Here is a 72089-nt window from a genome sequence, read left to right as displayed (position 1 = left end):
TTCTTCTCAAAACTAGAGAACTGTTTGGTTTTACAGTTAATGCCCAGATGAGTCTTTGTAAATGGCAGACTGGGAGTGAAGCTGAGCAATCCATCAAGAGTTCACTTAAACCTGTACCTGCTTAGCTTTTCAATTTGAAACAGTTTCACAGTGGTATTGTTTACATGCATGCTAGCTTCACAGTCAGTCGATGTGTTTTGCTTCTCTCACTCTGAGCTGTAGTTAAATCAGTTATGCAGGTTAATTCAGTTGGGTTAAGTAACTGAGGAGAATTAAATATTTAAGGATGTATCAACAATTTGTGGTCAATTGAAAATTAATTTTTAAATCAAAGTGAGTGATAGGGGGAAATTTTTTATTTAAAGCCTGGCAAAAAGAAACACAATAAACAATCACAGGAAAATTTTAAAAGTCACATTACAATTTAAAATGGCTGCCATTTTGTGTAATAGAACTGAAATATTGCACCTTTGTAATGCATACAATATGGTTCATATTAGCATGTAGCATCTAATAATGGACTTTAAATGTAAGTTTGAATGGAGTAAAAAATGCCAAGGCATGCTGTTAGAGCAAAATAATGATACCTAATTAAGATGCCTACTCTGACATTGATCATTTTTCCTAGAGTAGTTCATCCCAAATTATTTTATTCTTCCTGTACCACAGCAATTTGCCAATGCTAACACATTTTATTTATTAAAGAATGACATGTACATTTCCCTTCTAAAAGGTTTGTTGGAAAAATTAAAGCTGTTCCAGTTATTACAAAGCACTGACACTGGAGACTCCTTTCAAAAATGCTAAATACATGTTTACTTATGAACGAGTACATTAATATAAACATACAACTACTACCAGAGCTGGTGTTATTAAAAAAAATAATAATCAGTAACCTTCTTACAAATCAGAATTGAGCATTCAATAGTGCTGTAGTATACTGTATGTTTTAATCATTTTAGTCAGTGAGGGACAATTTGTTAATATCAGTTTGTTCATTTGTCCATTATTAGAATGATGTTCACTCTAGACTTAATTCAAGATGAGATGCTGTGAGAGGAAGTGGTGTTTTTTTTGTTTGTTTGTTTTTTTTGTTTTGTTTTTTAAATTATTATTTATTTATTTATTTTATCAGCATATACTGAGGACTGATGAGAGGTATGGAAACATGTGCAAGAGCAAGTATTGTGATGTGAGCAAAGGAGTTTACTATGGTTTTCTTAACCTATTGTCACAGAATATCCCCCTCCTCCACACTCACCTCCCTTTGACCTTCTTCACAGCAAGCCCAGAAGCTAACATCCATCGATGCATTATTTAGGTCAATGCAGTTGCTGTGTAACCGTTAAGCTCATGCTGAGAGCTGAGCCATGCCAACAGGAACATTGAAGTAAAAGGCTCTACCCAAAAGCATATCCATAAAAGGATCATTAGTAAACATATTCCTTGACCACAGCCTTGAACCTTTAGCAAGCAATTGGTTTGGAAATATAATTTCATTAGGAATAAAAGAACATTATTTAACAATAGTAAGAGTTGAATGTTACCGTTGATACACTACCGGTCAAAAATTTGGAGACACTTGACTGAATATTTCTCATGACCTTAAAAACCTTTTGATCTGAAGGTGTATGAGTATGTGTTTGAAATCAGTGTTGTGGACAAAAATATAATTGTGCCAACATATTCATTTCTTTCATTAGAAAACTAACATTTTATTTACAAACTTTATTTATTTATTGTTTTATTTATTGTTTTATTTTACTTTTTTTTTTAAACGGAAGACTTGGAGCGAAATATTCCGAAAAGCAGCCAATAAGTGTCCAGCATAGGTGGGAACTCCTTTAATACTGTTTAACAAGCAGTTCGGGGAAATTTCAGAAGAAATTGGTTGAGAAAATGCCAAGAATACATTTCTGGAAATTCTAGGCAAAAAGGGTATCTACGTTAAAGAAGTTAAAATATTAAATTATTTTGATTTATTTTGGATCACAACATAATTCCCATAGTTCCATTTGTGCTATTCCAGAGTTTTGATGACTTTATTATTATTCTAAAATGTGTGGGGGGGGGGGGAATAAAGAATGAGTGTGTCTAAACTTTTGACCGGTAGTGTGTATAGTGAAGGTCAAGGTCTCGAAGCAGGAAGAATGTGCTAACTGAATCTCTAATGTCTTCCTTACGTTTTTTCCCGCAGTGGTTTGTAGAGTATGCTGTTGTCGTTAAGAATCCAAGAACATTTTGTGATTGCTTGAGCCAACCTGATCAGATATCCTCATTAAGTCAGGGCATTGATTTTCTGCCAAACAACAAAATATCTTAAGCACATTTATCATGTTTTTATTAATCCATGCCATGGGACTGATGAACGGATGATAGCAAGAATAAGTAAAAAAAAAAAAATAGGTAAAGCCTCTGTCAACATGGTTGAAAAGGCTGCATATCCATCCATACATCCATTTTCTGTACCACTTATCCTACATAGGGTTGTGGGGAACCTGGAGCCTATCCCAGGGGACTCAGGTCTCAAAGCAGGTGGCACCCTGGACAGGGTGCCAACCCATCGCAGGACACAATCGCACACATCCCCAATCACATACTACGAACAATTTAGAGATGCCAAAATGCATGTTTTTGGACTGGTGGAGGAAAACATAGTATCCACAGGAAGCCCCGGAAACACAGGGAGATAATGCAAACGCCGCACACACCGGGCAGAGGTGCAAATCAAACCCTCAACTCCGGATGTGTGAGGCAAACATGCTAACTGTGCTCCCCTACACATAATTTGTAATATTAAATAACTGTCAACTAATATGCATTAACCATATCCTGTAACTGTATATGATAATTAAAAAATATATAATTAGTGGAAATGAGGATAGGATTATCAAAGTGGAACATTTTCACAATGTCGCAAGTCAAAGACATTGGTGTGATGTGTTCAAGGTGCTCACAGCAAGCAGGTATGATAAGTTCCCCGTTCTGTTTGACTGTACGACTGTTTTTCAGTGCACTGCATGTGCTTTTGTTTTGGTTTTGGTGTCTGCCCATGTCTTGACACTTATATGCTTCCTAGTTTTGGTCAATTGTTCAAACTTTTCTGTTACACATATTCCTTGTTTGCTGAGGGTACTTGTTCTTTCACCATGACTATGATTATTGCCTTCACCACAGTAAAACACATGCTGAGCATGCACACTTGTGCCCTGCCCTCACTCACCTGACATTACAGAACGATTGCACTTGGTGAGTGCTTGATTGCTGCTTCTCCACTCCCCATGTCCAGCTAGTGTAAAAAACTACACTACGCATCAGATTAGGTTTCAGGCATTAGCACTTCTGGTTTAAAATGAGCTTTCATGCCCTACCATTTAACTGCCTTCTATAACATGGACAGCACTGCAGAAAGTACAGGCTAATTAATTAACCAGAGGCCTGCCTTTTACAGCAGTAAGTGTAGATGTCTAGGATGTCTATTCAAGACTGCAATTATCTTGCCAGAATTCAGCAACTCTGCCAATTCCTTTTTCATTTGCAGCTTTGAAAAAGGTAGACATGCTCACCTTGATCACATGTAAACTGTTGGGCTAAAAAATTATCTAGCTAATATGTTAAAAATGCTAGCTAATAGCAGTTTTAATCTTGGTCACTCAGATACAAAAAAAAAAGCTTGATTTCTGTGGTTGGGGTTTTCCTTGGTGTCACTGGTTTATATATGGAATTACCTTACATAACTACTGGTATTTCTTAGAAAATGACTTCAATAAAACACAACATATGGTGTTACTTTGTAAATATAGTTTAACACAGGTTTTGGGAGGACTTTAAAACTATTTTAACAGTACATCTTTAAACCAAAATTGGTTTATTTATTTAATTTGTTGGAAGTGATTTCATGATCACCTGCACTAATGTCTTCCGTGCTGTTTCATGCGTTTTTTCCCCTCTGCATTTGCTGACAATCTGACACTTCTGTGTCATTTCTACCTTCATGCAATTTCAGGGTAATCATCTGTGTGTAAGTATGCCAATGTAATGGTTTGTTGTGGGCCTGTGTGCATGCCTGCGTGTTGATTCATGTCTGCCTTTTTTATACAGTCCACTGGCTTTTGGCTAGAAAATGCGTCACATCATCCTTTCTCAAATCGACAAGGAAATAGAAATGCTTTAGTGTTGAACACTTTCCACTGTTTACACCTCAACTGCAATGCACTGTAGCTTACCACCACATATACAGAATAGAAACCTGACATAAATGTATAATTTATTCACTCATGGATATCAAATGATAAAAATGCACCTCTAAATTCAAGGCCTCTGATTCCCAGCTGTAATACTATGACAGCCACAGTCCAGATCAGTTAATAGTGAAAATGTGCAGTGCACAGGCAGCCATGTCTGTGTAAAATCGAATCAAACAGCTGATATGGACCAGTGTAAAGGATTCTGTGCTCTTCGTGTAATCTTTTGATGTAGACCTAATCGATGTGAAATGTACCAAGCGAGTTGGCCAACCTTTCACAGCAACACAACTTCTCAGAGTGGAATAGTGTTATAAATTGCAAAAACAGTTTTAAAACAGCCATATTCATACTGCTGTTGCATCACACAGTTCCCCTCATTGGTGGTGCTCAGCATGCATATTTTTTTTAAACCAAATTTTCTTCCCTCAATTCACTCATTGCCTAAGTGTGGAGTTATTCAACATTTTGCAGCCAGGAACCCTTATAAAATATTCCATGGATTCCCTAGTAAAGGTTTATAAACCTATACAGACATTTAAATGTATAGAACAATATTCTGGCTATTGATTAGAGCAATAGAGCTTTTTATTTCAGGACTTTTCACTGACACAATACATTGGGTCGAAGTTGACATTATTTATAGGCCTACTTGTTTTTGAGTGACTGAGGCTTGGATTAAAGCCATTCAATTCCTGTCAAAACCTGTCAAAACTCAATAATAAATAGAATAATGGTGTGTTGTGACTTCCACCACAGTAACATAAGAAAGAAAGAAAGAAAGAAAGAAAGACAGCTATGCTTCATGGACCCCACTCTGAGAAGCACTGTTCAGGAGGTCACCCACCATCCCTGTTGGCCACCAAGAAGGGGGAGAGCTAACACATGCTTCTTCCAAGACAGGTGAAGCTACTCTCACTGTCTCTTTTAAACTGCCACACACAATACAGGGCAGCTGAACACACTTGGAGGAGAGCACTAAGTACTAAGACACCTGTGATTTTGGCTATTTTAACACTGTTTGAGTAGTAGAGGGGAAACAATGCTATAATCATGACAACTGGGAACTCACTATTTTCTGACTCGGGATGTTGACACAACCTCAGCAGTTTAAGGTCAGAAAATTGGACGCATGTTTGACTGCTGCTGGTTTGGCTATTGTGTGGATACAAAGGCTGCCATACTGCCATTAATAGTGCTAAAACACTATTGTACAAAACAAACTAACCTTTTAAGTATACATCTATCCTCCTGTATTTTCCAATTTTAAGGCATATCATATCTGGGTTGAATTTCAAAAGTCTGCTGAAAAGGCTTAAAATGCTATAATTTCTTGTTAATTTGCACTACAAGTGCCACCATGCTGAAATTCTCTCTCGACTGAATTTCAACTCTTAGAAATCTGAGCTCTTGAGAAATTTGACTTCCTGAGTAAAAATTAATAAGTTGGATTGCCAGTGAAAAAAATTGTTCATTAATAAATGCACAAATCAGAAACTTCTAAATTGCTACTTGTAATTAGACTACATAAAGACAACAGAAGCTTTTTACTTCCATCATTTTACTTCCATGAGTTAATTTGTTTTGCCTCATCTATATTTGGATATTGGAACATTTTACCCAAAATGTAGTCTTTGCTTGTTACAATTACAAGATATATAATATATATATATATATATATATAGAGAGAGAGAGAGAGAGAGAGAGAGAGAGAGAGAGAGAGAGTTTGCTATTGGACCTATTCAAAGGAACACATTCTTGAGGGAACAAACTGGTTAAATTTGTTTAACAGTAAAGGGTTATTTGGTTTATTTCTCTGCGGTCCATACAACCATGGGTATCCCTTTTAGAAAAGGTTCCAAGTAAGAATCTTGAACTGTCAAAACAACCTTTGAGCAACCCTTTATTTCTAAGAATATAATCCAGTCAAAAATGTTCATGTTGCAAGTAATGAAAAAAGGAATAGTTAGCTTTGTGTAAAATTATTATTTACATTGGCATATGTAGGTGAGCCATTAGTGGATGGGCTTCTGTACGATTCTTAGTAGTCCATGTGATTGAGAAATTCCTTAATTTCCTACCTTAGGAAAACAGGCCCTGAATTGCATTCAGATCTTTTTCAAAAACACATTTTATGAGTATTGATTATTGGTTTTCTAATGTCTAAAGACAATGTCAGTAAAATGCCCATAAAGCTCATCACTGAATACTACAATTTTAAGAGGTGAGTGAAACATCATTTTATACACTACTGTTATATAGGTCCAAATCTACACCATCTACCATGTCCAAAGTCTAGAAACAACAGCAACAAATGTCCATGTAATTCCATCACCCCATCACAGCACCACTGGCTGGGTTATGCTGTGATGGGTTTTAATGCAGCATAAGCTCCAGTAAGTGAGATGCTATCAGAGGCCAGAGGCTTCCATGGGAAGAGATCAGCATTTAGACAGCTGAAAAGGAAGAAAACCAAGAATCCACCAGAAGCTAAAGGAGTGAAAATGCTGGTTCAAGAAAAAGGGGCCATTTTCTGACAAGAAGCCGCCCAATTTTCCAAGACAGCTGGGATACACATGCCATATGCCAATCAGGAACCGTGGAGAGGATGGCACAAGGAGGGAGGGATCGACATGCGGAATGCAATGACTCGTCAGCAGGGGAATGCAAGTCGTTGAGAAATCTCCCTGAGCCGTGAAACTTAATTAAAGATTTTCATGACAAAAGTCTGGCGAGATGCAAGAGGGAAAATGATCGGGAGAGGCGGGTGGATGGGCAACGTGCCCAAAGAGATAAGGAAAGGAGCGAGGGCAGAAAAGTCGATGAGATGGAAAGAGAGAGAGGGAGAGGAAGAGGAGACAGTGGTACCAGCGAATCATTAGTCAAATAAAACAAGTTTCCACTCAACCCCGGCGCATATAATAAAGCTAAAAGATTACGCTCGTATCACATCTCGACGCGAGCAGTTTCTAATTGACGCGTCTTCATTTGATGTGTCAGCGAAGATAGAGCATCAGGCCACACTAAGAAATGAAAAAAAACACCCCTCGATCCAGTTGTAATTTGTTCCTGTTTATCCCCTGATCTGACCTCCGATTAACATTCACATGAATATACGTAGGTATCTAAACAGAAATCTGGGTCCTCCCGGGCTATAGCTTTATGAATAGCGCAGATTCGTTCTAAGAAGAGGACATATTTCCATAAGGTTTTGGTCAGAATATTATTCTCAGGAGAACCACGTCTTTCAGGGTAAGCTCCTGCCCTTGAAAGATGGCTTGTTGTGATTTCTGAATGACTTGCATGACCTCCAGTGAAAGCATAGAGTAAACTTTCAATAACTAAACGGTTTAAGTACTATTCAGATGGGATACATTTCCCAGACTCTACTCGATGTCTTTAATGTTGCCAGAGGATGTCTGCAGTAATTATCATCGATTTGCATCGGATAAGCATGCAAGAAAGCTTGAATGTTGTTATACTGAAGAAAATGCACAGAACCTTTTATATATATATATATATATATATATATATATATATATATATATATATATATATATATATATATATATATATATATTCAAGATGTATATTTACCCAGTGTTATTTCTTCTGGTCATTTTATAGAAGATACAATACAGTATGATGTAATGTTTCTAGGCCTGTGTATGTACAGTCCATAAAAAAATTTACTGACATGATAGATTCAGTCAGAACTAAAATACCAGAGATACTCATGTAATAATGACATTGCCACACCTCCCCATGAAAAACTAATGGAGACTGAACAGGGATTTACACACAAAATCCTAGTCATGTTTCCTGAGCACACCAAGAAAGAACCAACAAAAAAAAAATTATATCCCATCCAGATTGTGGAGCACATATTTCCCACTTGAGGACAATAAAGAACACGGATGACATGAAAAGGAATGAATCTGGATTGGACAGAATTCTATATGCCATCTGTTTCAATCAAACCAATTTGTGTGCTCGGTGGAGTGATTGTAAATGGCTTCAGGCAGAGATATTTGGAAATCTGCTTGGAAATGGTACAGAGAGATGTAATGCAAACATTTGCTACAACTCACGGCTTATCTTCGTAGTCAGTATCCAAATGGATTAAATAGGAATGATTGACAGGTTTCCTTGCTAAAATATATTTTTTTAAAAATTAGTATTATAAGTGTTTTACAGTGGTTAACCATTTTACAGTACGGTTTCCCAATGTTTCCTCTTAATTTAAGGGATTTGTTAAAGGCTCCAATGAAACTTATATTATCTGGATTTTCCCTATTAAACCACAAAGTCATACTTGTGCTAATATATAATGCCATGTCTCAGCAAAAAAGTGGGACAAATGAAAGAACCAAGGCGCTAATGATGAGCATTTGCACAGACACATGCCATCTAGGGCTGATTAGATGCCACCATCTCTTAATACAGCGACCACTGACATTTCTCAGGGCAAAGGTAGAAGGAAGACCGAGGCAAGCCCTGGAACATTCAGCAAACTGGTACTGAGCAAATTACAGCTAATTAGTCTCTCCCACTGCCTCCACTCATTAAATAAGATGAAGGACATATCCTCCTGACAGTCAAATTACCTCAGGCATAGCTGGCATAGCCTTTTAAAAACGAATAGTCAGGGACACATGAGGCCACGTTTTTTATACGGTATACACATGCGCTTTCTTGATTAGCCTCACGAGTGATTACTAGCAAGAGGATGTTAGTGCAGAAACCATGGCAATTACCTGTTCAGAAATGTGACCTGAGGGACATGTTAAGCTGGGTAGTGCTATAAATAATTAGGCATACAAATAAATTGATGTGTGTGGTGGTTTGAGAGGGGGATTTTAGCTTACTAGTGCATGATATTATGCTTTTAGCAAACACAAATTTTTAGCATGGGATCTGAAGAGAACACAACAGGAACCTAAAATGCTGGCTATCACTGCCGAAATATCTCTGCAGAAATTAAGTTTTTTAAAGGAGACCTATTATGCACCTTTTTACAAGATGTAATATAAGTCTCAGATGTCCCCAGAATGTGTCTGTGAAGTTTCAGCTCAAAATACTCCATGGATCATTTATTCTACCATGCTGTAAAAGAAAGCCACTTTTTTGGGTGGAAGCAAAATACACAGTTTTTATGTGTGTCTCTTTAGATGCAAATGAGCTGCTGCTCCCCGCCCCCTTTCTGGAAGAGGGCTGTGCCTTTACAGATCGTGCTTTGGATACTATACTATACTCAGGGGAGGATCTATGCTGATAGGACAGAGTCCGTCACCAGTCGTGGGCAGGGCCTGTTCCAATGTGTCGTCACACTGGTTAGGAAACGCGAACAACTCATTTTGAGACACTGTTTATGATTAATGGGGAATATAACAAAAGAAGTGGGTGGATTTTTTTAACCACTATAGGGTGGTTGTGTACACACACTGCTGACACACATTTATGTTATGTAAAAGTGAATTTTGCATAATAGGTCCCCTTTAAAGGCAAGAATGCCTTTATGCATTCTTGTATATATACTTATTTTTGCATCTACCAGGGCTTCTATAGAAATTCATATTTGTATGCAAAACCTGTAATAGATTATCTGGGATGTTTGTTTACTAACAGGGAGACTTGTAAATGATGCATCTATGTTCATATTACAAAGCCGATTATTAATTTTTCATTAAGTTTTATATGCAGTCTGATTAGAATTCTTGTGGTTTTCCCCTACACACTGTGCGACAACAACAACAAAAAAGCTATGCATCATTTTTTCGCCTTCTTGTTCAAATCAAGAAGGTTTGAAGAGTTACAATTTTATGAGCAAATAATCTATGTATTGAATATTTGTGTTGCTAATTTAAGATTTTGGGATTATGTCAGTGGTTTGTCTAGCACATATTATGTTTATTGTTCCTTATGGTTCATGTGGATGTACCACTGTAGCTTTAGATTCATGCTCTAGGCTAATAGGAGTGATGTGCTTCTGCTGTGACCTGATGAACTTCTGCTCTTGTAGCCCATCTGCCTCAAGATTGTACATTCTGAGATGCTTTTCTGCTTACCACGGTTGTAAAGAGTGTTGTTTTTTTTTTCTGTCAGCTTGTACCAGTCCTTCCATTCTCCTCTGACCTCTCTCATCAACAAGGCATTTCTGCCTGAAGAACTGCCACTCACTGGATTTGTTTCCACACCATTCTTTGTAAACTCAACAAAATCTCTTGTGTGTGGAAAATCCCAGGAGATTAATAATTTCCAAAACACTCAAACCAGCTGGCAGTCTGGCACCAACAACAATTCAAAGGTCAAAGTGACTAAGATTACATTACACCCACCCTCCCTAACCCCATTCTGATGTTTGATATGCATTAAATGAAACTCTATTGAACTGTATCTCTGTGATTTTATGCATTACACTGCTTTCGCATGACATTTTATCAGGTGTCCCTGATAAAATGTCCAGTGAGTATGTGTGTATATATAGGTTTCACACTAAGTTTATGTGAAAAACTGAAAGAACGGGCTTTCTAAAATTAAATTCTCCACTGATTGTCTTATTACACCGGTTATAGAAAAGGTGTCAGTGAAAACTAAAGATTTATTGATTTTATTCTATTACTCTATAATCCACCATCTCATTCATCATTCATTACTTAAAAGTATTTGTGGCATTGTTTCTGGCACAGGAACTGTCTGACAGTGATGTTGAAAAGGCTTTTATGGTTCTATCAACCTTTGAAAAGCAGAGAATCTGCCCTCCATAAAGTTACCTTTCATGTTGCTTTTGCTTGCCGGCTTTCATTTGTATTTGTGTTTATTTGTTTTTGTGTTTAAACAGAACACCTCTCTGTGCCCTTGAGACTAGTTTAGTTGAGGTCAGGAAGTCACTATGCTACACATTCCTTCTCAGAAATGTTGCCTCTATAGTACACCATTTAGCTGTAACTGTAACTGCCTGATCTGAGAGAAACCCACATGGCAAAGAAAATTAACTGTAGAAACATTTAGAGATTAAATCAAATCATGAGCCTGAACTCATGTATACTACAGCCATACAGCTGTCTCTGTTATCTTTAGAGTTCTCTTATTGGCATAGGTCACAGCTTATTATTTTGAAACATTCCCAAGATTATTGGCAGATATATATAAGCTTAGTGTGCTAATCATCAATGCTTTACTTACAGACAGTTTTCATAGGCCAATGTGAAACCTATGTACATAAATCTTTCCAGACAACTGACATAAAGCTACATAAACATGCATGAAGGCTTATTCAAGTAGAAATAAACTGTTGTAAAGACTGCTTTTAGAATCTTGATGTTAATTTGACATACCTGATTTTTCTTGGTATAAGCTTGTATGACAGAATCAAATGGTCTGGATTAAGTTTCTATAACAACGCACTGATAGTAATTCTGGCTTCAACGTAAATGATAGGTTTGTATTAATGTGCTCGTTCTAATATGTTAACATGTAATCGATGATATGATATTGATATGATAAGTTCAGGTCTGCATTGGGCTGTATGAACAAAATACAGCCTTGGACTGTATGAATGAAATCCAGCATTGGGACGTATGAGTGAAATCCAGCGTTAGATTGTATGAATGAAATCCAGCGTGGGGACGTATAAGTGAAATCTGGCATTGGGCTGTATGAACAAAATCCATCGGTGGGCTGTATGAACGAAATACAGCATTGGACTCGATTTCCTATAACATCACACCCTGTTGTATTTTTCCTTACATGGTATAGCTATAGGCTTCCATTAAAATGATATAAATAGTAATATTAAACTCACTTTCCACTGTTTTACCTTACAAAAGTCAGAAACATAAATAATTGAAACTGAAATGAAATCAGTCTTTGTCTGTTGAAACAAGCCTTATAATTGTTTATATAATTGTATATCAGTTGACAAGAAGGGCTTATTTAAAGTGCCATATGAAAACCATCCTTAAGCAAAGAGTTGCTTTGTCTTTTATAAAGTTTCTCAGGCAAAGGCGATAGAAATGTGCATTGAAGGCATCCATCAATAGGGTTCCCTCAGCTCGTATGTCTCAAACATCACTCGTCTGGCAGACAGAAACAAATAGGATTCCGACAAATCAATGGCTTTCTGCTTCATGCTATGGCCTGCCACCACTTTTCTCAAACCGGTGACAGTGACCAATTGAATGTTAAAATGCCCGATAGTCCTTAATCAAGTGGGGCAGATTTGATCTTTCAGCTTTTGATAGACTTCCCTCCACTGTCCGGGGACATCTTCCACTAGTCCAGCATCACATAGTCCTTAACTTACAATTCATTTAACAAGCTTTTAACAAGGGACATTGTCCCAAGGCAGTTTTACAGAAATATATGAATTCAGGATATATATTTTACATGCATAAAATGTGAATGTGTGCTCTTTAAATTGCTCTGGTCCTCTCTTTGAGAGAAGATGATCAATTAAACTTCACCAATACAGCCAAAACAACCATGTTTGAAGTCTTAATTAGCCTAATACTTGCAAAGGCATGTCTATGTAGTGCATAGGTTCATGTGATGTCATATATTAATTCTAGTTTGTGCTAAAACAGTGTCCATGTTCCCCTGATTTGTTCCAATCAAGCATGTGGGAGGTTCAGAATTAGTTTGCTTGCAATGTTGATCTAGGACTTTTGTCCAAAACATCCAGTTTCTCTGGAAACTAACCTAATTTTCCCTACATCCATTATTATTGTTGATGCACACTACACCTAGCTAACAGTCTCAGAACCTTCTTTAAAAGTTCTCTCAAAGTTTTTTAAAAAAAGTTCTTGCAGTAACGTTAGAAAGATTTTTTTTCAACGTTATATGTCTTTGGTAAACGTTCTTAAAACGTTAGCATAAAAACACTATTTTTTACTACATTACATTGTTAGTGGAACATTTTAAAAACATCTCCAATAGTAAAATGTCATGACATAAAATTAGTCATAAAATTTGTATAAATGTATAAAAAATGTAGAGCAGAGTAATGTAATTGATAAATAAATAAATAATAAACAAAAACAAATTCACAGTTATTTATTATTGTATAATTATTTGTACAATATGTATTAAAAAAAATTTTAAAAAACGTAAACAAGGATATAGGATAATAAAATTAGGAGCTTTTGTCATGTCAGTCAACCACAGTGATTGCAATTTTTACATGTTAAACAAGCTCCATTGTCGCATTTTAAAAATGGATGTCACGAGGATATATCCTGTGGCTTATCTTAAATTTGCTCTTTATAACAACAGTCATATGACAATGGGAAAGAATTCTGTTACAGTTCCTATGAATAAAAACTAAAGAATCTCAAATTCTTTTTAATGAGTTTCATCAGGGTTCGTAAAAGGAGCTTGAAGTACTTGAATTTGGCTTTTTGAAATTTAAGTACTGGAAAACCTTGAAAATAGGCATTTTTTAATCTAATGGTCCTTTCACGATATGACTCCCCGCTACAGCCTCTCCCTCTCCTCTCCTCTCTTCTCCGCTCCCTCTCCTCCTGCTGCCAGCGCCGTTGAAAAACAGAGTTACGACACACTTTGATCTCGCCGCAACACAATCACGTGGTTCATGAAGCTCTCAATAGTTCCAAACAAATCTGCATTGTCAACCCGTTTGACTGTGTTTAAGCAGCGACTTAATTTGCAGCAATTTTCAGTAAATATTAACATAGTGTGCTTTGATTACTATGTTGACTACATTTACAGTAGCATTTTTTCTGGGGAGTGATGGAGAGACAGCATTGATCAGCTTTTCTGTGTTCACTTTTGGAGGAAACATAGAATACCTTTACAGTATGTACAAATTCATATTAATCTCTTCTATGGTCACAATTAACCTGACAGAATTTTTTTAGTAATATCCATAACAATAATCTTCATAATCTTCACTGCTAACTATAGCAAACTAACTATTATGTGTTAATCTGACAGGAGATTTCCATACTAGCTCCAATGAACAAACCTGACAGGATTTTATTAATGTTCATAACAGCTAATAATCCTCAGTGCTAACTGTAGCTGACAAACCATCATGTACTAACCTGACAGAATTTCTGTGAGGATTTATAAGTTATATTAAAAAAATATTTATAATCTACACAACTAAAGCCAGCCTATAGTTAACATGAACTAACCTGGAAGGATTCCTGACAGGATTTTAGAACTATTCATAACAGTTCATAATCCTCACTGCGAGGTATACTCAAATAAATATCATGCTCAAATCTGACAGGATTTCTGAGAGAATCTTAAATTGATATTCACAAAAATGTATAATATTTACTGCTGAAGCCAGCCTAATGGCTAACATGAACTAATCTGACAGGATTTTTTAATAATATTCATAACAGTTCATAATCCGTACCACTAGCATTAGCCAATTAATCATCTGCTAACCTGACAAGAATTCTGAAAGGTTTTTTGTCATATTCAAAAGTTTTTATAATCTTCACTGCTAAAGCTAGCTGGTTAGCTAAAATGACCTAACCTGACAAGAATTCTGACAGGATTTTGGTTCAATATTCATAACAATTCATGACTGCTGATTTACTTGAGCTTTTACATGAGTTTATGTGACAGGATGTTTAAGTCAAAATTGTTTCACATAATATAAACAGAAATGTTTATCTTCTTCATTACTAATGCTAGCAAGATGACTAGCATAAGCTAATTTGACAGGATATTTCAGAAAACCATTTTTTTAAAAAAATCCCAAAACCATGGTTACTCAGAAATATTTCAAATCAAATGATTCAGAATAACAGCAATAGTGCAGTAAATGCATTTCTCACCTTGCTTCCTATAAAGTATTGTGATCTTCCTCTAAATAATTTCATAACTTGTCCTCAATGGCCTTTGACCACACTTCTGAGAGATTCATTGGTTTTGGCATGGCTCAGAGACTTTTGTGATGGACAAATTGGGTTTGGGCCTGGCATTGTAGTTTGAGCAGTAATAGCCTGTTCTGCTCTGGAGCGATCAAGCAATAACACTACTTTTTATGATATATTTGCTTGATTCCTTTCCCATTTCCCTTGAGGATTAAAAACCAGAGCAAGCTGGCAGCAACATCACATCAGATGTTTACTGCAAAACCTTTCTCCTTTCCTTTCAAAGCTAATAAGCTAATCACACAACCATTGAACTACTATGTAACTCTATTATTGTTTATGTCTTCACTGTAGTTGTCATAATCCCTGCAGAACGGTGTATTATCATTCGCATAAAATTGGCTGCCAAGATATTAAATCCACACCATTTTAACCTTGTAATCTGAACGGGGTGCAATTTTACACAGCAGCCATTGTGATTTTTCCTCCCCTTCAGTCTCATTCTTAGTTCCTTAGTTCACAGCTCAACTCATGGCATCTTGATGCTAGCCTGCGAAACTCATCAGCACTAATTAGTTCGGCACTGACAGTAGTGACAGTTAGCAATTATCTTGAAGTTCTTTATCCAGACTGGCAATCAAGATGAAATAGCTTGAATCGAGTAAACCATTCCTCCACATTGTAAAAGGAATGCATAAGTTTGTTAATACATCTCTGAACTTCTACATTATCATTGTGTGATATGATACTGACATGTGTGTATGGTTTGCTTTCACCAAGTCTCAAACTGTTCCTGGCTTATCTTTGACAATGTAAAAATAAACAAGATGTACCTAATAACCACGTGGATCAACGTTGACGAAAAGGCTGTTTGATCAAATTTATGCACAGTCAGGAGCACAAGTATGATACAAATGTTGTTGTTTTTTTTTTTTTTTTCTGAAATTACAGGATCTTCCTGAATACCACATTTCTTGTATAAATACTCATATGAATGATTGATGGATACATTTATTTGTATCCAGCTTGATAAATGAGGTCCAATGTTTTTGAACATGAAGTGACTGTATAATATGCTAGCAACAGAGTTATATGACTTGCATCTAACTTTATTCTAGTTTCTTAAGTGTTTTTACTCTGCATGTTTCTGATTATAAAAAGACTGTCTGTCATCTGTACATGGTAATTAACCTGGCTAATAAACATTCCACCATCAACCAGATCACACCTCGGCTAGTGCATTATAGTTTGATCACAGAGGTGTGTCACACTGCAGTGAAGGGCATTGCATTTAAACATAAATACGAAATGAAAACATTTCCACAAGCAATGGGCAACTATGAATTAAAAGAAATAAAAATCCAGGCTACTGATAAAATGCTGAATATACACCAATCAGTCATAGTAAATCCACCTGCCTAATATTGTGTATGTTCCCCTTGTGCTGCCAAAACAGCTCTGACCCTTCGAGGCATGGACTCCACAAGACCTCTGAAGGTGTGCTGTGATATCTGGCACCAAGACCTTAGCAGCAGATCCTGTAAGTCCTGTAAGTTTGATGTGGGGCCTCCATGGATCAGACTTGTTTGTCCAGAACATTCCACAGATGCTCGATCAGATTGAGATCAGGGGAATTTGGAGGCCGGGTCAACACCTTGAACTCTTTGTCATGTTCCGTAAACCATTCCTGAACAATTTTTGCAGTGTGGCAGGTTTCATTATCCTGCTGAAAGAGGCCACTGCCACTGGGGAATACCGTTGCTATGAAGGAGTGTGCTTGGTCTGCAACAATGTTTAGGTAGGTGGTACGTGTCAAAGTAACATCCACATGAATTCCAGGACCCAAAGTTTCCCAGCAGAACATTGCCCAGAGTATCACACTTCCTCTGCTGGCTTGCCTTCTTCCCATAGTGCATCTCTTCCCCAGGTAAGCAATGCACACACACCTGGCTGTCCACATGATGTAAAAGAAAATGTGATTTGTCAGGCCACCTTCTTCCATTGCTCCATGGTCCAGTTCTGATGCTCAAGTGCCCATTGTAGGCACTGTCAGCAGTGGACAGGGGTCAGCATGGGCACTCTGACCGATCTGTAGCAATGTAGCCCCATACAGAGCATGCTGAGATTCAGTGTGTGTTCAGACACCTACCTCTGTGTGTTCTATCATAGCCACCATTAACTTTTTTAGCAATTTGTGCTACAGTAACTCTTCTGTGGGATCAGACCAAACGGACTAGCCTTCACTCCCCAGGTGCATCAATGAGTCTTGGGTGCCCATGACCCATTTTCGTAGGTACTGCATACTGGAAATACCCCATTGCACACCCCACAATGCTCTGACCCAGCCGTCTACCTGTCACAATTTGGCCCATGTCAAAGTCACTCACACTTAACCATTTTTACTGCTTCCATCACATCAACTTTGAAAACTGACTGTTCACTTGCTGTCTAATATATCTCACCCCTTGACAGGTGCCATTGCAATGAGATAATCAATGTTATTCACTTCACCCTTCAGTGATTTTAAGGTTATGGTTGCTCGGTGTATGGTAATACTGTTGTCGATAAAACGCAAATTGAAGTCTCAAATCAGACTGTGTATTAAAATCTTATGCTAAGGTGTGAACAAACAAGCAAATCCCCTGAGGCCAGGCCAAGCCAAGCACATACAAGTTCATTGCAGATAAATTGTTCCCTGCCATTCGCGAATGTCAAAAGGACTGCATTTACAAATACGTCAGATACCACGAGACAACATTTTATCAACAAGCAAATGAACAGCATGTGATATTTCCAACACATTGTGCAGTATCAGCTCTGAATACTAATCACGCCAGACATGTGCAGAGGAGTTTTCACTCAATCAAGCTTTGATGCGGCGGCGAGGCCGTGGATAGTGAGAGAGAAGGATCGAATCAGAAAGAAAAACAAGGATCAAAGTGAAAGAGCAGCCGAGTCAAATGTAATCTGTAAGTACACTGCTGTCTCAATCAAGAATAGACTCTGCTTTCTTTCTGAGCAATTTAGTTTTGTTAGGATGATCCAGATTGAAATCACATGCTGTGCGTTTCACATGGCTGCCTCTTGGAAAATTTGGTCATATTATAAATTCTGTCTCTTTCAAGAGGAAAATTAGTTCATCTTTTGCTGATTTAATAAAGTTGAACATATGAAGACAATACTGTACTGATGCACAGTTAACCATAGTTGTTCCTCATTACACACTCTTACAGAAAAATGAAAGGTATACAATTTTCCACAAAATTCCAATTTTCCACTTATACCAAATGTAGCTGATAAGCCATGATTATTTTCCTGTAACAATTAGCTGTGATCCTTGCATTGGTTTTGGCTTGAGCCAGTAAAGATGAAAAAATTTTGGGTCAGTCATTGAATATACTCATGTATTTACAGAAATAAGGCAGCCAAAAGTAATTCTGAGGTAACTACATGAACTATGTAGTACTATGTATATTCTATTGCAGTGTAAAGTACACCAATTTGAAACACAGTACAAGATATAAGACAGAAATAGAGACTTGAAATATAACATTTGGAATTGCAGTGTAGAATGGCATGTGAAATTTGAGAAAACTTCCAATGGGCCCAGTCTTGTACAGCAACAGTAAGAGAAAAACACCTCACCTCCTGAGGTGAAATATAATCCCATGCTATTCGCTGACGTTCTGATAACCTAATAACATGTGTTCTGTCCTTTATCACACAGATCACCAACACTCGTCCTTAAGATAGACCTTTCTGACAAATTCAGCCTCAACTCTAATCGAACTGACGCCACATCATCAGTCTGCTTGATTAACCGGATCAGCTCTGCAGGATTCGGGCTGGAACTGAGCTCTCCAAGAACAGGCTTGGTGATTAGTACTTTATCAGTTCTTACCATAAGGTAGAAATAATTGCACTGAGCTTGGAGAATATTGTGGTGCTGTCCTGGTGGTAGATCAGCCTTTTTAAGCTTTAATATTTGCCATCTTATTTAGTTATGAGAGATCAATTTTAGACCCTGACTTACCTCCAAAGCATGCATTTCACAAAAAATACATTAAAACACACACCAGCAAATAATTTCAAATTTTAATCACCATGATACACCATGATAAATGTGTAAAAGTGTGTGTAAACTGGATTTTCCCTTTAAATGCATCATCTCTGTGAGCGGGATGCCCAGGAGCAATATTACACTGCTGAGTCTCCTGATTACCTCCCCAGATGTGCCTCATAAACAAAGCAAAATGCCTAATTGTGCCTTCCTCAGTGCACACTAGCATAAAAATAAAGAGTGCTCACAAGAGTGTGAGGAAAAGCGTTTATTGCACATAAACCAGCCAGCTGTGAGCTGCGAATAGTTTCAGATTGTGCAGGATTACAGCGACACACATATATTGTATTGGAAAAACAGTATTTTGAAGTGTACAATATGTAACCACAACTTGGTGTGCTTAACTGCATTAATAGTATGTAAAACTGAATAGGTTGTTTAAAGTTGGTAATAAATCCAAAATTCCATATCATGGTTCAAGTGTATATTACCATATATACAAATTAATGAAAATCAGACCACAATTTAGTATTAAAAAGTCAAATATTGACATTTTGATCAATAATTGTGTTTACATAGCTAGCTAGCTAGACAAAGATAAAACGTTTATTTAATAGGATTTATTTATGGATAGGAAAGTATTCTAGAAATGTTATAAATGAGTCTCAAATCCCTTCCTTTAATCCATCAATCCTATATCTCATGATTCCGCTTAAATAGGAACACCTGTACACCTGCTCATTCATGGATTTATCCAATCAATCAATAACGTTGCAGCAGCAGAGCAATGCATAAAATCAAGCAGATAAAAGTCAAGAGTTTCAGTTAATCTTTACGTCAAATAACACGCATCTCAGAGGAGAATAGCTAGACTGGTTCATGCTGACTGGAAGTTTACAGTAACTCAAATAACAACTCTATACAATTGTGCTGAGCAGAAAAGCATCTCAGAACTCACATGTCAAACCTTGAGGTGGATGGGCTGCAACAGCAAAAGACTACATTACACTACTGTCAGCCGAGAACAGGAATATGCGGCTATGGTGGGCACAAGCTCATAGAAAGTGTACAGTTGAAGACTTTGGACTTTTTCCAATCGTCAACTACCCAGTTTGCTAATGAACAGAAAAAAAATCCTTATTACCTCTAGCTCGTTTTGAAGAACGTTTCCATTAATGCAAACCTACTTCTTGCATGAACCCAGATCATGCTGATTGATGATGTAAGCAGAACATAGATATTTTCTTTAATCACAGGTCTGTCATTAGAGGATCTTCATTGTATAATCTGAAATGGAGAACACATTATCACACACTCTGTTAAAGAAGTCAGCCAAGAGTTTATTGAAATTCTCATACAGCACAACAAGTAGTAATCTTACTAATAGTAAATATTTATCCAGAATACCACTCGGGTGGCTGGATCAAACTGAAAACCCACATTTCAAAAATCATGAGCACATATTATATTACAGAAATGCAGTACAGTTATATGTCACATAATAATCATAACAGTCTAACAACACAAATCTATAATAGGCAGCTGAGTAATACAGCATCAAATTATCAAAAACACAAATTATCTTTTATTATTCAGATATAAACTGAGCAGTCATGCTGGCAGGGATGTAGAATCAGTCATCTGGAGTGTAATACAACAGAATATGTCAAAATATAACAGCACTGGGAGCTAAGTGTTGATGCAGATGGCAGCCACATGATACACAACAAAACTGTCTAACCAAAGCATTCTCTCTCAGCCGTTCTAATTTTCCCCTGACCAAATGCAAAAGAAGAGAGAGAAGCATGGATGTCATATTTCCTTCGCTGGATGGTGGCCGATGGTGAAATCCTCCTTCCAAATTACCTGCTCGAGAGAGAACGAGACAGAATGATGACTGACTGAGGAGCCATGTAAGTGTCCTTCATAAATTCCAAGGTGAAATACTGACAGTGAGAGAGGTGTCAGACACGGAGATGGAAAGTGGAAGGCATATATGACAGTGTCGAGGAAGCTTGCCTTTCTAAAATGTTGCACACCATGTCAAGCTCCGACACATGTGCCTCTTTAACATCACCCATGGGGATGATTCATGATACTCCCTAGTGGTCATAGGTGGCAGAAGAACATGTTTTGGGCTCATTTCTTTCAATATGTAGTTTAATGTGTATAGAGGTGGACAAATCATAACTTCATTAGCTAGCACAAAGGGCAAGTGGAAGCTTCAATGTGCTTACAGAGGCCTAAACAGCTAGGCTAAAAAGTACTCTTGAGTGTTTTTTGTACTTGTACTCTTGTACCTTTTACTCAAAAGTATGACAAACTAATTATGTGCATTAATACAGACTACACAGAATAAGTAAGTACTTGAATCATCAAAATGAAACATCATGTTTGCACCCTTAACAAGAGCTGTGGATGTTTTTGCCTGACTACCATCTTCATTTCTCTCAACAAGTTTCCAAATACAAGGTGACTGCATGTGTTAGCATTATACAAGCGTTTTTGCAAGTTCTGTTCTGTATGGTTGTCACTATTTCCACAAGACATGGGAATTGGGGGTGCTGAGGGTATCTTTCAGGATTTCTATAACTGCAATTGCTATATTATTATTATTATTATTATTATTATTATTATTATTATTATTATTATTATTAATACCTCACACCTCCAGGGTTGGGGGTTTGAATCCTACCTCCACCCTGTGTGTGCAGAGTTTGCATGTTCTCCCCATGCTTCAGGGGTTTCCTCCAGACTGATTGTAGGCTGATTGAGATCTCTAAATTGTCCACAGTGTGTGAATGTGTGTGTGAGTGTGCCCTGTGGTGGGTTGGCACCCCATCCAGGGTGTCCCCAGCCTTGTGCCCTGGCATAGGCTCCAGGCTTCCCACGACCCTGTGTAGGATAATTGGTTCAGAAAATGGATGGATAATAATAATAATAATAATAATAATAATAATAATAATAATAATAATAGATAGATAGATAGTGTATATTACATGTATGCTGCTTAAAAATTTCAGCACCCCAATGTAAAACACATTTCTGCATCCTTGTAGATTAGAATTTTTTTCCTCAGTTTATATTGTGTAGTGCAGTAGGTGGTAGGATTTGAAAAAGTTGAGTGCCAACTGCAAAACAGTGCTTCCCACCACTGAGAAATACGTATACACATATGGCCAAACATTTGTGTACACATGACCATCATATCCATGTGTGGTTCTTCCTAAAACGGTTGTCTCAAGGTTGGAAACACAAAATTGTGATTGTATATCTTTGTATGCTGTAGGATTACAATTTCTCTTCACTGGAACTAACAGGCCCAAAGCTGTTCCAGCATGACAATGCCCCTGTGCACAAAGAAAAGTCTATGAAGACATGGTTTACCAAGTTTGGAATGGAAGAACTCGAGTGGCCTGTATAGAGCCCTGACCTCAACCCCATTGAACACCGTTGGGATGAACTGTAATGTTGACTGCAATCCAGGCCTCCTCACCTAACATCATTGCCTGATCTCTCTAATGCTATTGTGGCTGTATGAACACAAATCCCCACAGCCACACTCCAAAATCTAGTGGGAAGCCTTCCCAGAAGAGGGGAGGTTATTATAACAGCAAAGCAGGGACTGCATTTTGAATGGGATCTTCAATAAACACATACTGGTTTGATTGTCAGGTGTCTACAAACTTTTGGCAAAATGTTTTGTATGTCTGTACTTGGACTAGTGCAATGTTGGGTATAATATGCGTAAGCCTCAGCCTCAGCAATCGCATGTTTATCCCATACAACTTGTATTAAAACCCTGCTTCAACATTGCAGATCATATCATTTTGTTAAACTTGAATGAAGTCACCAAATGAAGTTCAACCATTTAAAAGATGGTGGAATAACCTTCCGACATTTTGAAGGATGATTGGAACAGGTACACAGAGGAGGGCTGGTTAGTTAGCATTAATATTGAATTGTTTAATGATTCAGACGACAGTCTGTATTCAACAATTTGTTTAGATAATTAGAAACATTAGGCCCTGTGACATAGCGAATCCGTTACCATGACTGATACACTTTCCATTCAGGCGGGCCCACTTATGATTTAGGAGGCTTTTCCCCCAGTTTGAATTTTCCCTTCAATCACTGCACTGCAGTTGGCCCAAACCAAACAAACTGTCCAAGTGTTTACATAAAAGGCTTCATTAGAAGAGAATAACATTTGGAGGGCTTTTGTGAGCGTCTGTCAAGAGCATGTGAGGATTTATGAGGTCGGGTAATGAAAAAGATAGCACTGAGTGTCATCCAGTCCACGATGAGCCAATAACGCAGTATGAGTTAAGCAGCCTGGCAAAAAGCTGTTTCTAATAGCCATGATCGCACTGAAGGGCCATTATGGGGTTATCGACACTGCATTAATTCCCCACATGGCCGATGAGATTTACGCTCCTCCACAAGAGGAGCTTCTGCTTATTTTCGTGAGTTGAAACATTTGGATGAAGCAAAATTATCCAGCTCTTCATGGTTTAGATCAGTTTGGAGAGGATGCCATGCTTTGTGGCTGGGTTTCTTCTCTGCCCTGCAGATTTCTAAGATATTGCTGTCAGCCTTTTCTTATACTCATCTTCTCATTTCCAAGGGATGGATAAGAAGCAACTATACTACTGGAAAAACTGCAGTGAAAAGCACATCGATGGTCACAGAGCAATCCCTTATGCTTAACTAATGGGCTGGAAATAACAGCATGCACTCAACAAGTACAATAATAATGAGATCCAGCTAGCTGGTGACACGAAAGAGAGACAGAGTCACAGAAAAAAACAAGAGACAGAGAGAAAGAAAAATTGAGGCAAAGACAAAGAAATGAAAGGCAATGAAAGATGCAATGATATGGAAAGAGAGGCAGATGAAGATAAAGGAAGAGACAAGAGAGAGAGGATGGTGATGAACAGAGAGGAAGAGCATGCAAAGGACTGAGAAGGAGACAGACAGAGTGCAAGGCTGATAAGCAAGAAACAGAGAGAGAGAGATGGACAATGAAAGAGACACAGAGACCAATAAAGCAAGAGACAGAGAGAGAGAGAGAGAGAGAGAGAGAGAGAGAGAGAAAGGCAGAGAGACAAAGACAATGACAAAAAGCAGAGAGTCAGACAATGCAGAAAATAGAGAGAGACAAATAAAGCAAGAAGAAAACTGAGAGAGATAGAGAACAGAGTGAGAGAGTGAGAGAGAGAGAGAGAGAGAGAGAAAGGGGGAGAGAGAGAGAGCGATAATTGAATTTCAAAGATGCTTTATTACAAACTCTAAAACATTAACCAGTCAATTAACACATAATTAAACAAAAATAAATAGAAAAGACAAAAGTATCTTAAGACGCATGCGAAATACAGGTTGTCTTTAATAACCTCACACAAAGCCCACTTATAGGTACAAATTAACAGAATAGAAACAAGATCATTCATGGCTTTAAAATATTGAAAATCAATTAAAATTCTAGATTTCACTGAATTGAAAAACACTGCTTCTAAATTACAACTCAAGTTATGTTCAATTTTGTGTCTTCCAGTATTATAAATGGAATTTTTAGCTTGGCTGGTGTCTCTGAACATATTTAAAACCACAAACTAAAATTCCAACAGAAAAAGTTTCACCAATACAACCGAATAAATTCTGTAACACAGTAAACAAAGGCTTTAGTCTAACACATTGCATAAATGCATGGAACACAGTTTCTCTCTTCAAACTAAATGGGCAATGATGACCAACACCAGGGTTTAAAACTGAAATAAAAGCATTAACTGCAATTGCACCATGTAAAAGTCTTCACTATAAGTCCCCTACATTCTTAGCTAATGGTGACTTATATAGAGCTCTCCATTCTGGTTTTGTACTCTCCTCCATCTGGAGGATGGTGCGCCAGGGTGTATCCACCCTATTATCTAAAAACTTTCTATTCAAGGATTTGGCACAGCTTTCGAAGCTTTTCCAGAAGCCGGCTCAGAACCAATTAATGTCAAATTTTCAGAATACAAAAAAAAACACCTTTACACTCTTCTAAATTAGGCAATAACAACAGATTAGGAAAAGTATCTCTGCAGTTTGGAATACATAATCCCTCTGAATTGTCCTCCAGCAGCATTCTTCTGCTGTGAGAGCAGACCTCCACTTTTCCAGAAGTTTAGCCACTATACGTGTTGAGTGAAGGCCCAAATGTCCAATAATCAACATCATTAAAGACAGTTCCTGCCAGCCATGACAGATGTCCAAGGGTTGTTACTCTAGAAGTGAGAAGAAATCCTTAAAGCGCATGGAAGGGACCTCCATGAGATATATCCAAGCGTGAACCATGAATTAAAGGTTCTTGTAGCAACCAGTGCAAGGAACTTGTACTGCTGAGTTTTTGCACTATTAATAAAGTCCAAACTTTGAAAAGATTACGGTGAAAATTGGTAACTTAGACAAATCTATCTTTTTAGGATTCAACCAGAACAAAGGCTTGTCCGGGCCTAAGCCTTCAAAATTCTGCAGAATTGCAAAGGCTATAGATTTCCAGATTTAGTCCACTGGTCCAGTCAGAAGTCTCTGTGCAAACTGACACCGAAAAGCTGCTGTTCTACTCTGTGAATGTATGAGTCCATATCCCCCTTTTTCCTTGGGCAGATACACAACAGCTTTTGGAACCCAGTGCAGGTTATCCAAAAAAAAAAAAAATCAATTAAAATTGATTGTACTTTTAGTCTGAGAGCTCCTTGTGTGACTGTGTCTAGCAGTTCAGCCAATAAGTTTTTCTTTTTATTAAAAGTTTCAAAATGGGTCAAATTTCCAGTATTATCAACAAGCCCCTGAAGTTCTACTAATTCGCTCTCTATTGTTTTCATTGAACAGGTTATATCTCTTGTGACGTTGCGAGTACACTCTTGGCACATTAAATCTGTGCTTTTGCAATGTCCCACCACTGTGGTAAAGACTGGAAAGAAGATTTTGTAGTTCTACAATGACTCCAAAATGCTTCAAAAATATCTTTAAAATGCTTGTCACATAATAAACTGTTATTAAAATGCCAGTAGGCACTTTTTGGCTTAGTGGAGCTCAAAGACACAACGCACTGTATTAAACTATGATCAGAAAAGCTCACTGGAACAATTGAACAGCTTCTAAACAAACTAAGCTGGTGTTTGCAGCCATAAAGTCTATCCAACCTCGCTAACGAAATTAACTTATCATAAACATGAGACCATATATATTGCCTTTGGGTGCCTTGAAAATGTCGCCAAACATCAACAATCTCATGTGACTTCAATAATTGAATGAATCGTTTTCATGAATTCATGTGAGGTTCAACATGATTTCTATCGAGGATGTGCTCAGTGCAATTGAAATCCCCACCGAAAAATAGTAAATCCTCAGGATTGCAATTACATAAAACATCACTCAGAGTATCTCGATAAATCATTCTTTCCAACGCATTAGTTGGGACATACACACCGATAAAAATAATATAACGATTTTCAAACTGAACTATAACTTTTAAAAGTCTCCCGTTTATACTCTCCTCTACCTGATAAAAACAGGGAATAAAATTCTTGGAATTTAAAATAGCAACTCCAACAGTGGATGAGGGCAAATGACTTAAAACAGATAAACCATTAAATTCTCTTCCCCAATCAAAAGTATCACTGTGTGTTTCTTGAGCAAACAAATCATCAGTTTTCTTCTATTTAATGATCTCAAATAATTGAAATATTTTCCTAATCTCTCTAGCCCCATTCACATTTAGAGAAACGACAAAAATTTATCCCATAAATGAGAAAAGAAAATACCATAACAAGCACAGCCAAAGGAAAAAAATGCACACAGAGGTGATATTTAGGCATTATCATTACTAACACTGAGCCCTGATTGGGCATTAAGTTTGGGAAGAATTTTCTTCATTCAATAGACTTCCTGGTTAGTAAAACCTCCAACACTCCTAAAAGCCTTTGCTTTCTCAATAAAATTATACCACATCGAGGAAATATTCTTCAACTCTAACTTTTCTTGCATTTTTTGTCACTTTGATAAAGGACTTTATATCCTCCCCAGTGTAAACCCAGCTGGGAAATCCACTCTGAGGTCAACTACATGAAACGCTACATTCAGAGAAGTCACTGTTACTCTCTGTATCAGTCTGACTCGAGTCACAATTATCCATTCTTTTTGTCTGTTTGCCAATATGTTGTTGCTTTAGTCATCTCTTCTGAAGCGTTTTAAAAGCACAATCATCTGAATCCATCACTGAACACTGATATTCTGCTCTATATTGACTGAATGAAGCTGCTAGACAGCTGTAGCAAGGCCATCACTGTTTCGCAACTCATTCGCCTGACCTGCTGACCGAACACTCACTGCGAGTGCTTTATCTTTCTCCGCCAAAGCGACAGCAACACTCTCCCCTTCAGTCGGCTTATCTGTCAGCATTACTTCCATTAGTATTTCAGCATCTGTTATTGCTATACCAGTTTTTGAACCGAACTTGTTCCAGGCAGCTCAACAACAGTATGCAAAACAGAGGTAGTATTCTGCATCTCTTCATCACGTACATGGTCCTTTTCCTCACCGTCAGCCTGTGGATGACTTTTATCAGGCTTATTCGATTTGGCCGGACAAGCACGGATAACATGCCCTGTTTCACCACAACGAAACATCTCATAACATTTGCTGTGGCAAAACTGACATAATTAAACTCGTCATGACGAAAATTTAAAGACAGATCCAATTCATCCAGGTTATCTTGTAGAATCATATAGACGTAACGCCTAAGTGACACAACACACTTCAAAAGCAGGGACTTGCACCCGATTGGAATCATCTTAATAGGAGAAACTACTTTGCCATAACGAGGGAGCATTCTGGTCAGAACTTCATTTGAAATGCAAGGAGGCACATTAGATAGAGTCACTTTTTTCGAAGGAGTTAGAAAGCGGGAGCACCGAAGTAAAAATGCCATTAACCACTATTCCACTTTCTACCAGCTGGTTCGCTAAATCATTTGTCTTCACAAACACAACAATAACGCTGTTCATACGAGATGTGGACAGAATGTTCTCAGGCCCAATCACTTCTCCTACAGCCAGGCTACATTCTTCTACACTTCCAGCTGAGTCTATTTTCACACCATGATGCCATGTCAGCCGTGCTCCCAGTACCAAACCGGGAGCAGAGGCCCTTGTATATTATACACCTCCTTGCCCTTCCAACTAATTTCACAAAACAGCTGAATTAAAACCACCAAGAAACTAATACAAGAAAAGGATAGAAAAGATAGAAAATGTAGAACACTCATACGTGGCACACAGGCTAAATGTTCACACTCAATGCTCTGCCCACTCACTCAGCACATGCATAGAGAGAGAGAGAGAAAGAGAGAGAGAGAGAGAGAAGCAGAAAGACAGAGAGACAAAGACAATGACACAAAATAGCAGAGAGAGTCTGACAATGCAAAAAAATATAGAGAGACGAATAAAGCAAAAAGCAAACTGAGACAGAGAGAGAGAGAGAGAGAGAGAGAGAGAGAGAGAGAGAGAGAGAGAGAGAGAAATCAAGCTGCAGAGAGACAGACAAGGCAAGAAGCAAAGACAGTGAAAGACAGACAAAGCTTTAAACAAAGAGACAAAGACAATGACAAAAAAAGAAGCAGGGATAGACAGACAAAGCAAGAAATAGAGAAACGTAAGAAGCAGAGAAAGAGAGAGAGAAAGAGACAAATAAAGCAGCAGAGAGACAAAGCAAGAAACAGAGACATACAACATAAAGCTGAAAAAGAGACAAAGCAAGAAACAGAGAGACAGAGAGAGAGAAAGCAAGCAGCAGAGACACACAAAGCAAAGAAGAAGAGAGACAGAGAAGCATGGTAAGTACAAGAAGAAACAGTCAGAAGGAGACATTAAGAGACAGAAACAAATAGACACAAAGCAAGAGGCATTGAAAAAAAAGAACTAAATTGTTATAGTAATTCCAGTTAGATTGATGTATTTTTTGTCATTTGAACTCAGTAGTTAAACTATTTACCTGTGCATTTTGTAAGTACACAGTTACTGTAGCTCCTCGACCCCGTTCATCAATACAAAGGGACATTGAAGGACATTGACAGGGTCACGTCATTAACGTGAGTGGCTGCTGCACTGGTATGAGATGAGTGCAATCAGGCACAGCAGTTTTACTGGGAGCTGCCAAAAAGAAAATCTTTAGCCAACAGGTTAGTGATTATAGTTTATCTTACATTCAATCACAGCAAATCCAGCAAACCTGCTCACAGAAGTTACAATTCCTACAAATTTAGTGTGATATTAGGTTGAAAATCCAAAACAAACAGCAAGTCTGAATCCAGCAGATTACAACAAACGTCCACTTACTTTTCTTTTTTGATTTAACTGCATCTTTCTGAACTCCTGGTCATGGTGTGTCACAGGGCAGAGTAACACACACAAAGGGCAGCACTATCTACCCTCTTCTGCATACATGAGCTCACAGATGCTCACAATAGGCTAGTTTCTCTGTGATTGACCTGCAAGAGACAGAGACAGGGAAAGAGAGGCCAAGGGTCTTGGACTCCTAGCCACAGATGGCTGTGTCATCATCAGGATTCAAACTTGTGATCTCCGGAGGATAGGGTAATCGCTTTTCTGCCACGCCCTTTGGGAGCCCTTACTTTTTCTTTCATTTCCTTCCTAAATGTACTTCCTAAAGATCCCTACAGATTCCAGGTCTTCCAGGACATTCCCAAGCCAACTGTGAGTTATAATCTCTCCAGGATGACATACAGTGGGGCAGTGGTAGCTCAGTGGTTAAGATGGTAGACTACTGATTGGATGGTTGTGAGTTCAAGTACCAGTACTACTAATCTGCCACTGCTGGACCCTTAACTAGGCCCCTCAAATGCTCAGTTTTATAAATGAGATAACTGTAAGTCTCTCTGGATAAGGGTGTCTGTCATAATAATGCCATAAAGGTAAATGATGTACCTGATATAGCTCTAGCTGTAACTGTGAGTTATAATCTCTCTAGTGGGTACTGGAGTCTCTCTCCGGTGTGACTCTCTCCAGGGGGTGTCCTTGTGTGGTGTCAAAACCACCTCAACTGGCTCCTCTAAATTCAAAAGAGCAGTAATTCTACTCTGAGGCGCTCCCGGATTATCGAGTTAGTCATTAGCCATGCATCCATTTTCTGTACAGCTTATTCTACACAGAGACGCAGGGAGCCTATCCCTGGGAACTTGGGGTACAAGACAGGAGACACCCTGGATGGGGCAGAGCACACATACACACACACACACTCACATACCCATTCACACACTACAGACGATTTAGAGATGCCAATTTGCCAGAGTGCATGTCTTTGGACTGGGGTGGAAACAGGAGTACATGGAGGAAACTCCTAAAGCATGGAGAGAAATGCAAATTCCATGCATACTGGGCATAGGTAGGGAATCGAACCCCCAACCCCGGAGGTGCGAGGCAAAAGTGCTAACCACTATACCGTAGACTAATAAAACACTGAGGAAACTAACTTGTTGCATGTTTTGTCACATTAAATGTAACTATAAATGGATAAAAAATTATGACCTGTCATTCTTATAATTATGACGTGCAAAAATGTAATCACAATCATTGGCAAATTCATGTGGTATAAAAGGAATAAATCACTTCGAGACATTCTGATATTGAAAAATAAGTCATTAAATTTGGGGACCACATCACACCACCCCATCATTGTTTACTTTCCTATCTCAGCATCATGACAAGCCTGTACTTTACTGGGGCAAATTCTCCAACCAAAAGCATTTTGGAATATAAATCAATTTTTAATGATTTTCTTTCTTGAGGCCAGGATCCTATGTTGTATCACACAGGATCCTATGATGTATCACACAATTGGAATAATTCCAAGATGGCTAGCTTAGCTTAAACCTGCTAAACTGAATACAAACTCCAATTTACCTCTATATTTATCGCTATATTGATGTTTCCAAATCAACAGTACCTTTCCTTAAAAAAAACCTATTCAATGTTTTCAATTCAATATTCAAACCTATTCTAAGTACAATTCCATCTGATTTAGCCAGCTGATATATGTTAGCCCTTTAACTAATGGATCTAAATTGGGTAAATTGGGTCAGGCGATGAGCATGCAAAAATGTTTCATGCCTTACATATTACCAAAATATCCCTAATCCTAATGAAGCACGCTAAATTTTAAATTAGAAAGAGGCACACAGAAAGAACATCATCCTGCCCTCTGTAGAGTTAGGGTAGAAACTCAGCAGTCTCTTCTGGTCCTACATGACGGGTGTCTCAAAGAGATGTCGCTGACATCAAAGCCAGCAAGACTAGAAGTATTCCCTGTTCTTGGGTTTTTCAACTCAGAACTGTAGGCCTAAAAACAGGCTTGTTGTCTCACAATGTCATTATCACAGGCATAAGATGGACAGGCTTGGCTTTCTTCAAAATGTCAAATCCCAGGGCGGGAAAATGCAGGTTGTCTTTTGAGAAAAATCAAGGCCAAGTACTCTTACACAAGCAGCCGGCAATTTGAAGGGAGAGCTGAAAGCAATTCATGGCCATTAAAAAAAGCTATACACAGTTTGAATCCGCATTATCAAAAGGAAACGAGGGAAAGCTGACAACAGGAGAGCAAGACTTAATTTGTTTTTAAATCAGCGCATTACTTTCCTCTTTACGTGTTAAGGGCCTTTGAGAGAGCGTGCTCTTAAATCAAACAGCATCGGCTATAATCTTCTACCCCACGCTAGATTGGATTTGCACACTTTTTTTTAAAGTGTCCTCCTTATAACCTTGTTTTTTATTTCATTTTTGTCAAATATTTTTCAGATTTTTGGATACATTGTATATAGGACATATAATATAAATATCAAAACACAACAGGAAAATGTTTATTCCGTTTTGTTTATCCACTCGCAACCATTGAATTATATGAATATTAGCTCCACTCACTCAGCACAATCACATCATGTCAAAGCTTGTTTGTATGATATACCGTACATATCAATTGTCTTTATAAACCTTATAAGAAACCATATTAACTAGAATGGAAACACAGTAAATCACATTGAATATTTACAACAATTTTTAAAAATCGTAAAACATTCAAAAATACATTCACGTTCATTCCTAATTTAGGTTTTACTTGAGCTTTTTATACTGAAAAACAGAATAATCCAGGGGTGTAACCTGGCCTGGGCACAAATTTTTTCTTTAGCTCTGAATAATTCTCCATTTGGAGTGATTTGTCACTACATAACTGAACGTCAGTAAAAGAAGACGGCGGTGTTGTAATTTTACATCTTCAGTGAACAGAGGCGAGACCAATCAGACAGGGTTTACAGGAAATACGTGGAAACACTCACGTCTTATTGACTGACAGCTCTCAGTTCTGCCAAACGCTAGCTCACAGTCAGTGTGAGGTAAAATGGATATACGCTGTACACATAAAGTGTTATTTATTTATTTATTTATTTTTATTTTGATGATTACGGCTTACAGCTCATGGAAATCAAAAATCCAGTATCTCAAACTATTCGAATAAAGAATGCATGATACAGAAATGTCGACCTGAGAAGAGCTCTAATCAGCTAATTAACTCAAAACACCTGAAAAGGTTTCCTGAGCTTTTAATCTCTCAGTCTGGTTCAGTACACACAACCACAATCTGTTTTCAGATGAAAGTAAATTTTGCATTTCATTTGGAAATCAATGTCCCAGAGATATTTCACTTTATGTGTAATGAATCTAGAATATATGAAAGTTCCACTTTTTGAATTAAATTATGGGAAAAAATGAACTTTTTCACGATATTCTAATTTTTTGAGATGCACCTGTATACTTTGGTTGGGATGTCATTCAATCACAAAGTAAATGCATGTTATTAAAGCAAAGGCACTACAGGATAAATTGTTTAAACAACAGATATCACAATCAATCAGTTGATTGCTGATGTTCCTACAAGTATTTTTTTAAATTTTTTTTATTTTAATGTATTCTAATTGTTTGAGATACACCTATATTCCAGCCATATCCACCCCAACCCTGACCAGGATGTAGTAAGTACCGAAGATTAGTATAAGCCAACTCGTATTAAAGCTTAAGACATGTTTAGGTAAATTAAATGGCTGGAGATGAAATATGAACAGTGCAAAAAATAAGTGAGCAAGGGAATTTACACTCACCTTCCCCTTTATTAGGAACGCCCATACACATTCATGCAGTTATCCAATTAGCCAATCATGTAGCAGCAGTGCAATGCCAAAAAAAAAAAAATTAAAACAATCATGCAGATACAGGTCAAGAGCTTCAGTTAATGTTGACAGTAAACATCAGAATTAAGAAAAAAAAAAAAAAAAGCGATCTCTTTGACTTTAACTGTAGCATGGTTGCTGGTGCCAAATGTGCTGGTTTGAGTATTTCAGAATTTCACACACAACAGTCTCTAGAGTTTACACAGAATGGTGTGAAAAACAAAAACCAGTGAGTGAGCGACAGTTGTGTGGGTGGAAACACCTTGTTTATAAGAGAGATCAGAGGAAAATGGCCAGACTGGTTCAAGCTGCCAGGAAAGATATAGTAACTCATATTATATCTCTCTACAACCGTGCTGAGTAGAAAAGCATCTCAGCATGCGCAAAACATCGAACCTTGAGGTGGACTGGCTACAACTGGCGAGTGTATCTTGAATAAAGGTAACATTATCTAATATTTTTCATTATGAGATTATTTTGTAACAAATATTACACCATTAATGCCCTACCTCTGGATGGAGCTTTCATCAACTCCAATTCCACATGGACAGTCTCACTGTTGTTGCTGGGACTACGGTTGCTATTAAGGCCCTGGGACTGCAATTACCACATGCAGTTTTGCACTCGGGTCTCCTTTGAACAGTGGACTAGTTCAACAGACAGACTTCATATAAAACCATAAAACTTTCCCTTGCTTTCACACTATCCGTTGTTACCCAGATGAGGATGGGTTCCCTTCTGAGTCTGGTTGCTCTAAAGGTTTCTTCCTCTTAACATCTTAGGGAGTTTTTCCTTGCCACCGTCGCTACCGGCTCGCTCAATTGGGATAAATTCACACATTTAAAATCTGTATCTCGTGTTTATATTTTTCTGTAAAGCTGCTTTGAGACAATGTCCATTGTTAAAAGCGCTATACAAATAAAATTGAATTGAATTGAATTAAACCTTATAGACATCTACTAATTTCAAGCTTAAAATTGTCTGACTATTTAAGAAACAGGTAATTTTGCTTCTTTATAGAAATAAATGCTTGAAATAAGCAAAATTATCATCTTATATTTGTTTAAAAATAATCTAATTAAGGGAAATATTCTTTGAATTTAATTGGTACAGTCTGACTCAGACTAAAATTGACACATTTGGTTCACTTGCTATTTGGTTTAGTTTAGTTTCACACTGTACATATTAAAATGAAAAAAAACAAACAACCAAAAAAAAAACATGTTGGCTGAGGGATGGGTAAGGCTTAAAAATTTACTTACTCTTTCATTTGTTGGTCAAAAAAAACCTGGAAAACAACCCTTTCACATGTGTGCACAGCAATTCGCCCAAGCATGGAGAACACGTGGCCGGCACCAAACAAATTACTACATAATATTACTATATACGATAAATAACTACTTTAAAATGTGTATGCATCTAACTTTTTCAGATATCCAGAACACATCACACACTGTATCTGCAGCACTCCAACTCTTTCCTTTGGCTAAGTTTAGCTTATATGTCCATACGACGAAAACTAGTGGAAAGCCTTCCCAGAAGAGTGTAGGTTATTATAACAGCAAAATGGGGATTAAATCTGGAATGGGATGTTTAACAAGCACATACTTCTGGCCATATAGCATATATAAGATACAATACTTTAAGACAGTTATAACTAAACTCTGAGGGATCACAATGAGCACAGCTGGACAGTGTAAGTTCTGCTTATTCAAACCATTATCACAGCTATTTGCACACGTATTCATCATAAAATCGATGGAACGGAGTCAGTGCAGATGGCCTACAGAGCCTTCTCTACCGTAGAATCTGCAGCAGATGTGGAGACGTGTCACATCCAATATCACATGCACAACGTCAGCAAAAGTACGTGAAATCAGATCACACTCAGCCCATGACCCTGAGGAACCCCGATGAAATCCTGTCTCCATCGCTATGTGGAACCAAAGACGCTCTGATGCTGACAGCTGGGTGCTCACATGCACAGTACAGCTACATGCAGCACACATTCAAAGCTGATGTTTATTTCACCTTGATCTTCAGAGGAACAGAAAGTGTGGAGGAAAAAAAAGTTTGATGACACAGTATAGGGCTGTACATGAATACGAATACATTATTCAGATCATGTGATCTATACATATACAAATATAGACATGAATAGGAGGCATATTTAAAAACAAAACAAAAACAAAGCTTGCTGGAAAGGTTCAGATGGTTAAGACTAAAGGTGCCCACTGGGATTGGAATCTGGTGGGACACAAAACAAAGGTTTTTACTTTTATGTGTACGCAAGCAGTTGGTCAGATATGAAGCTCATGGAACAAAGAAAGTGAACATAAATGTGACTATGCACATTGCAGGATGCATTTAGAGCAGTGGTCACCAACCGTCTTCCTTGAGATCTACCTTCCTGCAGGTTTCATCTCTAACCAAAATCTAACAAACCTGTTTTATAAGAAGAAAAAACTCTTATGTCAATGATTAGATGGTCAAGTGGGCACGATCATGGTTGGAGCTAAAGTCTTCAAGAAGGTATATCTCCAGGAACAGGGTTGGTGACTTCTGCTTTATTGGTGAATTGCTTTATTGGTGAATACCGCATTCTTTCATTATTAGTAACTACCTGCTCAGGGGCTTTAAATTAGGCTATTAGTTTTACTAGTAACTTAGAAAATTTCACATGGTAGTACAAAACAAAAATAATCATGCTGGAGGGATTAAAAACAGTCCATCTCTAGTTGAGACAAATTATAAATGTGAATGATGTAGCTGAGTTGAGGAACTGTCTTAATTCACACACCATGCTGACATTTCTACCATATTTACCTTTTTAACTAAAAAAATCAACACAAAAAACAACCCACCTTCCTGGTTTAGGCCACACCCACTTGGGGGTTAAATCCAGATACATATATTTGGAACACTAAACACAGACAGATACAGGTGAATTAGAGTGGCATTACATTACACCACCAATGCAATAATATTACAAGGAATCTTTTAACATACATAATGGAGACTATAAACAAATTTTACATGAAACTGAGGTTAAAAAGTTCTGATCATCAAATAACTTCTATTCACCAAGAATTCCTAATGAGGGAAGAAATTTTTTCTATTTACTGTTGATCCATCCATCCTTTTCCAACTCCTATACAATCCAAATCAGCAAAATTGGCTCAAAATAGATTGTTACTATTACAGGTGTATTTGTGATGTACAGAATTAAATGAAACCAAAAATGGATCTGGTACCAAATATTTAAAATAACTATAGATATTTGCGTTTATTCACACACACACACAAAATGATTTTACTGAACAATAAACAATCATTCATTCATCTTGAGTAAGCACTTTATCTTGATCATGGTTACATTGGATCCAGAGTCTATCGTTGGGAAAAGTGGGCGAGAGTATGGAATACAACCTGGACTGGACACCAGTCCATCTCAGGGCACCACCCACACACACACACCCCTATAGACAATTTAGGACAGCCCATCCACCTACACTATATAGTCAAACGTTTGTAGACACCTGACCATCACACCCATATGTAGTTCTACCCCAAACTGTTGCCAAAAAGGTGGAAGCATACAATTGTATAGAATATATTTGTATGCTTTAACATTAAAATTTCCCTTCACTGGGGGAAACAACCTATACAAACCTGTTCTAGAATAGCAAGCAAGGACCCTGTGTACAAAGTGAGCTCAATGAAGACATGGTTTACCAAGGTTGGAGTGGAAGAACTTGAGTGTCCTTGAGTTCTTACCTCAACCCCCACTGAACACCTTTAGGATTAACTGGAACACCAACTTCACCCCAGGCCTCCTCACTCAACATCAGTGCCTGAGCTCACTAACGCTCATGTGGGTGAATGAACACAAATCCCCACAACCACACTCCAAAATCTAGTGGAAAGACTTCCCAGAAAAGTGGAGGGTATTATAAAAGTAAAAGTAGGGACTAAATCTAGAATGGGATGTTCAAACAGCACATATAGGTGTGATTGTCAGGTGTCCACATACTTTCAGCCATATGTTTTTGTGAGGTGGAAAGAAACCACACAAACACTGGGAGAACATGGGAAACTCTATACAGACAGTAACCTGTACTAGAAATCGAACCAGGGATGCTGGAGCTACCCACATTATTGTGTAGAAGTATGTAATAATACCAATATGGGTATCCAGTGGTTAAGATTCTGTGCTAGTGACCAGAAGTCTCGACACCAACAAAGAAACACTGTAGGGCCCTCATGTCCACACTTGGATTAAATTGACTTGTGTCTTGCCGAAGAGTAAATACTGTAAGCAGCAACGAGGACACAATTTTTGGTGAGAACAATTTTTAATACAAGAGTCCAACATACAGTGTCCAATGACAAATTAAAATCAATGCTATTAAACACAGAAAGAAAACAATCATCTCTGCACTCAGGCAAATATTACACCCCCTTGTCTTGATTAGAAGATGTGGTCATTAACCAGAAGGCTTCACAAAGTGTGAGCGGTCTCCCTGATTCTGCTTTTAACTTCATCAATTATTGTTGGCTATCCGTGCCTTGATTCAAGTCTTAGTCTCTCTCTCTCTCTCTCTCTCTCACTCTCTCTCTCACACACACACACACACACACACATCATCTCTCAGGTGTTCCAATTAAATGTAGAGTAGAAATGGAGCAAAATTAAATCACACTCAGGGCAGGCTAAAAATGAGTATTACAGCAGAGAACTCTGGCTTATGCAACACACCTGGGGCAGAGGAAAAGTATAAAAAGCAGCAGGGAAAAATAAATATACAGCTAGAATTTTCCCCTGGATACACTACTATGCATACAGATTAAAAGTTGGTGTTGTTTTAGAAGGCAAATCAGCAACCGCACTGTAATCTCATCTGATGTAGGCTAAAAATTTTTCCTTTCCCCCCTCCATGTTAAGCTAAAAACAAACAAACAAACAACAACAAAAAAAAAAGATGAACAAGACCATTTCATATACATTCAGGAGCTTTGAAGTATACAGAAAAACAAATAAAATTATGAGGACAAAATGAATGTCAGGGCATACCGACAATATGCTTATAACACTGTTTAAAACAAAACAGACTGTTAGCTTTATACTGTTTGTGCCATCCTTTAAATGATGCATAAAACATAGCAGAGAATTAGTATCGTGTAAAAAAAAAAAAAAAAAAAAAAAGGAACAAAACTAAATAAACAAACAAACAATACCTAGTGATAGTCATTTCACATTTGCATCTTTGGTTTTTCATCTATCATCTAAAAGCCTTAAACCAGTGAGGTTACATTTACATGGATGGAAAGACAGAAAACCTACACAAGACTAATCAATACATTGTAATGTTAATAATTAAATTAAACCACCCCCCACCCAAAAAAAAAATAAATAAATCCCACTACATTACTTTGTTGTTTGCTGATTAAATGTTTAAAAGTTACTGGGTTAATTAGCATCTTCCCACTGCTGCCCAAAGAGTGTGTACTAAATCATAAATACATGTTAAAATGTCTTAAAATGTGCTAAATCTGAATATGAATTGCGGCCAGTGTTATGGTCAAAGCAAACGTGCAATTGATGAGAAATCCCATAGTTCAGTATTCCCATGCTGGTAAATCTTAGCCTAAAGAAAGAACACTAACTAGCTAACATGATCGAGTTAAAGTCGCAAAATGCAGACACAAATCAAAAGCATACGGAAGCATATGATAACTGGATTATAATAAACACACAGCAAGGAGGAAGAAAAAAAAAAAAAAAAAAAAAAAAAAAAAAAAAAAAAAACACCAGGCTACATATTTATGTTTAAGGGTTTTTTTTTTTTTTTTTTTTTTTTTACATGCAAATCTACACTGTGGTACCTGGTCCTGCAATCTCGAAACATTTGAACAGATTAGCAATCACTGCACTGCACCTCAGACCCCAAAATTACAGGAGTTATGAAAAGCATGAGATTGCATTTCTACAGAGATGCAGAGAATGCTATAACAAATAAACTGCCCAAGCTAAACCTTTACAAAATTCAATATTTATTGTTCTTAATAAAACTGTGATTGTATCAAAAACTTTATAAAATTAGACAAATATATTCTGATGATGTTAATAAAGCAAAAGTACTTTCCCTGGGTTATGAATATCATACAGGTTCTTTAGATTTGATGATATACTTACCTCTTGTCTAGAACAAACTGCAGAAACATTTTTTTCCCTGCCTTATCTGATGTACACACTTGTGGACTATAAATACAGTTATATCTATAGGCAGAGATTTATTTACAGAAGACACTTGCTGCATTACTGCCAAGGCAAAAAACTGACATTCAACTGCAAAATAAAGTATCATTGTTACATTTAATAAATGATGCCATTGTTTAGAGAATGATTCTTTATTAAAATATTCATTCTTTATTTTCAGTTATTTTGAGTCAAGGCATACACTCGATAATCATTATTGAAAAGTAAAAAAAAAAAAAGAAAAAAAAAAAGAAAAAGAACAAACCAGAAAACTGGATCAAATCATTTGAAAAATTTAAGCTAGACTGCGAGTCTTTCAAATCATTTAATCAAAACCATGTCAATGAGTACTAAAAGGGAAAAGGAGTAGCAAATGCCTGCAGCCAGATGTAGGTATTCAGACTTTGCCCATCTGTGTTTCCTTGAAAGGACAGCAGCTACATCATGCCATATATCCTTACTATAAACCGAGGCGGACGTAAAACGCCAGAGTTTCGAGCACTTAAAAATAAAAATAAAAAATCAATCAACATCAGAATGGCACAATAATATCTCCATGTCTAAGTCTGGCATGAATCTCTATAAGGACAAAAACACACATCCTCAAACATTTATCCAGAACATATCCATAGCATATCTCATTTCCATTAGGTAGGGATACGAAAAGGTTTTAATTTTTTTCAGTGTTACTTTGACGCCCAAAAAAAAAGAAAGAAAAAAAAATGAAAACAAACAATCAAAAAGAAATCTAGCAACCCTCAAGTTTACAGTGGATTAAACAAACAAACCAAAAAAAAAAAGATTCTATCCCTCTCAAGGTTTTTGGCTACCTCTTATGATGATCATCTTTACTAGACATGTGAATAAGGGTAAAAACAGTACAATTAATGTTAAAAGGCAAACCTTATTGAATCAAACAAGCCCATAATTGTCTGCACAACTGTACCTCTAGATCAGTTTTTTTTTTCTTCTTATTTGTAGAATGTCACTATGAAACACTTGCACCTGCAGTCACTTTACTTATTGTCTTTATGTATTATTCAAAGAGTTCAGAAGATAAAAAGAGTGCTGTTAGGCAAGTAGTTTGATTTTGAAATAAGTCGAAAAGAAATACAAATGAGAAAACAAACAAAAAAGCCCATCTAGACACAAAAGCGCTAGGATCGGAGGGAGCACCTTCCAACTGATCAGCAGTAGCCAGAGGCTGAGGTTGGTGTTGCTGTCTTTGAGGATTATATAATTACACCCCCACCATCACCACTCCAAAAGAGTCCAGTTTTACCAAAATCATCCCAACCCTCCCAACCCAATGTCTCAAATTGTAATGCCCCTCCGATTTCCAAAAAATGCAGACAACACTGGTTTTGGAACTGGACAAGTTCCCTGTCCTCCACACTGGAGGGATCTATAAACATTAGGGTGGCACATAGGGGGGTGGTGATCTGTAGGGGGTCATGTTCTTAGGGCGGGACCCTTTACCTTCCATGGGAGCAGAGAAGGGGGGTGGAGGCTGGTAGGGAGGGGCATTGGGGTCCTCATCCTGTAGGCCTGAATACTCTCCCAAAATGTCTTGGTTCAGAGGTGTGGTCTCTGGACTGGCCATATTGGGATACTCGGGTGGTGGGAGAGGAGGTTTTTCCTCTTGGAGGATAAGAGGCATGCTAGATGATGGAGGTGGCTTAGAGTCATCGAGTTCATCAGCAAAAATGATGGGAACTCCTTTTTTAATGAAGGTTGCTTGGTCTTCAATAGTAAGCTTCCCCTTACGCTTCTTGCGATAGCAAATCATAGCAATGATGCCTGCAATCAACAGGATTGCTGCAACCACCACAGCTGGTATGACAGTGTGAAGATATACATCATCGTTGCTCTGTCGTCCTGCTCCTACAGCTGGTGTAACAGCAGGCGGAATGGGGTCTGGGATCTCAGCTGGTGGAACAAACATGTAGTTGCGACAGCTACCCGTTCCTTTGATAGTGATATTTATGGGTCTGAAGTCTGGTTCCATGGCATTGTTGAATACTGGCGAAGGTTTGCCTTCAGCATCAGAGATCCTTCGACTCATGGCCTGAATTTGCTCCTTGGGACACGGGTGTTGCTGGAGGCTGCTGTTGGTCCACTCGATTACAATGGATCCCTTAGTAATATTCTTCAGTGTAATTGAACTGGAATTGCGATCACCAAATGAATAGGCCAATTTCTTGACAAGAAGGATCTTCTTATGGATATCATTGGTAACCGAACGAGGATCCCCCTCAAATCGAGCAGCAAACAGGACTGGGGACTTAACATTGTTTCCAAAGCGATTAACACGGACCTCAAAGGCATCTGTTGTGTAGAGACCACCTTTGTCAGTTGCCTGCATAAAGTATTCATGTTTGCCCTCATGCTGCCAGTCTGGTAATCCATAAAGCAACTGGCTAGTGCTATTGAACTGAATCCAGGAGTCTTCTCCAACAATATCACTGTTTTTCCTCAACGTTAATCTTAACTTGTCTGTTGTACCATCTTCTCGATCAAAGAATGTGTCAGATGGGATTTTCACCTCAAAGTACGTGCCAATGAATGACTTAACTTGATCAATTGGGTTGCGCAGCTCTGGTCTTGTATTGCCATCATGTAAAACAACTGAGGGGGTGGTACGTCGGGGTGGCTTGGCTGTGGTTGTCTTAGGTTCCTTTGGTATTGGGGTGGTCTTGGGTTTCTTGGGCCTTTTTGTTGGTTTCTTGGTGGTTGGTGTTGGTGGTGTTACAGAAGGCCCAACATACAGTGGCCTGGTTATGGTGGGCTGTATTGCAATACTGCTGGTAGTGTCCATAATTTTTGTGGGTTGAGGGGGTCCTAATGTGGGAGTATGAGCAATTGAATCTTTGGGGCGAATAGTGGGTTTCACAGGCAGTGGTACAGGGCCCCGCACAGGTTGTGAGGAACTGTCTGAAGTTGGTCCAATTGATCGGGATGTTGGTGTGGGCACAATTCGGCTCGATGGCTCAGGGTATGTTGATGGAGGAAGCAAGGAGGGCACAGGGGTAGGGGTATTAAGCTGCCGCCGTACTCGTTTAGGTATATGTGGCTTTTTGTTAGCAATGTACCATCCCACCACTGGATATCCCAAATGTGCTGACATTGTCCCTTCCTTTGCTGGAACTTGAACACTACTGATGTTGGGAATGTTGCTTTGATCCAGGGCACAACCAAGTTTCCAAGACAATAAAGCACCATTTTCTACAACCTTTTTGGCATTTCCTGGCCCAGCCATAAAAGCAGACATATCAAACAAGCGATTGTTGACAACGGGCAAGACCTTCATATGCTGGAGCCCTACGCCCGAGAATTTTTTCATGCTGGCCAAAAGCTCCACTCTCTGTTTGGAGCTCATCTTAGTAAGGTCTGCATCCAAAATTACTGTAAGCACAGTAACAGGCTCTTCGTTGCCACAGACGAAATGCTGAGAATCATTGTCAGTTAACTGGATTGCTAACTGAATAGGGTCTGTGTCAGCATGTTCCTCTGGATGAACCTCAATGGAAAATACATCAGGACTCTGGGACGCATGGCTTGCATTAGCAATAGAGACAGATATGTAGTGGACACCCTTGTCAACCTCCAAAGGAAGTCCTTGAAGGGTGCTACTCATTGGTTCCCAGTGCAACCATGATGGTAGTGTATCTTTGCCTGCCTCTGTAATCTGTAAGGGGGAAGAAAAAAAAAAGATTACAAAACCCAGTCATTATTTACTGTGGTTCACTGAAATTGCTACTGCCATCATACTTAAATACCTAAACAACTGAAATAGCTAGAGGACACAGATATTGGAAGTGTGATTGTGGTGTATGAAATTAGCATATTAAATGTGGAACAAAACTTTCTTTTCCACGTTTCTATTTCATCTGAAATATGAAAAAACAACAGTTAAAGTCAATTAAATAAACAAAGCATACGGCTTGAAAACCTAAAATTATGATCAAGCGGATATAAAACCACTGACTATGTAACGTAGACTGCGGAAATGCAATGATTAGGCTGTTGTAAGGGATAAGCAATGCACTGGTTATTTTTAACATCTGTAATGAGGTATTGTTCAAATCATAGACTAGTGGACTAAACTTTACCCAACTAGAGTTGTTTGAGGAGTCAGAAATGTATGATACTTAAATACAAAGTGGTGCATTTAAACAAACAGCAAAAAAAAAATTAATCTGCCTCCAAACCCTTAAAGTGATCATTAGTGCTCTAACCAGTAGATCGTGGTTACTGGGGGAGCTATGGCTGTAACAGCTGGGCTTTTTTATTTCTTTCCTCAAGCTTTTATAGCTGCAAATTGTCCTCTGCCACGCCTTTTTATATTGCAAGTTTTGTTGCACTTCTGAACGTCGCTGTCACATTGATGCAGACTAGTGACCACCTATTTGTTTTAGGTGAAAGACGTCAATAATTCAGGAGGAAGTCTAATTAAACTAATCCATAATGCGGTTGATTAATTGTGGGCTTTAAACGTCAACACTGCAGCACTCAATAAGGTCAATGTCCTGTACAGAACTGTGCCATTCTTAATATTCATAGAAGAGAACACACACACACACGGGTATTAATTATTATATTTTATGCCACTGTGCTGTTGAATTCTTGAATGTGAAGTCAGAATAACAGTAATTTAGTCATAATTTTCCTATAATAAACATTTTACCAATTGCAAATCAAAGGTTAATATTGGAGGGACTTGTATAGCTGAAGATATATTTTATGCTAACAATAAACAATTAAACTAATTTGTTGTTATATAATCATTTGAAAGATGACTTGGCGATGGTTATTGAACATTTTTTGAAGTCTCCAGTGTCCGAGCTCTCCCAGAGGAGAGTTTTCGGGATGGATAGCTGTAAACATTCATCCACTCACCAGCCTTACTCTTTTTTTTTCTCTCTCAAAAAAGCACTGATGGCAAATTGCTGTGGTGTAAGAGGAATAAATTACTTCAGGGTATGTGGTTACTGGAAAATAATGTCAGGGTGGTAACAGTAACTGTGTTGTGCACTGGGCCACATCCGACCACCTCATCGTTGGTTATTTTCCTACAACAGCATGCCCTGTCATGTTCTAGTCCTTACATATTCAATTCTGAACATAAAAAAACAACAAACAAACCAAAAAAAAACCACAACCTGTTATTACTTATGGTCTATTACAAAGTAGACAGATTCTGACAATTACTATATTAATAGGTTAGTGATCTTAGGTTTGGACAAGATTCATGTCATTAACATGTTTCAATAGTATGAAACATTATAAACTGCATATGTTCTCAGGTTGAAAAGTTTAGGAATTGCCATTACTGTATCTCTTAAATCCAAAATATCAGCAACAAAACCACTGCCAAAACCACAAACTCACTAACATTTAGGCTACCACAGTTTCCAAACTGATGATTCATGCAAGCCGATCTAAAGAGAGAGAAAGAGAGCGAGAGAGAAGTCCCTGCCAAAGGCAAGTACTTCTTGAATTAAAAGTAATATAAGGGGGGAAAGAAGAAATGAGAGGCTAGAATAGCAACATGGCATAAGCATGTAACATCTGGGTTCCCTTATAGGTTCTCATTTTCGGATTTTAGCAGCAGGGATTTTAAGGTGCGATGTTTGAGAAGGAGTTAAGGCACATTCGAGAGGACACTTTAACTTTAACACACCAAACCAGAAGACAAGTATGTGGTCTCCTGAGACACTTCCATATCTTAAATCAAGTGAAGACTGAGGAAGTGAATACTCCTGTTGCCCTGACATGAGGGAATGAAAGGGAAAAAATGAAAACTCGGCCGTCAAAGATGAAGAAAGGGGTCTATTGTTAGAAGCACGTGTGGGGGGAGCCCACAGGAAAAAAAAAAAAAAAAAAGAAGAAAAATACAGGGTTTCATTGTTATGGTGTGAAGACAGCTGAAAAGATAAGATTCATAGTTTTGAAGGAGTAGGCTATGGCATGTCTTTGAGATATGAGGTTGAAATGGAGACTGCAAAGACACAGGGGGAATTGGCAGAGCGAAGGCTTTTCACTGGAAAATTTCAGGAGGCGGAGCCCTTTAGTTTGGACGAATGGATGTTTTAAAGGAACTGGATCTCCAGTCTATATTTTATTGTTCAAAATTTACTCACTGTGAAGCAAAACTTTATCTAGAGTTGTGCTCATAAATTTACATACCCCTTGCACAAACTGCAAAATGTTAATTATTAATATATGATGGATCATTAAAATCGCATTTTGTTGTTTTGTTTTTAGTCCTGCCCTGAATGAGCTAGTTCACATAACAGATGTTTACATCATCATTGCTCTGTTGTGCAGGACCTGGAGGATTCTTCTGAAGAACAGTGGGCAGTTTAACCGCTCAGGATAAACAAGGGACTCACGAACAACTATCACAAAACAAACACAGTCGTTCATCCTCCAGGTAACGACACACAGGATTAAGAATCAAGCGTATTTGTGTCTGTTATTATTGTGTCTAGTGCACTATATGTAAACATCTGTTATGTGAAATAGCTCATTCAGGGCAAGATTAAATAAAAAATGAAATGCAATTTTAATGATCCGTCTTTTGTTTTTAAATTATTAACATTTAGCAGATTCTGCAAGGGGTATGTAACTTTATGAACACAACTGTATATATAAAAATCACATTTTCATGTTCTCAGAGTGAAAACTACACATTGTTCTGAGTAGGTGGCCTTTTCGGTAACAAATAAAACAAATAATTAATAATGAAAAGGTAAATAAAACGTCCTCAAATTCCATTTCACAACATTCATCAAGAAGGCTATACAGCACGAAGAGAAATGACATTTATATTCAGTTCAAATATTAAATTAGTAATACTCTCGCTGCTAAATTTAGGAGTCGAATATGATATTAAAATATTAAATTTGATAATTATACATTAAATTATTCAATTCCACAGGGAACGAATGTCAGCCTTTCTTCAGAGTTGAGAAACAGCCAGTTTAAAAGGAAGCAAGCTTAAAAGTAGTGTAAAAGAAAAGAAAAGAATGCATGGGCAAAAAGTCACGTAAAACACATTCCCTGGTTGCGGTGGAATGGAAAGCTGAACAAAGTGCATCCATCGTATCATCTAGTGCAGAATTAATACACCTTACATACACATGAAAAAGACTAGAAGATAAAATGCCATTAAAGCCTTCTACATCATCTTAAACAGCCCAAACTGGTAAGGGGGTGGGGTGGGGGGGGAGGCAAATGTGGGGATAGGGTTATATCCACAGCACTATTTAAAAGAAAGTGGAGCCGGAGAACGAGATTTTTTAATCTGTAAACTCTCAGCAGTGCACTCTTGTGGACACAAAGAATAATGATCTGGCAGCCTCACGTACAGACTGAGACTTATTTTCCTCTCCTCTTGCCATCTCTGTGCAAGACTAAAAAGGCGGTGTGTGAATTAAATCCGTTCTAAAAATGACTATTCAGGGTTACTGAAATATTCCTCAAAGGCCACTGGTACATTACTGTAATGCTACGCTTTCATACAACACGGCACCACAAAGCTGGTTGCTACGCAAAGGAAATCACAATAAAAACACAAGGCATAACCCCGTAATACAACTGGTCTGACTTGGCATGATTTGTGTTTAAACATAAACATGGAATGAGTCACATTCCCAAGGCTATTTTTTTTTTTTTTTTTTTTTTTTTAATGTGGGCTGCTGGAACACAAAGCTTTCTGCTACTGCACAGCCAAGGCTAATTAGATTTCAGTGCCAGTCTTTGTTTGGAAAAAAGGAGGGGCTGGGGAACGTAGAAGGAAGCTGGTGTCGCAGGCGAATTAGAAAGCGCTGGAGGTGTGGAGTACAGATTGCAGGAAAATGGGGTGGAGAGAGAGGAAGAAAAAAAAGAAAAGAAAAAAAAAAACAGAAGAGCACAGGAGATTCACAGAGAGTTTCAAACCATGTTGAAGGGGCCAACAATGAGAACAAAAGTCACAGTTTATCATAACCCATGAGACTGAGGCTCTTGTCAGTTGGGTTTGGCATACGGTTGCTTTTTATTCCCAATCAGTACAAAAATACAAATGGGACTTCAGTATTATTTCTAGTGTTTATTGGCGCTGGTCCGCTCACTCAAGGTATTTATTCCAGTCCAGGCCTCTGCAGCTCAACACACTTGAGTCAGGAAATCAATCAGGTGCATTAGAGACTGGAGCAGCTCAGTACTCCATTTGTGCATCATCCAAGTTTTGAACATATTATGCTAGCGAACAAGCTAGTTTTGGCATTAACAGCTGTACACTTGAGACAATAAATATGGTAGAGAGCAGCAGGGGTGGACAAATTAGAAATCCATTAGCTATTACTATTGGGCAAGTAAAAGTAAACTGTGCTGCCCAGTGCCACGTGCTGGTTGTACAGAAATTGACTATGCTTAATACTGGTAGGTAATGTAAAGTAATGATGTATGGCAAGTTAGTTAGCTAGCAGAGTGCGTTAATACAGCTTAAGGGAAACATACATACATACATACATACATATATATATATATATATATATATATATATATATATATATATATATATGTGGTCATGTTAAGCAGTGGTGTTGTGTCCTAACATCGCTCATAAAAAGATATTATTTTGAGCCTGGCTAGTGTCAAATTTCACAGACAAAATCCATTTCTCTTTAAAACTTTCTGCAGTCAGTATGATTGCTGTCATGATTTTGTGTCTCAAATCGAAAACCTGTGTCGTACACTCAAAAATATTTACTAATCTAGAAAATCCAAAAGAGTGGTAGTCAGGACAGACCTGTCAGTACGTTTAAAAAGGTTTTTATACATGAAACACTCACTAGAATAGGAAAAGCGTTAGTGTTAGTAGTCAGAAACGGTCTAGAGTAGATGACGAGTATGCATGTTAGTTTGTTTGCACATTTGGGGACGCAGTACGACATGGTGCTATACTACCTCCACTATTTAAGCTGTATATAAATACAATATTGAAAGAAAAAAAATCCACTTTGCAGAAGTCAATTGGGAGTAGGGTTTTTTTCCCTTACTCTGGCAATTCAAGCTACTTCCCTTCTGGGCAGCTATATAAAATCTTTTTTTTTTTTAAAAAAAACAAGTAGCCCAAACACAAACTCTGCTTGTTCTGGGCATCCAGACTAGTATGTTGTCCAACCCTGGTGAATACCATTAATTGGCCTTTTCTTTGCCAAATATTTTAAAGAATATGGTTATTGAGGAGTTCTGTTTAGCACCAAATTCATTTCAGAGAAGTGAGGATGGAGAGACCATCCGGTTAAGGTGGCATACTGAAAACAGCAGCTGTACCCCACATAAACTTTTGAGTCGTAGCATTCTTCGGCACAGCTGTCAGAGGAGATTTGTTCCAAATGTGCACAAAGGGGCTCGAGGTTTAAAACTTTAAAAATGCTCTTGATGGGCGCAAATTATCCTATGAATATAGGATTACATGGCAGTCATGGGAAATTCTCCAAACATTTACATGGGACAGGGAAAAACAATGACGTTATATGCCGGGGGTCACGATTTTACAGCAATGAACATGGAACCAGAGGGGAAGGGGGGGGGGATTGGACCCAGCCCTCATCACCTGTTGGGTTGCTGCTAAGAAAATAAAATTACTGGAGTATATGTGTAGGATACACATTTAATGTCAGGGTGTAATGACCTCAACTGTTGAGGGCAAAACATTATCTAGCAAGACTGTAGACAAAATACATCTGGCTCTTATTATTCTATTTATTTTAAAGCAAAAAGAACGGCATGTGCTCTCACCAGCCTAAGCAGCATTTGCACATGGTACATGAGCTATATAAAGGAGATGTAGTTGGCATTACCAACACTGATCAGCATGCAGGGTGCGTGCATCCTCTGAATTCTGCGAGAGCACTGAGCCTTAATGTGTGATGCACTCATGGGGTTTATAAGTTGTGTTCTGTTATTAGAGCAACTGCTGCCTTTTATGGGTCGCTACTCAGAAGGGAAGCATGGAATACGTTTCGAGAAGCGATGCTAGAGGCAATGTCACTTCTCCCACTGACTAAGTTTACTGGTTGAACAACGAATACAAATACATCAGAGTTGCAAAATATGGAACTGCCTGATGAAAAGCAGTGGATAAAATCTCTGGCTCACCTTCACTATGCTCCCAGAATCCTTGGCTTTTGTGGGGATCTGCATCTGGAACATCCTTCCTACTACCGCAGAGGAATCTGGGAAGCCGCTTGGTTGCGCCACTGCAGACACCACTGCTTGCGCCTCCTGGAGGTCAGAGAGCACTGCTGAGTGCATGGAGGCCTCCAGCTGTGCCATGTCCCCAAGCACCTCCAAGGTTCCCTGGGGTGATGAAGCCTGAGCTTCTGCCGGCAGCATGACTGTCAGCAGGAGCAGCGCTATAGTCCTGCTCCCCAGCCTCAGCATGCGCCAGCAGCCTGCGTCCCGGAACTTGCTCAGTTTATTGCGCATACTTGCTTTTGTTGTCTCACTCTGGCACAAAGAACAATGTCCAGTTGAGGGGGCAGCATGCACACCCCCTACAGAGCCCCAAAGAACTGATCCTTTTCTTGTTTTATTTTTTTTTTAAGAAGTGCCCCCGGTAAGCCTCTTCTTTTGTTCTCGCTGCTTTCCCTTTTCTCTTTCCTTTTGTCAGAATCTCTTCAGTACGCCTGAAATCCCATTGTTAGAGGTTGCCTCTGAGACCTGTTGAAAGAGAAGAGAATTCATTAGCGTGCATTTCAATACCAAAGGAGACACGGTGATGTCTAGTTAAGGAATCTAAACCCCACCCCACACCATCCCATCCCACTGCCAACTCGCATTCGGTCAACAGTATGGCCGATTCTTTATCCCCTCCACTCCACTTTCCTTTGGCTTCACACACACACACACACACACTGTTCACACAGGTGGATAAGTCTAATCTTATTAACATTCACAGCTTTCTCTGTCCTGGCTCGGCAAACTCACTCAGCCATTACCAAACATGTCCCTGAAAAGCACTCTGCACCAAGCAGACTGTGAAGAAAAATGCGTTAAGACAGGGGGTCAGTCCACTGACCAACTGACTGAAGCATTTTTGTGGGGGAGGCAGGAATAAATGCATAGCTTTTTCCCTATTGTTTCATGGGGAGGCAGAGACAGAACACTGAACACTGGGGGTTTATTATTCATACTGGTCCTTTCAAGTAAAGCTCACAGCAAGAGAACGAGTGCTCTAAAGGAAGGCAGTGGGCAGCAGGGTTTATATGTTTGAAGAGAGGGATGCAGTTCCAAACAATACAGATGATTTCCCAAGAGGCCCTCCTCTCAGTGCCACTCTGGCCAGGATTCAGGCTATGAGGGGAGAGGCGGTAGAAGAGCTGGCTCTCACGCTCCGAGGTATCCGGGCCCCAGTGAGAACAGACCAAAGCTTCTTTAGTACGCTCGTAAAAACAACAATAACCTTGTACAGTAAGCTTTCCTCTTGATAGCCTGTAGTGTTTCTCTCGATGCCTGTTCGTTCTAACCAAGACAAAAATAATCAATTTGTCTGTTTTTGAAGTCTGGTTCATGTTAGCCAACAACCAGACACCGGCATTGTGGAATCAAAGAGATATATAAACAGAAGAGGGGGGAAAAAAAGGATTACTACTGGGAATCTGTGCTGAATAACAAGGTGGTGTTTTTCAGGTTAGGAACCCCTTTGTGAATCCAGATTAAGAGCTGATGGAACATGATTGGGGCTGTGTAACAGTCATCGGAGCCAAGAACCGTCAGTGGCCAGCCATCATCTACTACCCCTGCAGTGTGTCTCCTGTTTGGATTTTAAATACACTCAATGCTTGCCAAGCCATTTGTTTCCATGTCAGCCAACACGGAGTCAATCATTGCTGGTGAATAACCAACACCACCATGCTCTCTACTCATTGTCTAATATCACAATGACGAACCTTGATGACAGACAGACTTGTACAGCATGCCAGCTAGTTCTTTATTCCTGTTTACATGCAAATAAAACAAATCGCCCACAAGTAAAGAGGAAACCTGACCTACTGCCTAACAAATACAAATTTCCAAAATCTTCAGCTTAACACAGTAGTAGGATCTACAGTGGCGTTTCATTCTTTTCTGACACAAGCAGTAAATGATGCTGCAGTAAAACATGATGCCAACCTTAATGCATGGACAGAGGCATTAAGCCTGACCAGTCCAGTGCTTCCTATAAAGAGGCTGGGCAATGGAAAATACAATGGGAGAGTCAAAAACAACCCACACCAAAGAAAACAAGACAGTCCAGCCAGTTTGGGAAAGTTGCAAACATCCTCTTCCAGTCACTCTTAAATGAGTGAGAGTGCTTGACTGAAAAATAGCCTGCGAAAGCTATTGATTAACAAATAAACCTAATTCAGGCAATAGTAGGCCCGTCTTTGAAAACTGAAACTCTCCATCACTTTTCATGCTCCATTCAGAAGCTTGCCAAATGCAAATCCTTCATTCCTATGGAGCATCGTTGTGATGGACAAGGTTGGGTCATGGTTTGTTTTTCTTGCTTGCATAGCCAGTAAGAATAGGCTGATGAAAGCATGGGCACATGAAAGCATGGGTTTCAACCCATCTCCAGTTGCAGATAAAGACATCCTTTCAGCACTCGCGACGTGAGGGCCTAAAAATGATAACCCGTCACTAAATTCCTCTTTAGAACAAGAGGCTATAGTCAAGTCAGCAGAGCAGAGCTGACAAGGCTCACTACGTTTCTGCAGTGAAGCTAAACCTGATACCTTTCCTCACTATAACTATCTTTGCCTCAAGTGCAACATTAAGGCCTAAATAAGTTCACATTACCACAGAGGGCAGAGGCCTCTGGCGGTCAAATTTGTATTTTTTCTTCTACAGAGCAAGGTCTATAAAGACTGTTAGAAACAGAAGTCAGAAAGTGCTTTCCCCATGGCACCGTGGCAACACCCTTTGTGCACAACGCTTATAGGGGCCCATGGTATTGGATAGGATTATAAAGGTGGTGAGTCACTCTCTGCCTGCAAACGCATTCCACTCAGACAGGGTCACTGAACCAGGGAAGCTCAGAGCATTCATTTCTGGAAAATGAGGGCAAAACAACAAATGCCTTGTTGAACAAACCTGCAGGAACTTTACCCTCATTGTGGTATGAAAAAAAAAAAATGCTCCACCTCTTAATTTGTCATTATTTCTAGATTTGCTCCAGCACCCAGAAGCCCTAGCACCGGTAATTAGAGAGGAACAATGCTGAGTTTGTTACCGCAGACTGCCGAGTGTAAGGAGGTTAAATTCAACAATAGGGGGAAAAGACAAAACAATTTCTGATCGCTTGTTTATGAATGTATGACCTTCAATATGCGTGCATAATAAAATACACAGAAGATTGAACCTTGAAGCTGTAATAATAAGACAGCACTGAATGCAGCTCAGTTATTTAATCTGAACATCACTGAAACAAAAAATATGATTTAGCGGTTTATGAATGAACACCAACACGGACTTTTCCCCCTCTCTCAATATTTCACAAAATGTAATGAAATTGCTTTAAAACGCTGAAGGAGGGAAAATGATCGCAGACATGGGTCCACTTAACACTCAACAGCATTATGTTGACCTGAAACAACCGTTCGAAAGAATCTCATTTTCTCAGTTCTGCATCGGTGCGACATTTGTTTCAAAAGAAAACAAATAAATAAATTACTGCTTGCTAGAAAAACAACACAGTCAAACAACTTGGAAGAAATGTCAGCTAAAGATACAAATCAGAGTTGTTTGGAGGGAATTGACAACTATTTGACATTTAGGTTTTTGCAGGGATGCATGTCTGTAAAATATATGGAATGCTTATCCGTAACCGTGGATTTCAAGACCACAGGACAGTACAAAGTGAATGACAGTGGCCACTTCAGGCTGGATCAGAGGTACCAAGTCCCTTGCTCAAGGCCAGAGTGCTGGGAGCCATTGTGTGGTTTTGAAACTGTAAATTCTTGAGTGATGGCCAACTATTAATGCGCTAGCAGAATCCAGAAGGACAAAAAAAAACCCCACCAGATTAATGAGGTTTTCGAAATGGTGCAGTTTGGAGAGAAATCAGGCCGATTCTTTCATGAGAGGCATTCGAGAGCGATATCAAAACATACAAATCCGACTTAATCAAGTGCCAAGCTGTCAGCAACATTTTCTTCCTTTTCAGATAGTATAATAGATTCCGTTACAGGATCATATTAACTCGACTGTAAGAGACATTTTGCTGCTGCTTTTACAGTAAAAAGTGGCTTACATCTACAATAATTTTGGCAGACAGCTACACTGTACTTAACGTACCAAATAAAAAATAAATAAATCCCTATTACTTTAACGAAACTTGAAATGACATACAACTTATTCATTCATCTTCAGTAACTGCTTTATCCTAGTCAGGGTTGAGATGGATCTGGGACACACCCTGCACGTACAATTAGACCTAGAGGAAATTTAGATTTAGAGTACCAAATGCACCTACCATCATGCTTTTGTGATGTGGGAGGAAACAAGAAAACCCAGAAGAAACTCCACACAGATGGTAAACCGAGTTCAGGATCAAACCGGTGACCCTGGAGCTGTTAGGCAGCAAAGTATAGTCTAGATAACACAGTGATAAGCCACAAGCTCTGGAAGGAAGGAAAGGAAAAGGAAGTAAAGGAAAGGAAAAGGAAGTAAAGGAAAGGGAAGGGAGGAAAGGAAAATTAAAGAAAGGAAAGGGAAGGAAGGAAAGGAAAGAAAAATGAAGGGAGGAAAGGAAAAGGAAGGGGAAAGGAAGAAAAGGAAAAGGAAGGGAAAAGGAAGGAAAGGAAAATGAAAGAAAGGAAAGGGTAGGAAGGAAAAGAAAAGGAAAGAAAATAGAAAGAAGGACGGAAGGAAGGAAAGGAAAGGAAAAGGAAGGAAAGGAAAGGAAGGAAAGGAAAATGAAAGAAAGGAAAGGAAAAGGAAGGAAGGGAAAGGAAAAGGAAAGAAAGGAAAGAAAGGAAAGGAAAAGGAAGGAAAATGAAAGAAAGGAAAGAAAAATGAAGGAAGGAAAGGAAATGGAAGGGAAAAGGAAGGAAAGGAAAGAAAAATGAAAGAAGGAAGGAAAGGAAAAGGAAGGAAGGGAAAGGAAAAGGAAAGAAAGGAAAGGAAAAAGAAAAAGGAAAATGAAAGAAAGGAAAGAAAAATGAAGGGAAAGAAAGAAAAGGAAAGGAAGGGAAAGGAAAGAAAATGAAGGAAGGAAGGAAGGAAAGGAAAAGGAAGGAAGGGAAAGGGAAAGGAAATAAAGAAAAGGAAGGATACAAGGAAGGGAAAGTAAAAGGAAGGAAAGGGAAGGAAATGAAAGGAAAAGGAAAGAAAGGAAAAGGAAGGAAAGGAAAATGAAAGAAGGGATAGGAAAGGGAAGGAAGGAAAGAAAAATGAAGGAAGGAAAGGAAAAGGAACGAAGGGAAAGGGAAGAAAGGAAAATGAAGGAAAGGAAAGGAAAAGGAAGGAAAGGAAAAGGAAAGGATGGAAAATGAAAGGAAGGAAGGGAGGAAAGGAAAAGGAAGGAAGGGAAAGGAAGAGGAAGGAAAGGAAAGGAAAGGAGAGGGAAGGAAAGGAAGGAAGAGGAAGGAAAGAAAGAAAGAAGCTGCCAAACAGACAAACAGGAACACAGAGCGATAGGGACATTACGGACACTGATGTTTTTCCTAACTGACTTTCTATACCCTCAGTGGGGTCAGAGGTCATCACATCACGCTTAATATGGCAAGCTTAGAGTTGAGCAGGTCTGTTACTGAAATGAAGCTTGCCAGCGATTAGCCATTTATTACAATTTTAAAAAGGAAAGAAAACCAGTATTTGTATCTATTGAGATTCTTAAACAAAAGTTAAAATTATTTTATTTCTTTTAAAAAATGCATGTAGAACTACTATTTTATCAAATACAAAAATTGTAATAAATTTTGAATCAATTAGTGTGTGTGTGTGTGTGTGTGTGTGTGCGCGCAAGTGTGTGTGTTGCATGTTGACTTCTGTAGAATTCAGAGTTTTCTCCTGAACCATGGTCAGATATTCTCTGCTTTTACATGCCTCTCCTATTAATGATGAGATGACATGAGGACAACAAGACATATGGTGGCTACAAGCACTGAAGGCAGATTATCTCCAGCAAGAAATTCTCAAAGATTTCATGCTTCATATCACATTTCGATGTAGAGCATGCCGGCACATATGGGAGCGCATGTCATGTTCAAGCAAATCCTGAACATGACTGCATCTTGCAATTTGTGAGATAGGACAGGAAACTGAACTGTGCATGAATTCGCAACACCTGGGATAAAAGAACTTAAGGAAAAAAATATGAAAGGACTGTACACAGAGACAGCAGTGTGGGGCGGAAAAGTCACACCCAGTCTGTTTTTAAACTGAAAGTGCCCTTGCAAAAATGCAGGTCCCCACATGCCGGCAGAGCAAACATGAACCAAGTGACCTGGCGGTAATGGTGATACTTGAGTAAGGGGTGCGGCAGCCATCTTGACTCTGCACACATTCTTGCAACAATGGGAAGCTTTTACTCTCCCATGGATCATCACAAAGACTCCTAAGATTCTTGTCTCACACGGGGCACCTGTGGGCTGAAGGAAATATTTAAAAAAAAAAAAAAAAAAAAAAAAACCCCTCATCTACAAACAGATTACGTTGCACTTTCACAAATTCCTTCACTCTATTAATCAACACAAAGATTGTCCGAAACTAAATAACCTATAATCAAGAATTAACTAAGTTTAGTGCTCATATCCTGCATTTGGGAGATCACCTGATCTTGTCAAACACTTTTTAAAAAGGTTACGGAAGCCTATCAGACACCACACATGCATTTTTAATTCGAGGCAAAGCTAAATCAACCATGGGAAATAGAAAATGTTTAAGCACAGCAGAAACCGTGTACACATTGATTAGTTGTGTGAAGTGCTGTTCGAGAAGAGTTACAGCTTATGTGGGGTTTACCATATTCCTCTGTCAAGGCTCCTTAGATCTCTGGAATTACAACACGGCAACACCGTGGTGTGGGGTGGCATGTGAATTAAACCGGAGATGAAGTCAAATTTATTATTATCATAAACCCTTCAGAAATCTGTAGGTATCTCCGTATAATTACATCCGAGCAAAACGAGATTCCGTTACATTTCAATCCTGACATGTCTCCCCAGGGAACTTATTAAAGATGAGCTGCTACCAAGACCAACATCTGGCCTAGATTAGGTTTTTGAAATCATTTCAAGATACGAGCAGAGCTTGAGAATGAGATTCAAACCTGAAAACAGGAACGGCTACTTCCAGGCAATGGCTTAGGCTTAGGAAATGTGATCGCTTTGCCAACCCTCCAAATGCTTCCTGAAATAACTAAACTGTTGCCGTGGGGAATATGGAGATCAAATAATATTCCTAATTGTTTCTGGAAATTGGGGTTTATTGACCTTCCCGGGGAATGAAATGGTCTGGAGCCGAAAATACACTGACTGCTATCCTAAAGTTCCTCTTCTCGACAACTTGTCAAAATAAATTATATTTGCCTCCAAGCACATCTCCGCCAACGATGAACAAGATGCGCACTGTGACCTTTCAAATTATGTCTGAGCTGCATTCAACGCGCGTTTATCCAGAAATAGCCTGTAATCAAAGCAGTAATGGCTGCTCTGTCTGCACGCCTCTTTTTTTTTTTTTGAACCCTTTAAAGTGCAGGCTGATGAGCACACTGGGATAAAGACTAAAGATGTTCATTTCGCTTGTTTTATCAGGGATCTCAAATGCTGTATGAAGACCACCATCAGCCCTGTGGTGCAGAAAGACAGCTGGTGGTAGTGACAGCTGGCACACTGAGACTGCTTACCGATCACAGCTCCAGACCCACCCCAAAGTGTAATGCAACAACCTCCAAGTAGACCTGATGTGTCTCTTGTAGCTTTCCAAGGCCAACCTGGGTGTAAAAACAGCTCGGTGAGAACAACCTGTTAACCTCCAACAGTGGTGGTTTAGAAGCAGGTTATTAAGCAGGGCTGGGGTATTTCTGGAAATGGTCCATCTTCAAAAATAGGTGGAGACACATGGTCAGTGTAGATACAGACATCTATCTAAGATATCACCAAGTCCCCAGCATGGCGTTGCCAAAGTCTCATCTTGCTTCTTTGTCACTGTTGATTCTAGAAATAACCTGGCCAGCCCCTTGCTTACATCTCCCTCAAACCACAGCTCTATCTGTTCCATGTCCATGTAAAGGGACAAAAATAGTCTCAGCAAGGTCAAGGCAAAAAAAAAGTCTAGACAGCAGACGACACCTTATCTGCACAACTTACAATACTGTGTGTGTGTTTATCAAATAACACATAAAGCAACAAATTGCTTTAGCTGGACATTCAAGGACAGAGAATCACCGGCTCTTATAATCGAGGACAAACATGTCCTCAATCACACTCTCAAATCTGCACCCATGATAATGTCAGGCTACAGGCTTCCTTGCTTTAATCGCAAGATGGACTCCCTCTCTTGCGCGCACACACACACACACACACACACACACACGGGCTCTGCAGTGGCTGCAGAGAGAGTGAATCCCGGGTCCTGTGAATGAGCAGTTCAGCTCACACGAGGCGATGCCAGCGTGTTAAATCCAGGATTTGCTAAATGCTGCCGTTTCCTCACTTCTGGGATGACACTGCTCAGGATGATGCGTGAGGAAGGATAGAGACGACGGGTTTGGTGTGGGGGGGGGGGGGTGATTGAAGGTGGAGGTAAAAGAAAGTGGCTCGTCACGTTTCCTTAGTCAAGGGGGTGACAACGGCATTGTCGAGCATGTTCAACAAACAGGCATAGAGTACTCTTGGGAATTGGAAAAAATAAATAAATAAAAAATACACTACCGCACTACCTTATCCTTCGTGTCTTTACTCAGTTTCTCTCCCTCTCCCTCTCCGTGTGTGTGCGTATTTGGGAGGGCATTACGAGGACAAGACGCTACAGTGCTGAACGACTGCGGGCTGAAAGACGGCACTTCAAAGATGATCGATGTTTGCTCAGAACAAACCACGGTGCTGTGCTGTGGAAGGAAGCAAATCTATTTCCACCCTCTGTGTGTTTGACACACACGTATCAAAGCCGCGACGCTCGGGGTGTGAGAATGCCACTGTGCTTCTGAAGGTGGATTCCGTGTGCCGAGAGCAGCGTGGCGCTACCCCTCCCTCCCCAGACACTCCGCAAACTCCTCAGGGAGAAGCAGATGGCTCCACGGAGGCACACAACTTGCGCACGTAACCTGCTAAAAAGAAACACATCTGCGGAGCCCACCTTGGATTAAAAGACTCGGGCCAATATATAGTTCAAACACGCACAGTAATTGTCAACAAAGCCGATGCTAGTGTAAACTTTGAGTACACCGTTTAAGATGTTTGAACAAGAACGCCACCTGTTTTGACAGAGGCAACCTGTTGTTAATCATGAAGCTAAGTAAAACACAACCTGAAGGTACAAGAACCAGCATCTGGAGAAGGAGAACCTATTACAGCGTACTGACACGAAATACAAAAGATAGTTTACGCATTCCCAAAAAGTACATTTAATAAAATTGTTGCTACTGTGTGGGCTAAGGAGTGTTTGTGCTTCTGAGATAAATCAGAAAAGTAGCTTTTAAGGTTCCTGCTTCTGGAAAAAAATAATCAAAGACAGGAGGAGGAGGCAAGCCCATGATTTTGTTCACCAGACACGGTTCACACATGGAAGTGAAGGGGAAAAAAAAAGTGAAGTGCTGCACAAAAAGTATTACAGTGAAACTATGGGACTACACTGGAGGAAAATTATGGCTTCCATTCTGGAAAACAAGCAGGTGATGCCATTGCTCTGAGTCTATAGTACTTTACTGTAACTACAGGTCTCCATGTCGCTGCTGCAGACTTAAAAGCTTCGGCAATATACATGTATACCTGACGTAGCAAACACCTGACAAATTGTAGCTTGCACAGGGATGTGTACCCACATCAGCACCTATAAGTACATACTAGTTAGGAGACTGCCTCATGTTTGCCATCACAAACTAGACCGTGGAAAAATACAGCAACGTTACAGCAACTTTTATACCACGGCGTTGTGGAATTCTAATCTAATCTATTAAATATTATCGTTTCTATGGCAACAGCTCCTTCACAGACACTTAGACAATCTACATAATCTTAGGCTACTAACAAACGTAACAAAACATTTATTTCACATTTATGGAAGGAGTCTCCAGTGTAACAGTCAGAACTTACGTCTAAGGAGGGAAGACTTTCTAATTTAATTTCAAGAGAATGTTTGAACTTAATGAATCAAGTGTAACTATAAATGGTTAAAAAGTGCCCTTTTTAATAAGCAAAAGAGAAATGGAGGAATGAAACACTTGCTGTTATTGGAAAATAATCCACATCACACCATCCTGTTCTTGATTATTTTCCTATAACATCATGCCGCCAAGAGTTTTACTCAGAAATATGCTGCCGATATAGGCATAAAAAAAAAAAAAATGCAGCGGTAATGTCAATATTTTAAAATATACTCTATAAATAAAGTTATATCCCAATACAGGCTTACAATATATTGTACCGTATACCCAACTGTCGACACTTCAGGAGTGTCGATCCACAGCGTTTGTTTGTAAAATGACTCAACATCAGCTCTTACAAAAAGAAACATGTACAGGGTCAGGTCACTGTGAGCTGTTGGCGAACAAATGTGAGCGAAACATCTCCAGAAGCAGCGACAAAGTCCTCCATTCAGAGGCGAAGCCGCTGGTTGGTGTGAAAAGCAGCCGTTGGTGTTTAACTGCGAGAAGTAACACAGGTCTGCTTCGTGGTGTCCACATCTCTGGCCATGTTTACTAGGTCAGCGCTGCCAGAGTCGAAGGCCAGGTGGAGGATTTCATGGTTTGCTTCCGTCAAACATGTAATCTCTTTCCATTTCCCCCAACGGACTGCCTGACGCCTGCGCTCTCTCCGTCCGCAAAGACCTCAGAGTTGTTTAACATTTCGAGAGTTGCCATGGTAGATGAGCCTTATCTAATGATCACCTCTTCCATACTAATACGCTGCTCGGGTTTTCCGGTCCCCTAGACAACAGCTGGCTGTATCCACGTGGAAAGAATACAAGTTCTTTAGCTGTTTGACTTCTCACTTCAGTTTATAAGTGCCTATAGTGTAAACAACCATGTTTAGAAATGTTGAGTCTTAATCCAGATCGAAAGAAATGAAACACAAGCAGAAATAATGGACTTGTACAGAAAAGAGAAGAAGAACAATTTATCAACAGATGTTTTTCCAGACAATTCCTTCAGGTGATCAGGGTAAATGCAGCACCCTCTGTTCTGTGTCATAAGGAGCTTGGTTGCAAAAGCTTCCATTAGGACGCAGAATAATTTCTTAAGTAACATTGCAATACAGACGAGTCTTACGTTTCTGCTGAGCGCCACCACAGAGCTGTCGCGTTCTTGGCAGCTTAGGAATGCACCAGAAAAGCTGGTGCTCTGAATTTAAAACTCGAGTGCCTCGATCTGGATTCCTGTGTTTAACTGGTAATAAAGCACCTCACCAGAAGCCTCAGCCGGCATAGTAGACATCAAAGTCATATTTCCAACGGATGTGCTTTTTACTACGCCACTTCAAAAGTGGGATCTCGACATTAGTCAGTATTCATTAATCTCTTTCCAGGTAAGACGTTTAGGGTTTAAATGAGTCCATTTTCCAAACAGATACGCGTCAAGGACACGGCGCTCAAAGGATATCAAGGTGTAATCAGGTCAAGCGGTTTGCACAGGAACAAACAGCCTTAACCTCTTATTTTTATCTGCAAAGATAAGACCCAGCATTCTTTTCATTTCATTCACACGGTCGGTCGTTTAACGATAATAGATGGGTTACATTTGTAATAAACGTACTTTGTTCAATATCCAAAATACCTTAGAAGCTTTGGAATTTGCATCCAGTAAAAATGTGACGCCTAATCTTAGGGTTAATGTGTCATCAATTAACTTAGGTAGTTGGCAAGTCCGTTGCTCTAAGGTAAATGATTTCGAAATAGTCAGCGTGAAAGCAGCTGCCATTCATATGACTGAGTCTTTTGTTAGAGAACAGGTGGGGATGAACAGGCAGCTCCGAATCTGAATGACGACCCCCCCCCGCCTGAATGAGCACACTCACTTTCCCTGCTGTTCACTAGGACTAATCTGTTAAGAAATTGCAGGTGGTCCTTTTCTATAGGTCTCTTGGTTTAGAGAACTGTGACTGCACTGGCTTTGGGGTTTACTGGTTCACCGAGCTCAGTACAGTCAAATCAACAATTACCCTCTTACTTACTCTAGCTACATCACAGCAAACACCCTCTCACTTCAGGAGAAGCTGGGGAATTTGCAGAGGGGTCAAAGAGCACCTCAAACTCACCGGGCTGGGGAGCTAAAGAAAAGATGAGGATGGGGGGGTGGGGGGAAGCCACTTCCTTCTGCTCTATTCATGGAGCTGCTGAAGACAAACTGGTTGTGGGAAACATTAATTGGCACTATCCACAGTGGTGGTGTCAAATCGCAGCCGCTTAACTAACTATTGATCTGATCACTCAGCCTTGGACACGAAAATATAGAAGTAGCTAGATCGGTAACTACACTTTATAATCTAGGTTCATACTCCCAATATCTGGAAGTGTCCATGATAATTATACAATGACTACACGGCTATCTCTTTATTCAGTTTCCAGCCAAAAGTGTTCAAGTCCCCAGTTTAACTAACAAACTCAACAAACTCTGCCAACTGCACTCCAATGAAATATTCAATGAATTAGACAGTGACTCTAAAGTGGCTCCAGACTTCCTGAAATTATATTAAATTGAGGAGGGGGACAAAAAAAAAAAAAAGAAATGATGACACCACTGCAATCTTTCCTGCACCAAGCCCAACATTCTGGCTATTGAAAGGCAGGTTCATCACAGCACTGCGAGAATACCCTGCAAAGGCAAAGCCGCAAGGTCGTATGCCTACCCGCAGCTGTTTTTCTTTTAAAATGTCAAAGCCAAGGTTTGGACAAAAGGGAAGCGGCTTCTGATGCAGCTCAAAGCCTTAATGCTCGACTGGAGTGCTTGCTACAAGTTGATGATATTGGTGCACCAATTACTCAGACCATGTCAAGCCTGGGGGAATTTCTAACAATTAGGACTAGATTTCGGAAGAAAAATCTTAAGTGCCACAGATGAGTGAAAGGGTGAAGCAATTTTGTAGGCTTTGAGACAAAATGAAGAGATTGTGCTTTTAAAAATTGCTGTACGGAAAAAAAAAAAAAACCTCCCCGGTGTTCACAGAAAATGAGCTTTTAGTTAAGACTAACTACTCCCCAACAGTGAATAATTTCAGGACTTGGTTTATAAGCCATTCTCTGATAAAGCAAAGAATCTGAAAATTTCAAAGCTTAAGCCAAAATAATAGAAACCTCAGAGAGTTGGTTATATGAACAGCAATAACAACATGGTAATTGCTGTTGCTGGCTTTGACCCATTTCTAGTAGAGACATCAACTCAAACACAGAGGATGTAATGAAAATTTCTTTTGGTTTTCTTCTATTCTGCGTAGACGCGATCAGTAAAAGACGACTCGCAAGTCCGTGTGGTGCGTCTTTGTTTTTTTTTTTTCCCCCAGTGACTTTCAAAAAGTTCTTATACACACTGAAAAACAATCATAAGCAGTCTTACTTGAAACTGGGTCGACGCGAGTTTGCTTGTAGATTAAAGACTTGTATTCGGGCCTATTTGCTGAAAGAATTATCCGTCAATATGTGCCTTCCTCATCAGGAATGGACGTTAAAAAGGATTTTGCTGTTTCTGTGACTACGGCCCCTGAAATTAGGGCAGAAACTGCTAAAGTATGCTCACAATTTAGGAACTGACAAGCATAATTTATCATTAGAGACCAGCATTTAAAGTAGTAATTTAAAATCATTTATGCATCAAAACAATTCAGGGAGGTAGTACTGTCTGTTTAAGAAGTGACAAATTGGTCATTATTAAACAATAGCACATCTCTTATGAATTGGGATTTGCTCATTTTCGTTTGAAAAGCAGCAGCTTGAAGCGTTAGTATATTTCGTGTTCTTTCGGCTCTGTGTTCTCCAGTGATCAAATGATTCTCGGTCAAAAATCTGCAGATGGTGCAGTGTTACATGATGAAACTGTATACAGAACGAGACACCTCTTCGCTCTGAAACTGAACCCCTGGTTATTTACGAGCGGCACTACAGAAATCTAGGTTAGTCTGCAGATTGAACCGTGAGCCGCTGCATGCTGCAGCGCACGGAGCCTCAAAGGGATCGAGCGGCTTGCGAGAAAACAAACAAGAGCAGTGTGTGCTCGAAGAAAGAGCTTCTTATGCTGCGAATGCGGGTTCGCCCAGCGATACCATCTCTCGATTAGGTTTCAAATCCAATCATGACTCTGCCTTGCATGTCACGTTATGAAACACGACTCTGGGTTAACTTCCTGGCTGTTATATTTCACAAGACTTTGCCTCGAGGTGTACGTATAAGAGAGACAGGATAATCAGAGATGCACTCCAGATCTGTCAAGGTAGCACACACACACACACACACACACACACACACACGTACGTCAGATGTACAAAATCGTCGGTAGCGGCTACCACACTCCCCATCCCACCCCAGCACTCCGGTTTTCTATTTTTAAAACCAAGTGGGGCAAAGTTACACGGTTAACTTTAGCACTCTACGGGAAAAGAGGTCACAATTTGCACTCTTGTCTCATATACAATAATACACGCAAAAAGACTACACGTTTAAAAATAATGATAGAAAACGCTACAATACCAAATACCCCCTGGACAACGTTCCAGCACTCGGACGGACTACTAGACGAGTTTTTAATATCACAGTGCTTTTGAATTCTTGAATCTGACTGGTCAGAAGTTGATTAATTTTCGAGAACGTCGCTCTCGCATCAGTTCCAGGTAATCCACGTACTATACGACTATCGATAAATGAAATACAAAAAGGGCAGCGCTGTTATTTAGCAAAGAAAAACACAATCATTGATATGGTCGAGCTTTTAGGAAGGAGGTGTTTATTTAACATTTATGGAAGGAGTCTCCAGTGTCAGTGCTGAGGGAAATTCTTCAGTACACAGGGTTTTGCAAATCCTCAGTAACAAGATGCAATGTTCTGTCTTATTAATGCAAGTAAGCGATTAACATTATATGTAACTACAAATGGCTAAAAATACAACATGTTGTTCATTAACAGATGAGAAATTGCACTTGCTGGGAAAATTGCTGTGGTATAAGAGAAATAAACCCTTGTTATAGGAAAATAAGGAACTTCAGGCTGCATCACAACACCTTGATTATTTTCCTATAACTGCACTACCCCAAGTGTTTTATTCCGTATACATATTTATATATCTATATATATAGAGTAGCATAAAGGTCAGTCTTTTTTTTTGTACAGTCCAGGACACCAGAAGTCATTGGACAATTAATGCTCAGCTACTTTGAGCTTCTTTGCTTTGGACCACCAAATGGTCTACAATTGAACTGAATTGAATTGAATTGCCTGGGGTCAATGTCTCCCAAAGACCTGGTATTGTTGCTGTACATGTAAGGCATTAGGACGTACCTGTAGAAAAGCAAGTACATTTCAGATGCCATATAATCACGGCTGAAGATGAATATTTGAGTTCAGCAGGTTGCCATACATACCCAAGTCACCTTTAACCATTTTTGTGATTTTGTTTTCCTTCCAGACCACAAGTACCTCATTTTTCCCCTTGTAAGAGACAAAATTAAAACCTGAGGTGTGTTCATCATTACTGTTAGGGAACAAGAATGCACCTGAAAGCTGACCAACAGCAAGCAGACTGGTAAACTGCACAATATCACAGTGATTGATGACTAAATAATACTTTCAGTCACAAGGAAAAATTGGTTGAAAACAAGAACGCTCTCCAGGATACAAAGTACATAAAAAGCCTGTAGAGGTCTGACACTTATAGACAGATGAGAGAAAGATTCACCTGTACCACAGTGACAGAATGATGAAAGTCTGTCGGGGAGGGGGGAAAAAATAAAAAAAAAAGCAGAACTGATCCAAAGCACCACCTCATCGGTGAAACTCCTGTTTTTTTTGTGTGTGTGTTTTTTTTATTGATGATGAGACTGTCAACAGCAGCAGGATGAATTCTGGCACGTATTAATTTCTCAGATCCAAGCAATCTCCCTGAGACACAGTGTTTTGGAGGTTTTTTTGGTTGTTTACGGTTGTTTCTTTCTATGGTTGTGTCAAGCCAATCAGCTGATCCGAACACTGAGCTGCAGATCACGTACTGAAGTCAAAGCCAAAGGCAAAAAAAAAGGCCTCAAAAAACAAGCAGAAAATAAATGGCTGGTTTACAAGCCAGGAAAAACATTACCTGGGATGATGTGCAACATCTGGTGATGTCTACAGGTCATAGCCTTCAGGCAGCCATTACGGCCGACGGATTTGCAACCGAGTATTAACACGATGACATTATTTACCGTTATGTTAATCTGTCTAATTACTCAGAAAACAAGAACCAAGAACAAATAATGACTCCGATTCCCATACGGTTCACCTAATACACAGAGCTGATTGTTTATTACTTATTAGATTAGCATTTTTCAAAAATAAAAATATATATTATTCTAAATGAAGTAAGCTGTTATTTCACACAATAAGCCTGACTTTTTATATGACCATAACAGTTATGTATAGCCATATCTAATACCAACAAGAAAATCACACGTGAGTGCAATTACAGAGCCAAGAGTGTTGTTTTCAGGACAAACCCAATCAATATGGCTGACTATCAGCTTCACTACAATACACCGAAGGTGATCGAGGAGCCTCAGGGACCACAACAACACCTACTATCACAATTATACTCAGGACTCTGGTGGAAAATTAGACTCATTTACTATCTCCAACAGCTGGCTGCGCAGTGTGGGGAAGAATCCGAACACAAACATTGCAGAGGACTGTATGTCACTGACTAACGCATACAGTATACGAGACATGAGATGGGGGGGTGGGATAAATCGGAAATGTATGCCTGTCTTCTAATTTTATCCCACCTCCTCTAGTTCTTCCCCAGAGGCCGAAAAGGGAGTTGGCAGAACATGGCTCAGCCTGCATGCCAAGGCAGAGATACCAGTCCAAACCAGCAGCACACACACACACACACACACACACATATTATATATACAAATACATATTGTACATATCCAAATAATATTCTAGTTATTTATGTATTTATGCATGTATGCATATACTAGGCAAGGCTCATCAATATGCAGAGACAAAATAAACCCACAGTACGATCGGTGTTGCTTGAGGCTCTGGAGAAATCTAAAGAATCCTTGGTCCAAAATCAAAGGCAGATTATCTCAACTGCACGTATTAAATTTGTATATGACGTCCTACAACGTCTAAAATAAATCCAGACATGGTTATACGGATAGACATGGACAGCTGAGGAAGGAATTCGGTTTCAGTCCTATAATACATGGAATACATAAACGTACATAGTAATAGCCAAACAGACTGGACAATGTGGAAAAACATTACAGATACCGTTCTGCAAATAATTCTCAGTGTATGATGAATAACATTTACACTTTCCAAAGCCACACACACGTCCAGATGTGTTACAAGAATATTACAAGATTGATCAACTTGATCATTCATGAATACACACGAACGCGCGCACACACACGGGTCTCTGCACTCGATGTGCAATAACAATACGTGTGTATTCTTGGAAGATGATCACATTGACAGATCATTGTGAAATATATTTCAAAATTAAGCTTGTTTTTATACATATAACTCCTTAACAGCATGGTAAGATTCAGTGATGTGATCGGGCTTGAATTGAAAAGTGCAATCAAAAACGTGACAATGTGTAATAATAATTCATCTGATGATCACACTGATGGATCAACGTGTTTAATAATTAAAGCTTGTTTACACAGATCATGACATGCAGGCTAAAATAGTTTCGTCTAACTAACCAGTTCCCAGCTCTAATCTGTTTAGCGGCAGAGACAAATCACTTACCTGTGTTTATATGTAGTACTTTCAACATGTATTATTTATCCAGTTTAAGTGTTTGGTTATTCGCGATACAGAAACATGTGTAGACTTGTGTATTAACACTGAGCAATACGCCATAGATTACTACACATGCATCAATGGGATCACATGCAGATCTCACTCAAAATGCATGTGTCATCAATAAAGGTGCTTGTTTAAACAGATCACATTCGGTGTACAGTGATTGTTTTTTCCCCTTTCTAACTAGTTAACCAGTTTTCAGCCCCAATGTGTTTAGCAGCTCTATGGACGGCGCCGTTCACACCGACTGCAGGAGATCGCAAGACAAATAACGCCTCCTGGAGCCGACAAAAAGGTTGCAAATATCTCAATGGACACAAAAAACGTGATGTACGTGATTTAAAAACAAAACAAAAAAACAAAAAAACACACACCACCACACACAAACAATGAAGAGGAAACGTGCCATGTTACTGAAGTCAATCTGATCTTATATCTTTCTATATATACACACATTTATACACACTCTCTCACACACACACACACACACACACACACACACACACATATATGTCATCGCCCAACGATTACCTGAGCTGTATTTACACTGTATTTGATCAGCGCCGTGTTGTTTAAGCTCGATCTTCATCTCTAAACAATTTCAACTTGTGCCACAGACTCCCACGGATCTCCCACAAGGCCACTGATCTGACCGCAATGTCTCTAAATGTCAAAGCCCAAAACGGTCAAAGGCGCTGCTGCACCCTCTGTAAATATCCAACCTACGCCAACCAAAAGACTCGACTGTAGTAGGAGTCATTTACACGGTCCCCAAAAGATAAAAATGTGGCGGTTAAATACCAAGACAGCTAGCATTTATCAAGACACCTTTTCCAAGATTGTTTAAAAGGTTACCTCGCTAGCCCCATGCTAACCTGAACAACTCTCCTTGCTAACTCCCATAGCTAGTCATAACAACGAGAAAACATAACGCGAAATTAAACTTGAACAATGTCAATGTTTTTATTTCCCCCTTTCTTTTCTTTTACTGACGCTAGCTTGCTAGGCTTATACAGTCCTTTCAAGTCATTCTGTAAAGATTTTTTTTTTTGCTCTCGGTCTATCTATCGCCCTTTCGCTATGAACCTCAAACTAGTTAGTCATTACCGAACTAATCTAGTTAACGTTTGTTAGTTAAATTCTAACACAGGGTTTAGCAAGCTAATTTCTTCAAGTGGTGCCAAAACATGAATAACCACCTAGCTGACAGGCTAAGTAGCATAAGTAACACTTAGCTTGAAAGAGAGTTTGTATTACGGAGACAATTTGATATAATAATAATAATAATAAAAAAGACGAAGAGATATTAAGCTAGCCGGTTATGATAAACTAAGAGGACATGCCTATGATGCTAACAAGCTAACACCTGTTCGAGAGACCTTCTGGCAGAAGGATGAAGTGAGACTAGCTACACAGCTAGCTAGCTTATAAGCAGCGAGCTAACGTTATGTACATACATATATGAACACACACACACACACACACACACACACACGCGCGCGCATATGTGTGCACACACACACACACACACAAGGTCTCACATAACAAATAATGAAATAATGTGCAGCCAAATTTGCTTACAAATAATACACAATAAAGCGGTTAATGAATCTCTTACCTCGTTGTGTTGTCGCCCTTATATTTAAGCATTTGAGCTAGAACATCATTTGTACTGTTTGTTTTTTCTTTCTTTCTGTAGAGACGAAAATAAAAGCCACGTCGTTTTATCGCTTCATCCAGAACCCCTGTCATACATTAGCTACCGCCTACAATGCTCATACATGATACGAAAACAAATCTCAGCTTCTCTCCGCGGTTATTCCTCCTAAAACCCAAGCCGCAAAGTCGAACACTTTCACTGCCACAAGCCGGTCCTCAAAGCCTTGCCTAGTCGAGCCAAGAGAACGTGTCCAAGCCTGAAATTCCCTCGCAATCATTCAGACATAAAGAAATAGGAAAAACGGGAAAACACTAACCGTTCCGAAGCTTGAGCCAAATGTCTTCGGTGTGTATTCGCTGCGAAAGCAAAATAACACACACACACACATTCACTCACCCACTTACTCACACACTCTCTCTCTCACACACACACACACACACACACACACACACAAATGTCCCAGTAATGTCGTGATGGTTATTCGGGTTATTCTTGTGCCAGCTGTCACAAACACGACGACTTTCTTCAGTAACAAACTCCCCGCACGTCCTTTTCTCCTTCCTCACATATCTCGAAGCAAATCCACCATTTAAAAAGCACAGCATTCACTTTTGCTGTTCACTTTGTCTCTACACGCTGCAGAAATGCCAATGAGAGGGGGGAAAAGAAAGAAAATAAAGCTAAACTAAAGACTCGCGGAAAAGGACGATCACATGACGGAGATGGAGAAGCGGCGAAGAGCGTCTGTCTGTCTCTCTCTCTCTCTCTCTCTCTCTCTCTCTCTCTCTCCAAGCACTGCGGCTTCTTCTCTTCTCTTCTCTTCTCTTCTCACCACAGCTCCAAAGTGAATTAGTATTCCTCAGCTTTTCCTCAGCTCCTCCGCAGACGAGCTGTGTAATGGGAAGTAAAAGCAGCCAGGTTTGGATATACGAGTACTCTTTAAGTCCCCACCTCTGTGTGTGTGTGTGTGTGTGTGTGTGAGAGAGAGAGAGAGAGAGGAGGAGGATAACTCGCCTTCACTCCTCCCCTTCAAACACTAGCCCTTCTGTGTGTTTTCCACATACAGTACTGTGTACAGTGAGACAACTTCCCTCCAACCACACTGACAAGAGATCTATCTATCTATCTATCTATCTATTTGTCTATCTATCTATCTATCTATCTATCTATCTATCTATTTGTCTGTCTTCTGCCTCTTTCTATCTAGTTATTGTTAATGTAATACCTTCTGCTGCTTATTTTTCAATTTTTACATACAATGTCATACAGTTCTCTCAAGCCATACTGATAAGAGTTTTAACTATCTGTCTGTCTGTCTGTCTGTCTGTACCAAAATTTAGTTAGTCTGAATAAATTGCTGGATAGCTAAACAAAGCTTGATGCAGTGTAGCTGAATGTCTGTCGGTCTGTCTAGCTATTGTTACTGTAATAGTTTCTGGAGCTTTTTTTTTTTTTTCATTTTTCACAAATACATTCATACAAGTTTTCTCTCAAACCACACTATCTATCTGCAAAATCTAATTAAGGATGTCACACCAAAATTTTATTAGTTGGTCTAAATAAATTGCTAGCCAGTTATCTATCAAATTATTGTTACTGTAATAGTTTCTGGTGCCTATTTTTTTTTCTCCCAGTTTACATATACAGTCATACATGTTCTCTGAAGTCACACTGACAAGAGTTCTTTCTTTCTTTCTATCTATCTGATTACTGTCAAGGTTAGGATGAAATGCTATGTTTTTGGAGGTACACTGCTTAACTTAAAAGCAATTTGACCAAAGTGTAAACAAATATTGCACCTGCACCTGTGGAACATTCCCTAAGAGACAGGTTACAGGCAGTAGGTAATTAAGGTCACAGTTACAACAACTTAGGACACTAAAGAGACCTTTCTACTGACTCTGAAAAACACCAGAAGAAAGATGCCAAGAGTTCCTGCTCACCTGCGTGAACATGCCATAGACCTGCTGCATCGAAGCATGAGGAATGCAGATGTGTCCAGAGCAATAAACTGCAATGTCTGTAATGTAAGATGCCCAAGACGGTGATACAGGATACAGGGAGACAGGAAGGACAGCTGATCATCCTTGCAGTGGCAAACCACGTGTAACCATGTGTCCCCTCCAGACGTGATCAAGAACTTGCAAATGTCCTGGTGGAAGAGTGGAGTAACATCTCACAGCAAGAACTGACCAATCTGGTGCAGTCCATGAGGATGAGATTCACTGTAGAACTTAAAGCAGCTGGAGGCCACCAGATACCGACTGTTCCTTTTAATATTGACCAGCCACCCCCCCCACCCCCTTTTTTTTTCAGGGACTCATTATTCTATTTCTGTTCGTCAAATGTCTCTGAAACTTGTTCAGTTTATGCCTCAGTTGTTTCTTCTTATATTAATACAACTATTTACATTTGTTAAGAAATTTGCTTGAAATAAAAGCAGTTGAATGTGAGAGGACGTTTCTTTTTTTGCTGAGTATGTGTATGTGGGAGACCTTTTTATATCATATAAGGTTTTAAATTCTAATTGTGTAGTTA

The 72089-nt window shown here is 39.1% G+C and overlaps 1 protein-coding gene across 3 annotated transcripts; it reads right to left on the bottom strand.

Annotated features, from left to right (window-relative positions):
* Positions 1-37968: 37968 nt before the first annotated feature.
* Positions 37969-70523, bottom strand: dag1 (dystroglycan 1). 3 transcript variants are annotated; one of them, XM_053652835.1, is made up of 4 exons: positions 69868-70523; positions 69510-69584; positions 49847-50410; positions 37969-43382 (listed from the first exon to the last, which is right to left on the bottom strand). In XM_053652835.1, the coding sequence occupies exons 3-4, from the start codon at positions 50174-50176 to the stop codon at positions 41109-41111; spliced, it is 2604 nt and encodes an 867-aa protein (XP_053508810.1). In that variant the 5' UTR covers positions 50177-50410; positions 69510-69584; positions 69868-70523; the 3' UTR covers positions 37969-41108. The 3 variants fall into 3 exon arrangements, with proteins under 3 accessions (XP_053508810.1, XP_053508809.1, XP_053508811.1); XM_053652834.1 differs by lacking the exon at positions 69510-69584 and having other exon boundaries at positions 69868-70522; XM_053652836.1 differs by lacking the exons at positions 69510-69584; positions 69868-70523 and adding an exon at positions 68423-69502.
* Between the last annotated feature and the right edge of the window lie 1566 nt (positions 70524-72089).

Source organism: Ictalurus furcatus, chromosome 21 (assembly GCF_023375685.1).
Source record: "Ictalurus furcatus strain D&B chromosome 21, Billie_1.0, whole genome shotgun sequence".
Lineage (NCBI taxonomy): Eukaryota > Metazoa > Chordata > Actinopteri > Siluriformes > Ictaluridae > Ictalurus > Ictalurus furcatus.
Note: the sequence above shows the minus strand (reverse complement) of the source record. Positions and strands in the feature narration are given on the sequence as shown.

Excerpts from the sequence above, each read along its gene's own strand:
- dag1 (XM_053652835.1), bottom strand. The coding sequence starts at position 50,176 with ATGCGCAATAAACTGAGCAAGTTCCGGGACGCAGGCTGCTGGCGCATG. Across the intron at positions 43,383-49,846 it reads ATTCTGGGAGCATAGTGAAG|ATTACAGAGGCAGGCAAAGA; the intron begins GTGAGCCAGAGA and ends TCCCCCTTACAG.